General features: G+C 51.6%; 3 protein-coding genes across 4 annotated transcripts in view; all 3 read left to right on the forward strand.

Moving 5' to 3' along the window:
- The first annotated feature begins 11,852 nt into the window (after window positions 1-11,852).
- LOC125448453 (mitochondrial import receptor subunit TOM40 homolog) lies at window positions 11,853-29,256 on the forward strand. The gene is given in 13 exon segments (XM_059641302.1): window positions 11,853-12,257; window positions 18,065-18,132; window positions 19,110-19,137; window positions 19,140-19,217; window positions 19,814-19,914; window positions 20,365-20,470; window positions 21,090-21,122; window positions 21,125-21,162; window positions 21,164-21,212; window positions 25,662-25,738; window positions 26,119-26,221; window positions 28,998-29,104; window positions 29,106-29,256. Coding segments are annotated over 13 exon segments (1,011 nt in total). The 5' UTR covers window positions 11,853-12,067; the 3' UTR covers window positions 29,139-29,256.
- A 19,624-nt stretch (window positions 29,257-48,880) lies between these two features.
- LOC132206691 (apolipoprotein A-IV-like) lies at window positions 48,881-54,945 on the forward strand. The gene is made up of 4 exons (XM_059641303.1): window positions 48,881-48,931; window positions 51,366-51,449; window positions 52,831-52,984; window positions 54,235-54,945. The coding sequence occupies exons 2-4, from the start codon at window positions 51,407-51,409 to the stop codon at window positions 54,797-54,799; spliced, it is 762 nt and encodes a 253-aa protein (XP_059497286.1). The 5' UTR covers window positions 48,881-48,931; window positions 51,366-51,406; the 3' UTR covers window positions 54,800-54,945.
- A 14,616-nt stretch (window positions 54,946-69,561) lies between these two features.
- Window positions 69,562-70,656, forward strand: part of LOC125448566 (apolipoprotein Eb-like) — a 7,623-nt gene continuing 6,528 nt past the window's right edge. Inside the window, exon 1 of one of the 2 annotated variants that reach the window (XM_059641237.1) lies at window positions 69,562-69,702. The gene's annotated coding sequence lies outside the window, so the exon portion shown is untranslated. Of the gene's footprint in view, window positions 69,703-69,777; window positions 69,825-70,656 lie in introns of those variants that run through there. The other variant, XM_059641238.1, reaches the window with a different exon arrangement.

The raw sequence follows: 70,656 nt of genomic DNA on the forward strand, positions 1-70,656 counted from the left end.
AGAGCTCAATTCCAAAGGTAAGGTGAGAGTGACAGCCCTTGATACCAAAGCTGCATTCGAACGAGTGCGGTATCAAGGAGCCCGAGCAAAATTGGAATCAATGGGTATCTGGGGCAAACTCTCAGGAAGATGGCTGTGGTTCTTGGAGGTCAGTCATTTCAGCTCCAGGATTTCTTGGCTGGAGTTCCTCAGGGTAGTATTCTAGGCTCAACAATTTTCAGCTGCTTTATAGATTATCTTCATCACAAGTTAAGAAATAGACATGCTCGCTGATGATTTCGCACCATTTGTGATTCCTCATCCTCAAGTAGTAAGTGTCTAAATGCAACAAGACCAGCACAATATTCAGTCTTGGGCTAACAAATGGCAAATAACATTCATGCCATACACATGCCAGGCAATGACCATGTCCCATTAGAGGCAACCTAACCAATGCCCCTTGACATTCAATGCTGTTTCCGTGACTGAATTTCCCTACTATCAACATGCTTGGGATTATCATTGACCAGGAACTCATGTGGACTTGTCACATAAACATAACAGCCGCAATGGCAGTACAGAGGCTATGAAAACCATGGTAAGTAAATCACCTCTGTCTCCCCAAAGTCTTGCATCATCTACATGACACACATCAGGAGAGTGATGGAAAACCCCTACCTTGCCTGGATCGGTGCAGCTCCAACAACACGTATAGCTTGACACTATCCAGGACAAAGCAGCCTGCTTTTTTTGGCACCACATCCACAAGCATCCACCCCTCCCCCATGCACATTCAGTTGTAGAAGTGTGTACCATCTACATGATGCATTGCTGAAATTCACCAAAAATCCTAGGCAGCACCTTCCAAACCCACAACCACTTTCATCTAGAAGCACAAGAATTCACTCCTTAAGGGCATCGACCTACAGCACATGGATTGTGGCGGTTCAAGAAGGCAGCTCACTGCCACCTTCTCAAGGGGCTAGTAGAGAAGAGCAATAAATGCTGTGCCAAGACAGTGACACCAATATTCCACAAATGAATTTAAAAAGTGAGAAAATTTTTTTGCACAGTGAGTAGATAAGGTCTGTGATGCACCGCTTAGGTATGTGGAAGCATATTCAATTAAGGCATTCAAGTTAGCATAGCACAAATGTTGTGCTGGGATATGGGAAATGGCAGGATTTTGGTACTAGGTACAATGGGCCGAATGGCCTCCCGCGCCATAATCATTCTGTGATTCTCCGAACCATTGCACATGCACTACCCAAAGACAGGGTCTTGGCTCATGATCGGAAAAGACTATCAATGTATCCAGTAACAATCTTTTCATTTGCCAGTGATGTCCTTCAGTTTCCAAGCTGTTCAGCATTGATACTCTCTTCCTCTTATTTCCCCTTCAAATCTTGCATCTATTACGTCTCCAATCTACTTTCACTTGAGATGTGCTGTACCAGACTCTTCTGAAGATTTTGTGTTCAGCAAATGCTCTTGTTCCAATATACTCCAGCGCACTTCATCAGTTGTGACTTTTCTATACAGTACATTCCATCTGTTCTCTTCCAAACCCACACTGCAAAGACATCTAATAAATTGCTTCCCTTTTTTCATAAGGTTCAAGCTGTCTTTTCCACTCAAAACATGACTCCAAATGAGCTCTTTACAAATCACTTTTTGAGATTTTTATTTGGGGACCCAACGAATCATCTTACCTAATGTGGCCTTTGTTGCAGCTATACTGTCCTACTTCTTTGATGTACTTTTCTCCTAAAGATATTAAGCGTCCTAAATACTTAACACCTGTTCTAAGTTCCCTTCATCCCATTAATTTTGAGATTTGCATCAATTTAATTTTGTCAATGATTACTTTCATTCCAGAGTTCATGCCTGCTGTTACTGGTCGATCTGTCAGTTCTTACAATCCTCCTTCTGTGCTTGTGAACAGTACTTTCTCATCTGAAAATCTAAATGATATTATTATTCATCGCCCCTGCTGTCAATATTAATGGAAAATTTTGTGTCTTCAAACACTGCTATGACCATTGTATCTCCATTTCTGACTGTATGGAGTTAACATTGACAGTCAATGAATCTTCAATAAGTATTCGAGGCAGGTAAGACTTTACAAACATCAACACTTTGCAAATTATGTTAGAATTTAAATACCCCTGATCGACATGAAATCAAAACATTACTCCATATGCAAGAAACCTAGATCAGGAAGAGTTAATATTCTAAGTGACCACTTGCTCACAAAGATAATCAACTTTCCAAATGGGAGACACACCATTGAAGGTGAGGACGTGTTAGATCTTCACTGCCACAGGCTGCTTTGATGAGATCTGGCAGGCCTCACTGCTTTGAAAACATCCAAATAAAGGGCCACAGTGGAATGCCTGCAACACTGAAGTGGAACAGATGATAAACAACTCAACAACTCTCCAGAAGTCGGTTGACATACAGGTGCATATTGTATACTGAAACATTTTGCTTAGATCTATTGAAGTGAATGTTGTGAAAGACAAATAATAAGTGTCATTATAGAAAATAAAAAGTATCTTCTTTCTACTTAGGGGGCTATGTATATTTATATATTGTATGGGAACATCTGCAGCACGGTGGCTCAGCGGTTAGCACTGCAGCCTCACAGCGCCAGGGACCCTGGTTTGATTCCCAACTCGGGCGACTGTTTGTGTGGAGTTTGCACATTCTCCCCGTGTCTGCATGGGTTTGCTCCGGTTTCCTCCCACAGTCCAAAGATGTGTAGGTTAGGTGGATTGGCCATGCTAAATTGCCCATAGTGTTCAGGGGTGTGTGGGTTATAGGGGGATGGGTCTGGGTGGGATGCTTCAAGGAGCAGTGTGGACTTGCTGGGCCGAAGGGCCTGTTTCCACACTTTAAGGAATCTAATCAGCATATTTCTTCAGGTGGTGAACCAAACTAAAATTCACCAAAGATCCTTAGACAGCACCTTCCAAATGCAGAATCATTTCCATCCAGAAGGACAAGGGCAGCAGTTACATGGGAACACCCACCACCTGCAAGTTCCCCTTGAAGTCACTCACCACCCTGACTTGGAAGTATATCTCCATTCCTTCACTGTTGCTAAGTCAAAATCCTGGAATTCTCTCCCTAAAGGTTTTGTGGGCCAACCCACAGCACATGGACTGCAGCAGTTCAAGATAGCAACTCACCACCACCCTCTCAAGGGGAGCTAGGGACAGGCAATAAATGCTGGTCGGTCTGTTATAGAGTTAGGGTCAGGGTCATCCACATCCCATGAGTGAATTGAAAAAACCCATTAACAACAGCCAACTTGCAAACTTTGTTTAAATTTTAAACCAGGCAGGGTGACTTCCATTTTTCAGGGCATTGCCTTCAATAATCAACAAGAAAGTGGTTGTCATGTATTTTCTCTAGTTTTAACAGACACAATGTGAGTACATATTCTTTCTGTAAACAATGAACAAGATTCTGTGTATTAAAAATGTAGCTTCTCGTTCACACAATACATTTTCAATTTAACAAGAGTGCAGAGAGGTGGCTCTTCATGTTGAAAAGAGCAAGGAGAAAAGCAGAGCTTCATTATAAAAAGAATGAAGAGAGAGCTGGTAGCAGGGTGTGGAGCTGGATGAGCGCGGCGGGCCGGACAGCATCTCGGGGGCGCATGGTCTGGCGTTTCGGGCCTAGACCCTTCTTCATTACTCTGGTGGGGGGTCTGGGCCCGGGACGTCGGCTTTTGTGTTCCTGGGATGCTGCTTGGCCTGCTGTGTTCATCCAGCTTCACACTTTGTTATCTTGGATTCTCCAGCATCTGCAGTTCCCATTATCAAGAGAGAGCTGGTGCTCTATTTATAAAATGTGAGAGAGAAGGTGTTTTATTCGTAAAAGAGCAAGGAGAGAGGTGTAGGTTCGTATTGAAAGGAGAGGTGGAGCTACATATTGAAAAGTGAGAGAGATGGAGCTTCATATTGAAAAGTGAGAGGTGGAGCTTGGTGTCCATGTACATAGCTCTCTGAAAGTTGCCACCCAGGTTGATAGGGTTGTTAAGAAGGCGTACGGTGTGTTAGGTTTTATTGGTAGAAGCATTGAGTTTCGGAGCCATGAGGTCATGTCAGCTGTACAAAACTCTGGTGCAGCCGCACTTGGAGTATTGTGTACAGTTCTGGTCGCTGCCTTATAGGAAGGGTGTGGAAGCTTTGGAAAGGGTGCAGAGGAGATTTACCAGGATGTTGCCTGGTATGGAGGGAAGGTCTTATGAGGAAAGGCTGAGGGACTTGGGGCTGTTTTCGTTAGAGAGAAGAAGGTTAAGAGGTGACTTAATAAAGACACACAAGATGATTGAAAGATTAGATAGGGTGGACAATGAGAGCATTTTTCCTAGGATGGTGATGGCTAGCACGAGGGGGCATAGCTTTAAATTGAGGGGTGAAAGATACAGGACAGATGTCAGAGGTTGGTTCTTTACTCAGAGAGTAGTAAAGGCGTGGAATGCCCTGCCAGCAACAGTAGTAGACTCACCAAGTTTAAGGGCATTTAGATGGTCATTGGATAAACATATGCGTAATAATGGAATAGTGTAGGTTAGATGGGCTACAGTTTGGTTTCACAGATCGGCACAACATCGAGGGCCGAAGGGCCTGTACCGTGTTGTAGTGTTCTATGTGCTATGTTCAAATGTGAATATTATTGCTGCTATACAATGTTCCTCCACCAAGTGGCGATATCATCCTTAAAACTAATGTGGCCCTTGGTCTCCTTCCATGTTCTCCTGCACAGGAGTTCTAACCGGAAGCAGTGGCTATTACAGACAGAAAATAATTGCTCAAGGGGAGGTGGGGATGAGTCATCAATCTTTCCTTTTGAGAGGCATGGATTTCATTTGGATTTCCTGCAAATATGGTCATACGGCACTGCTTCTTGCAGAGTTTTTATATGTGAGGAACATACAAACTTTTAAGATGATTTTTATCCTATTACGAACAAAAGACCCAAGTAGGCCATTTGGTGCCTCAAGCCTGCTGCATTTAATAAGGTCACAATTGATCTGATTGGGACCATAAATCCATATTCCCACTAACCTCCAAGAATATTTAACTCCCTCACCTACCAGAATCAATTCACTGCTGCATTAAACATATTCAAAAACCAGCTTCGAATTCTTGTACACTCATCTCTGGACAATTGTTGAGAAACTGTTTTATCATCTGTTCCACTTCAGTCTTCAAGGCATTCAATTTGGTGGTTTTCAGTGCAGTGGTGATGTGACACCATTCTCACTACTCAGCATTGCTGCATGGTTATTATCCAAAACTGAGGCATGCCAGATCTCAGCAAAGCAGCATGTGGCAGTAAAACGTTCTAACATGTCCTTGGCTTCATTGATGTCACTACCAGTTGTAAGTTGATTATCTTTGTGGACAAGTGGTCATTTAGTATATTAACTCTTCCTGAACTGCGTTTCCTGCGCATGGAACAATGTTTTGATTTCAAGGAGATCAGGGATATTAAAATTCCCACATAATATGCAGAAGTGATGACGTATTGTAAAGTCTCACTAGACCCAAAGATTTTTTGAGGATTCATTAACTGAGAATGTGAATGCTATTTCTCTTTCCATGAAAGCTAGCTGATCAGCTGAGTGTTTTCAACCCTTCTAGTTTTATTTAATAACATTTTACTGTTCCCCTGTTTTTATCTCAGTTTCTCTTGATGCTATCAGCAGTCAATCAGAGCAACCTCCCCATTCATTACAGACGGTCATACCTAATAGTTCACTGTTGAACTGAAGTGAGTGTTATCCTATTGAGTACAAATAATTGGACTGGGCAGATCTCCCAACTGGAGGGAACATAAACAAGCACAAAGAGGGAAGGACGTTGTGGAAACAGCATGTGGAGGGAGGGAGAGAGAGAGAGAGAGCACATAGAGAAGGTGAAGACAGAGAGTGCAAACAAAATTGACGGAGTGTTTGGAGAGTGAAACATTAAAATAAAATGTAGGGGGAGAGAGTGAAGAGAATGTGTCAGAGGAGAAAGTAAAGAGAACAAGAAGGAAGAGACAAAGAACGAAGAAAACATGAAGAGACATAAAGGAAATCAACTTTTTAGTCTAACAAGAAGGTCTTGTCTTAAACATGTTTCTGCATTATAACAAGGTACAGGTTATGCTGCCGTGTTGTGGCTAGAGAGCCTGCGAGGAAATCCTAGATGACAGATTTTACTCCTTTGAAGCTGCTCTCCCACAAAGTTCATATGACGTCATCATGATGCTTTAAGGCAGTTTTTCTTATTCAACTTCCAGATCCTTAAAGATTTATACAATGGAGACACAGCAGAAATGGTGTGGAGAACACATGGGGATGGAGGATAAAAGGCGTAGAGTTCAGAACAGACATGAGAGCACCAGCAGAGAGCACAGGAGGGAGCATGAAGGGACAGAATGCAGAACAGGCCATAAAAACAGTATGAAGAGAGAGGGGAGGGGGGCAGATCATAAAAACAGTGGCCAGTCTGGCTTCAGACTAAAGCAAGCATGTTCCGAAGATCAATATACTCTGTCACAGGGAAACAGATTTGTTGATGAGTACGTTTCTGAACTTGGATAATTTGTTATAATGCTTTATTAGAATACTTTAGAATGTTTTATTAGAATGCTTTATTAGAATATCAGCATTTAGCACTACTAAAGCTTATTAGTCATAGCTTGGTCTCTTATCAACTAATTAGCAAAAGAAAAAGTAATGGTTACTCAAGTGATGTGTTACAGCTGCAGTATGTGGGTACTGGCAGATGGCAATGTGATCCGAGCTACAGCAAATATCTGTAGCTCAAAGAATTTGGCTCTGAGTTAATGAGCTGGAGACTGCACTCCAGACACTGAGATGTATCAGAGAAGAGGAAAGTTACCTGGACCTTTTGTTCTAGAAAACTCCATACCCTCGGCTCTTCTGATTTAGTCAGAGATCTCACACAGGATGCTGTAGTTGCGAGTGAGTCAGGTAAGAGGATGGTGGACATTGAAGTGGAAGGGCCTCAGCCCTCGTAATTGTCCAAAAGATTCGACGTCCTTGCAATCTGGTATCATTGAGTCATAGATGGCCCTTCAGCCCATCGAGTCTATGCCAGTCAAAAACAACCATCTAATTATTCTGATCTCAATTTACAGTATTTTGCCCATAGCCTGGTATTGCCTTGGCATCACCAAGTGCATGTTTAAATACTTCTCCAATGTCATGACGGTTTCTGTCTCAACCACCTTTATAGGCAGTGCGTTCCAGATTCCCACCACCCTCTGGGTAGAAAATGTTTTCCTCATGTTCCCTCTAAACCTCCTGTTCCTGGTCACTGTTCCTTTCACCAAGGTGAGCTTTTCCTGTCAATGCCCCTACTCAATCACATACCCCCTCAGTCTCCACTGTTCTAAGGAAAACAACACCGATCTATTCAAGAGATAATGGGAACTGCAGATGCTGGAGAATCCGAGAAAACAAAGTGTGGAGCTGGATGAACACAGCAGGCCGAGCAGCATCTCAGGAGCACAAAAGCTGACGTTTCGGGCTGTGTTCATCCAGCTACACACTTTGTTACCAATCTATTCAATCTCTTTAATCTTCACAAGTAAACGCTCCAATAACATCCTGCTAAATCTCCTTTGCACCTTTCTAGTAGTATCATATCCTTCTTGTAACCTGGAAACAAGAACGGCAAGGAATACTCTTTGGCCGAACCAACATTTTGTATAGTCCCACTGTATTCTCTTCAAAGCCATGCCTTGACAGATCAAGGCAACTATTCCGTCAGCCTTCTCCAACCACAGCCTTCAGGGACTGCGGAACATGACAGACAAGATGGCAGGAGAGTAGGACACACCAGCTAGAGCTCCTCTGCTCCACCTCTTCTTTTTCTCTTTTCTGGAGTGTTTTCTTTTAACTGTTAACTGTTTGAATTGACTTGAAGGGGAACTGGAGGTTGGCACAGGGGAGCAGATGCAAGGCCCAGACTGGAAGCTGGTGCAGGGGGAGTGAGGGGCGGTGGGGCAGGAGGCCCAGACTGGAGTGCCTGTCATGGGGAGACGAGTTCCCGTTGTGAGGAGGCATGGCCCTTACGGGATGGAAGCAATGCCTCAGTTTTTGAAACCCAACGTGATCTGGAGACTTGGCCCACTGCAGACTCGAGGCTCAGTACTGGCACAAACGTGGGTGGGAAGGACTGTAATTGGAGTACTTCCTTCTCCTGGTTCTGTACCAAACCGCACTCCCTTCCCAGGTCATCAGGAATACCCTTCCTATGTTCACCCCATCTAACCCAGTTGGGCTTCGGTGGTTATGCTTCTACCAATCCAGTCTCTCATGCGTGGGTACTGCCCATCCTGGGAATCGGTCTAGTGGACCTTTTGCTGCGCTCCCTCTGTAGCCGGAACATTCTTCCTCAGATACTGAGCCCCCAAAACACAGTATTCCAGGAATGCCCTTACCATGTACAATGGCAGCAGGATGTCCTTGCTCTGTACTCGAATTCTCCCATTACAAAGGCCAGTGTATCATTTACCTGTTTTTAATTCATTCACGGGATGACGGTATTGCCCATCCCTAATTATCCAGAGTCAACTACATTGCTGTACTTGGCCTGGAGTCACATGTAGGCCAGACCAAATAAGGATGGCAGTTTCCTTCCCTCAAAGACATTAGTGAGCCAGATGGGGTCTTCCCCAAACGATTGGCAACAGATTCAGAGCCATCACTAGATCTTTAATTCCAGATATTTTATTGAATTCAAATTCCACTATCTGCCGTGGCAGGATTTGAACCCGGGTCCCCGGAACACTATCCGGATCTCTGGATTAACAGTCCAGTGATAATGCCACAAGGCCATCACTTCTCCAGCTGCACCCGCGATGTTGACTTTCAGTGACTGGTGTATGAGGGGTACCCTGGTCTCATTGAACATTCCCCTTTCCATAAGCTCACCAGTCTCTAGCTGAAGGACTTTTTCCTCATTGCTAAAAGGTTTATTCCTTAAACAATTACCCCCAGTTCTGGACACTTCCCCAGTCTTTGGGAACATCCCATCAGCATATGCCTCATCTAGTCACACAATTTTACTGGTTTCTCTGAGAACTATGATTATGAAGAGATCTTGATCACTTGTTTAATGGGCTAAAGAGTAGCAAATGGAGTTTAATTTGGATAGATGCGAGGTAGTGCATTTTTGTAAAACATGTAATATAATTAAAAGTAGGGCCTTGGGTTGTATTGTAGATCAGAGACACCCACAGGTTCAGGTGCATACTTTGTTGAAGTTTGCATCATAAGTAGACGGGATGGTGGTGAAGAAGTGTTTAGCACGCTTGCCTTCATTGCTCAGACCTTTGGGTGTAGGAGCTGGAATGTCGTGTTGACGCTGTACAGGAAACTGGTGAGGCCTCTTCGGGAGCACGGTGTGTGGTTATAGGAAGGATATTTATTAAACTGGAGAAGGCTCAGAAGAGATCTACCAGGATGTTGCCAGGTGTGGTGCGTTTGAGTTACAGGGAGAAGCTGGATAGACTGGGACTTTTCCCACCAGAACATAAGAGGTTGAGGGGTGACCTTGTCGAGATTTATAAAATCATGAGGGGTGTAGATAAGGTGAGTGGCAGGTGTCTTTTCCCCAGGGTGGGGGATTTCAAGACTTGGGGATGTATTTTAAGTTGAGAAGAGAAATATTTAGAGAGAGAAATGGGGGTTGCAATTGAATTTTTTTTTTTAAAATGTCCAGCGGTTTGTCTGTGAAGTGAACTTCCGGAGGTACAGTTACAGCATTTAAGAGCCATTTAGGTAAATAATTGAATTGGAAATGTTTAAGAGAGATATGAGCCAGAAGCAGGCAGATTTAGTTTGAGATTATGTCCGGCACGGACTGATTCGGCCAAAGGGTCTGTTTCCATGACCCACTAATTCCTTTGGAAGAGAAACTATCAGCCAGCATCCAATAACTGACTCGATCCATTATTTCTGTGGCAGTGGTGCAGACCCATGGACAGCATGGCACTCCAGTGTGCTCATGTAGCCTTGTGCCACCTGAGGAAAGAGGTGTTTGAGGACACCATGACCATGGTTCACAGAGCAATGGTGGTTCCATCCCTCCTACATGACTCTGAGACACGGACTGTCGACAGCAAATACCTCAAGGCACTGGAGCAGCACTTCAGCAATATCCTGAAAATCCACTGGAAAGAAAGATGCACCAACACCAGCATCCTCGATTAGGCCAACATTCCCAGCATCAAGGCACCGACTGCCCTTGATCAGCAATGATGGGCTGAGCCCATCGTCTGCACGACTGACACAAGACTCCCCAAGCAGGTAATCTACTCCCATCTCTAAAGCAGCAGGCAAGCCCCAGGTGGACAAAGGAAGTGTTTCAATGATACCCCCAAAGCATCACTGGTGAAGTGCAGCATTCCCCCAGACCACTGACCCAAGACCGTCCAAAGTGGAGAAGGAGCATCCAGGAAGGCAAACCTCGAGAATCTGCTATCGGGAAAATGCAGAGGTCAGGCAAACAGTAAAAGGAGCACACTGCCACATCAAAGTCCCACCCACCCATTCACATGACCACATTTTACCCCAGGTGTAAGAGTCTGCAGCAGGCGTATCAGTCAGGACTTATGGATTCACCCCGTAAGTGGAAGAAAGTCACTGTCTGCGAGGAATGGTGGCACATTGGCTTGGACTGCAGCCTCACAGCACCAGGGACCCAGGTTCGATCCCACCTTCGGGCAACTGTCTGTGTGGAGTTTGCACATTCTCCCCGTGTCTGCGTAGGTTTCCTCCCACAGTCCAAAGATGTGTGGGTTAGGGTGGATTGGCCATGCTAAATTGCCCATAGTGCTCAGGGGTGTGTGGGTTATAGGGGAATGGGTCTGGGTGGGATGCTTCAAGGGGCGGTGGGGACTTGTTGGGCCGAAGGGCCTGTTTCCACACTGTAGGGAATCTAATCTAAAGGAAAATGTCAATGAACAAATGAACTCCCTGAGTGCAGACCCTCCAGCAGCGCCTGGCACCCTCCGCACTGACCCTCCACACCTGCCAGTGCATAACTCATGAGTGAGCCTCCCTCAACAGTGACTTCTCTGAACAATGACCCCCCCCCCCCAACAGTCTGCCCCTGTCCTTCAATGCTGACCCTCCCCCTGGTGTGGTCCCTCGCTCGTCCTGCAATGGCACACACTTGGTGCTTTCGGCGCATAAGGCTCTGCAACCTCTCGACAGTCCAATGGAACTGGAGACGCACACCCAGGGAAAGCAAGCCTAAAGCTCTGGAGGTGAGGAGGGGGGCATTCAGGCATCACTACTGCTGAGAGGGGCTGTCAGAGCCTGTAGCTCCCATTGCTGAGGCAGGTCTAAGGTAGCACCCCGAGGAGGCTGCAGCAAGCAGCCCCTTCCCTCCCCAACCACACCTCGATGCGACTTCCACCTTGACCTTTCCCCATTCATTCAGAAATGTCCGCCTCCTGACCTTCAGCAGCACGTGGGAGACAGCTCCCCTACACTTCCGGGGTCCCCGCGCGGTGGGCGGGCTGGAACTCGAGGGCCGACCAATCCTGTCGCCCCGCCGCGCTCATCGGCCTAACAGGCGGCCCCGAGCACCAATCACCGGCCGCCAGCTGCTGGCGGGCCGTCCAATCGGGCCAAGAAGGGTTGCCGGCTGGGCGGGGCCCATGCCGCAGGCGCTGTGGGGAAGGGTAGCGACGGCGCACGCGCGGGCGCCGCAACCCAACGTGCTTGTCTGCCCTGGACGGACAGCTCCGATGACCAATACGAGGATGGCGTCGGCGCGTGGACGACCAATAGGAGCGCAGAGGACAATGGGAGGCGGGGTAGAGGGGAGCGGGCAGCGAGTTAGGTCGCAGCGCGGCGGGGCCGGCTCTCTCACTCGGGAAAGGGGGTGTGAAAAAGAGGGGGGTTTCGGTGTCCGGGGACGTCGGGACACGTTGTAGCGACTGGGGGTGAAGAGCCGCCCACCCCCCTCTTCCCGCAGTGCGTTTAGGGTGTTGGTACGTTCCGCTGCCACCCTCGCCCCCACCCCCCCCCCCCACGCGGACCATGGGGAACGTGATGGCGGCCGCTTCCCCGGGGCCCACCGCCTTCACTGTGCCCCCGGGGTTCGCCGTGCCCCCCGTACCACTCGGCCCCGAGCAGCAGCAGCAGTGGGGGGCGGCTGGGCCCGGAGCCCAGGCCGAGGGCAAGCTGCCGAACCCGGGCACGTTCGAAGAATGTCACCGCAAATGTAAAGGTGAGGGGTATGGGGGGGGGGTAACTGGGGAGGGGTATGGGGGGGGGTAACTGGGGAGGGGTATGGGGGGGGGGTAACTGGGGAGGGGTATGGGGGGGGGGTAACTGGGGAGGGGTATGGGGGGGGGTAACTGGGGAGGGGTATGGGGGGGGTAACTGGGGAGGGGTATGGGGGGGGTAACTGGGGAGGGGTATGGGGGGGGTAACTGGGGGGGGGTAACTGGGGAGGGGTATGGGGGGGGTAACTGGGGAGGGGTATGGGGGGGGTAACTGGGGAGGGGTATGGGGGGGGTAACTGGGGAGGGGTATGGGGGGGGTAACTGGGGAGGGGTATGGGGGGGGTAACTGGGGAGGGGTATGGGGGGGTAACTGGGGAGGGGTATGGGGGGGGTAACTGGGGAGGGGTATGGGGGGGGTAACTGGGGGGGGTAACTGGGGGGGGGTATGGGGGGGTAACTGGGGAGGGGTAACTGGGGAGGGGTATGGGGGGTAACTGGGGAGGGGTAACTGGGGAGGGGTATGGGGGGGTAACTGGGGAGGGGTAACTGGGGAGGGGTATGGGGGGGTAACTGGGGAGGGGTAACTGGGGAGGGGTATGGGGGGGTAACTGGGGAGGGGTATGGGGGGTAACTGGGGGGGGTAACTGGGGAGGGGTATGGGGGGGTAACTGGGGAGGGGTATGGGGGGGTAACTGGGGAGGGGTAACTGGGGAGGGGTATGGGGGGTAACTGGGGAGGGGTAACTGGGGAGGGGTATGGGGGGTAACTGGGGGGGGGTAACTGGGGGGGGTAACTGGGGAGGGGTATGGGGGGGTAACTGGGGAGGGGTATGGGGGGGTAACTGGGGAGGGGTATGGGGGGTAACTGGGGAGGGGTCTGGGGGGCTAATTGGGGAGGGGCATGGGGGGTAACTGGGGGGCTAATTGGGGAGGGGTGTGGGGGCAATTGGGGAGGGGCATACAGAGTGGGTAGCAGTGTGAGGGGCAATGGGTTAGGGAGGGGGTGATGGGGGAGTTGAGTGATGGGGAGGGGGGTAATCGGTTGGGGGGTTAATGGGGGAGTGGGGCATTGGGGTGAGAGGTGATGGCTTGGGCAGGGGCTAATGGGTTGGGGGTAAGAGGGAGTGGGGGTATGGGGTGAGAGGTGGTGGACTGGAGAAGGGTATGTAGTGGGGGTGGGGGTATTGGGGTGAGGTAATGAGTTGGGGGAATGTAAAGGGGTACAGAATGGGTAATGGAGTGAGAGGTAATGGCTTAGGGAGGGGGTGTAACAGGGGCAGGTGTTAATGGGGTGAGACGTAACAGATTGGGGGAGGTGATGGGGTGAGAGGTAATGGATGGGGGGGATGTAATGGGGGAAGTTGGGTGATAGGGAGGGAGGGTAATGGGGTGAGAGGTAATGGATGGGGGGGATGTAATGGGGGAAGTTGGGTGATAGGGAGGGAGGGTAATGGGGTGAGAGGTAATGGATGGGGGGGATGTAATGGGGGAAGTTGGGTGATAGGGAGGGAGGGTAATGGGGTGAGAGGTAATGGATGGGGGGGATGTAATGGGGGAAGTTGGGTGATAGGGAGGGAGGGTAATGGGGTGAGAGGTAATGGATGGGGGGGATGTAATGGGGGAAGTTGGGTGATAGGGAGGGTAATGGGTGAAAGGTAATGGGTTAGGGAAAGGAGGTGCAGTGGGGAACAGTGGGTAATGTGAGGGGGTATGGGTTTGGGAAATGTGGGGTGTTATGGAGGTACAGAGTGTATACTGGGGTGATAGGCAATGGGTTAGGGAGAAGGGGGTAATAGTGGTGAGAGGGAGAGAGAGGTAATGGTGGTTGAGAGTGAGTTAGTGGAGGGTGATGGGTTGGGAGCTAATTGGGGAGAGATGGAGGCAATGGAAGGGGGTAATGGGCGAAGGTAAATGGTAATGGAAGAGTGGGCCAATGGGAGAGAGTTGATAATGGTTCAAGTTGGGCTGGTAATGGGAGAGAGGGGAGCTATGATGTGTGGTGGGGCACAGAGGTGAAGGGGACATTGATGTGGGGTGGGGGGGGTCATCTGCATATTGTGTAGGCTGGGTATTTGATTGGGGAGGGGGCTGCCTGAATGGGATGAAGGTTGTGGGTGGGAGCGGTGGAGTATGTAGGAGAATATGCCTGATTCTTGGGGTGTTAGATGGGTGGTGGGGTGGAGGAGTTGATGGGCCAGGTTGGGATCAGGGTTGACAGACTGGGGTGCAGGGTTGTGGGGAAGTGATTGGCAGACTGGAGTATGGGGATGGGGGGGGGGGTGGTGCACTTGGGAGGTGTGAGGGTGTGTGTAATTGATTGGGGGTTGGAAAGCAGGATCTGATTGGGTGGATGGTGACCATGTTCAGAGAATGGGGCTGTGTGAAGGCCCCTAATTGGCTGGATGTTGCATCAGGGTGCAGGTAGGCTGGAGGGTGTGTGGTGGCTGATAATGGGGGTAGGGGGTGCCATCGGTGGAGCTTGGAGGGAGTATGGTGCAACAGCAGCTGACCAACTAGGATTGGGAGCGTAGGTCTAGTCTGCTGGGGGAGGGAGTTGCTGGGAGCGGCCTGGGTGATGGCAGTGGGTGGGGGAGCAGTTGCTGACAGACATCGGGGCAGCGGTGAGATGGCTGACTCATCTGTTGTGGTGGTGGACTGCGGAGGAGCGAGGAGTCTGGCCCACCATGGAAGACACTGATGAATCAATGCTGTGGGAGAGAAGGACAGGGTCTTTACCATCTCCTGGGGCTAGAGATGGTTGGCTTACTAAAACTTCACCCCTCACGATGAAAAATTTCCAGAACAGCTTCAATGGCTTTGATTTGTCTTTGGGACGTTAGAACAATCAGCGAAAGCTTGCTAGATTCCTAAATAACAAGGTGTAGAGCTGGATGGACATAGCAGGCCCAGCAGCATCAGAGGAGCAGGAAAGCTGACGTTTCAGGCCTAGACCCTGCTTCAGAAATGGGCTGACGTTTACCCTCTGATGCTGCTTGGCCTGCTGTGTTCATCCAGCTCCACACTGCGTTGTCTCCAATTCCCCAGCATCTGCAGATCCTACTAGCTCTAGATTCTTGTTGGATTTAGTAACATGAAGCGAGGCGAAGGGAAGGCAAGCAAGTGGTTCGTGGTAGAGATCTTCAGTGACCTAACAGGAGGCTGGGGAGGGCTTGATGGGCTGAATAGTTCCCTTCTATCAATTTGCCATTTGATGCGTCCTGGGTTATGTAGCGGGGAAGGGCCCCTCCCACTGTAGGCAACAGAGCACTTTCTGAGGTGAATGCACGACTGTAGCTTTAGGATTGTCAAGTGTCATGTTGATGTGGCAACATTATTTTAGAATAACACCATGTTGACTTTATTCAGTTGCACACATTGTGTGGACGGGTTTCAATGCTTTCCGCACTTGGCTGCACCGGGCCTGTAGGTTGGGCTGGTTTAGGATCTGGCTGCCCAGCGTACACTGGAGCAACGGTCAGCCCCCATTCCCGACGGTGAAATCCGCAGCAAGCAGGCCCTGGTACTGTGAGAGGGCCCACACTCCCAGTGCCGGCACTGAGGGGAGAATGACGTGTGTCGGGGACAGCTTTCATGTGAGACTCAACCTTTTACCCCAGCCCCAAGAAGGTTCTGTTGTCACTCCCCCCGCAAACATCTCGCAGTCGGTGTTTCAGGGAGGATGTTTCCCCCTGTGTCCTGGGTCCTTATCAGCATCACACCTAATTTCAGAAAGGATGGCAGGTTCACCTCCTCACTTTCATTGAATTAACTTGTGGGGTGTAAACTCAGCTGTTAAGGGTGACATTCATTCATTACCCTGCCACAAGTGCCTTGAGAGAGCAGTTCTAACATCACTGCCTTTAACAACTGAGCAGCTTGCTTGGCTTTTTCAGAGCTCAAAAAGGAATGGGTGTGGAGTTACGTGTAGACCCAGACCGGGTAAGAAGGGCAGATTCCCGTTCCTAAAGGACATCAGCAAATTGGATGGATTTTTTCTTTCCCAGCAGTTCCCCCCAATTTATTGGCCCAATTATTCCAGACTTATTTGTTGCTGTCACATGTGCCTAAATACAGTGAAAAGTTTACTGTTGCATGCAGTACAGGCAAACCATAGCAAACAAGGGCATGAGATCAGTGGGCGCCTAAAGCGAAGCGTATGAGATTATGGCTGCTTGGCAAGGACACAAGCAAGATCAACATTAGCAGAAGAAAATGAATGAATGAATGGATGTAATCTGCTCCGGCTCCTGTGCTTCAGGATCCATTAGCACCAGGTCTGTTGATTAAATTCAGTGACACAATCTCTGCGCTTCACCTCCTGCAATTTATTGGAACTTGCTGTGAGAACAGGTTTGGTGTAAGTGCGGTATTCTGAATAACGGCCTCTATGCTGTGGTTCAGTACAGTACTGGGAGAGGCAAGGCACTGCAGTCCACAAGGACCACAAAAATTCTCCCTCATTGGACAGAAATGACTAGGGATGATTTAACCTGAAAATCATCAGTCTAAGGCAAGGTGGGGAGGGGGCCTCAGCTGGTGCAGGAATTGAACTGTTGCTAATGGTCTTGCTCTGTGTTGGGCAATATCCCACATAACGGTGGGGCAGGCCTGCCACTGTGTCCCACTGGGGCGCAGTACCGGTGGGGGGGGGAGGGCGGGGGTCTGTCACTGTGTCCCACTGGGGCGCAGTACCGGTGGGTGGGGAACGGGTCTGTCACTGTCAGGGTCTGCCACTGTGTCACACTGGGGCGTAGTACCGGTGGGCGGGGGGGGGGACAGGGTCTGCCACTGTGTCACACTGGGGCGTAGTACCGGTGGGCGCGGGGGGGGACAGGGTCTGCCACTGTGTCACACTGGGGCGTAGTACCGGTGGCGGGGGACGGGGTCTGCCACTGTGTCACGCTGGGGCGCAGTACCGATGGGACGGGGTCTGTCACTGTGTCCCACTGGGTTGCAGTACCGGTGGGGGGGGACGGGGCCTGCCACTGTGTCACACTGGGGTACAGTACCGGTGGGGAACCGGCCTGTCACTGTGTCACACTGGGGTACAGTACCGTGGTTGGGGGGGAACCGGCCTGTCACTGTGTCCCACTGGGGCGCAGTACCGTGGTTAGGGGGGTGGTGGCAGGTCTGTTACTTGTGTAGGCAATGGCTTGGTGCTATTATCACTGGATTGTTAATCTACATATCCCGGTTATGTTGTGGGGGCCTGGGTTTGAATACTGCCACAGTAGATGGTGGAATTTGACATCAGTAAACATCAGGAATTAAAGAATCTACTGATGACCCTGAATCCATTGCCAATTGTTGGAAAAACCCATCTGGTTCACCAATTTCCTTTAAGGAAGGAAATCTGCAACCCTTGCCTGGCCTGGCCTCCACGTGACTCCAGACCTGCAGCGATGCAGTTGATGCTAACTGCCCCCTGACTATGAATGCTGGCCTAGCCAGTGACACCCTCATCCAGCTGCCCCAATTCCAGCCAACTGCACAGCCCTTGATTCCTGTTGCTCCATCACTGGTGTCGGTGTGTGTCGGCTGCCTGGGACCCTGAGCTCTGGGATTAGGTCCCTGTACCATGCCACCTCTATCCACCCACCCCGACCAGGCATCTCCTGGCTGCCTGTTCCCGTCTTGCGGTTCTCAGTTAAATGTTTCAAGTGTTAGTTAATCGCTGTTGTGAATGTTCTCCTTTGGTAAGCGGCTACCCAAATGTAACGTGTCCTTAGAAGCATTCTGTTAAAAGCCTTCGTTCTTAGGGACGTTAAGTTATGCTTTGTGTTTTCATTTTTTGCCTCTGTCCCTCCCAGAACTTTTCCCGATTCAGATGGAAGGAGTGAAACTCATTGTGAACAAAGGTCTCAGTAATCACTTCCAGGTCAGTCAAGTGCATCACTGTTCTTTGAATAGAGAGGAAAGAGTTTGGCGTTGACTGTGTAGCAGCTTCTGAGGGGGCGATGTAAATATGTAACACTCACCCAGCAAGGGGGAGAAAACGTTCAGTCCGTTGTGGTCATGTTGGCTGTTTGAAATACCTGCTTCGTTAGCGCACCCCCCCCCCCCCCCCCCCCCCCCCCCCAGCTCTCTGAGCTTTCTCTTCAACTGTTCCCCCAACTCCTCCTCTTTGAAAGTTTCCTGTTGAATCTGCTGCTATCGCTCTTTCAGACAGGTGTGTTCCAGATCCCGACCTGTTGTATCACAATAACACAACCTCCTGCTTTGTGTCATGCGCTGTCTGTCTGTGACGCACACCCCCCCCCCACCCCGCGCGCATTGGTGCAGTCTCCCTCAGTACTGTTCTTAGTCCCGTGGTATTATCGCTGGACTGCTCATCCAGAGAACCAGATAACGTTCTGGGGACCTGGGTTCGAATCCCGCCACAGCAGATGATGGAATTTAAATTCAGTAAAATCTCTGGAATTAAGAATCTAATGATGACCATGAATCCATTTCAATGGTGGTGGGGGCAGAACCTGTCTGGATCACTAATGCCTGTTAGGGAAGGAAACTGCTATCCTTATCTGGCCTGGCCTACATGTGACTCCGGACCCAGAGCGACGTGGCTGACTCTGAACTGCCCCGCGCCAAGCACTAAATCCTGCTCTGGCACTGACACTTTCATCCTGTGAATGAATGAAGAGAAAACCAAGTGTTTGCTTTTGAACTCGGAGGATGAGTGGGGTTCGATGAGCTGAGTGGACCCCATTGTACACTAATGAAAATTGTAACGCGGCATTTCTCCACATTAAGACCGTGCTGTTGTTTTTAAAGATGATTAATTTTACCTGGTGATGCCTGCAATGAATCTCCTTTGCTTTGCTTGAAGTCCAAATAACACTGTCTCTGCTGCCACAGGTCAACCATACAGTGTCACTCAGCACGTTGGAGAATCCAGCTACCACTTTGGGGCCACTTATGTCGGCACGAAGCAGCTCAGTCCCACTGAGGTAAGAACAGCTGTCCGTGCTGGGTCGGGCGCTGAGTTTCGTTTCCGAGCCCAATCACTCAGCTGGCTGATGAGGCGGTGCAGTGCTTAGCACTGCTGCCTATCAGTGCCAGGGTCCCAGGTTCGATTCTACCTTTGGGCACCTGTCCCGTGAGGGGTTTGCACGTTCTCCCCGTGCCTGTGTGGGTTTCCTCCCACAGTCCGAAGATGTGCAGGTTCGGTGGACTGGCCGTGCTAAATTGCCCACAGCGTTCAGGGCTGTGTAGATGGGTTACAGGGAAGGAGTAATGGGTCTGGGTGAGGTGCTCTGAGGGTCGGTGTGGATTTGTTGGGCTGAAGAGCCCGTTTCCACACTGTAGGGATTCTACGATGATGATTTCTATAATAACGTGCCCAGCAGTGAGTTACAGACTGGAATCTAATCACAGGGTTTGGGGGTTTATATATAGAGGAACAGATCCCTAGGAGTGAGTTACAGACTGGAATCGAGCCGAGGGATTTGAGTGGTTTGTATCGGAATAATAGAAACCTGGGAGAGAACTGCAGAATGGGATCTAATTGAGGACTTTGGGGCAATGTACTGGAACAAAGGATGATATATGTCTTGTTGCAGGCATTCCAGTGTTGGTCGGAGACATGGATAACACGGGCAGCCTGAACGCACAGCTCATTCACCAACTAACAAACAGAGTTCGGTCGAAAATGGTGTTACAGGTGAGCACGCTGGGACCGCATGCCCGTGACTGGTAGACGGGGGCACAGCTTGGTTTGGGAGTTGGACTGGCTCAGTGGGTACACTCTCAAACATGCTGTCACTTGATAGTCTGAGCTCCAGGGCTGATAGGCAGGTGCTGACTCACTGTCACTATCAGCAAAAACCCAGTCAGAGTTGTTTGCGGACAGTGTTGAGCAGAGCTGAGATTTCTTTCAAGATCTAACCCTGTGCTGACCTTGTCCTGGAGTGTTTGGTAGGGGTGGGGGGGGGAGCGACAGGGTAGGCAGAGCTTTACCCCGTATCTGACCCTGTCCTGACTGTTTGATGCGGGGGACAATGTAGGTAGAGCTTTACACTGTGCTGACCCTGTCCTGGGAGTGCTGGATGGGGGCATTGTAGAGGAAGCTTCATTTTCTGTCTAACACGCTGTCCCAATCCTCTTCACTCAGACGCAGCAATCAAAATTTATAAACTGGCAGGTGGACTCGGAGTATCGAGGAGATGATTACACAGCAACGCTGACATTGGGAAACCCCGATGTTCTCATCGGATCAGGTCAGGAGGCCTTCCTAGCTTGGGCGCGTCACTGGCTGTCTCTGGACACTGACTGATTCAGCCCCTTGAGCTCGATCAGATTGTGGCTGTTCTACACCTTAACACTACCTCTGCAGTTGGCTGCGAAACCCTCAATTTCTTTATTGAACGACAATCGAGCAAACTTAATTTTCAACTGGTTTGACCCATCACAGCCCCAGCAGCCCTTTTGGGAAAGGGAAGGGAGATCCAGATTTCCACCTTCAGGCAGGCTGGGCCCCGTCCCGGCACTGTACCCCGGTGTTCTACAGGGGCAGGCCGGGCCCTGTCCCGGCACCGTACCCCGGTGTCCCGTGGCGGGGAGGCAGGCCGGGCCCTGTCCGCACCGTACCCCGGTGTCCCGTGGCGGGGAGGCAGGCCGGGGCCTGTCCCGGCACCGTACGCCGGTGTCCCCGTGGCGGGGAGGCAGGCCGGGGCCTGTCCCGGCACCGTACGCCGGTGTCGCGCGGGGGGACAGGGGCAGGCCAGGCCCCGTCCCGGCACCATACCCCGGTGTCCCGCGGGCAGTCGTCTACCTTGATAGTGTGCACGAAGTGTGGGTGGATTTTTGCCTCTGACCACATCCTGTCGGGATTTGCAGGCATCGTTGTGGCTCACTATTTACAGAGCATCACGCCAAGCTGGCTCTAGGAGGGGAACTCGTCTATCACCGGGCGACCAGGAGAGGAGGGTGCAGTGATGTCTGTCGCTGGCAGGTATACAGGTGAGTCAGCCAGCTGTGGCCGTGCTGTTATGGGGGCCATGTGTGAATGGAACAGGCTTCTGGAGGGTTAAAGGAGGTCACTGAGGAGGAGTTGGAGAAACCTGTTTGCTCTTTTAAAGATTCTTGCTTTATCGGAATCTGAGATAACAAAGTGTAGAACTGGATGAACACAGCATCAGAGGAGCAAGAAAGCTGACATTTCGGGTGGGTCCAGACCTGAAACGTCAGCTTTCCTGCTCTGATGCTGCTTGGCCTGCTGCGTTCATCCAGCTCCACACCTTGTTATCTCAGATTCTCCAGTATCAGCAGCTCCTACGATCTCTGCTTTATAGGAATGTTTTCTTAAGATTAAGCGTCTAATTTGTCAGCTCAAGGTAAATATGAGGACTATCTGCTTTGTATTCTGTCCTCTCCATTGTTTAATAAATAGTCCAGGTATAGGCTTAAGGTATGGCAGGACAGTCGGTCAAGTGACACATCTGCCTGGGCATGTTAGGAATGCCATGTGTGACCTAGTTTGAGCAGTTTTACAGCAAGTGTCACAGGCTACAGAAACTTCAGTACTATGTTTGTGAGCTCGTGCAGAAGCTGATGCCTGTATGGTTACATCTGAGACACAAGTCGACATGGGCATCCCACTCCGTAAATATGTGGAAGTAAGAATCTAGCGATGACCATGAATCCGTTGCTGATTGTTTGGGGGAAAAACCCATCTGGTTCACTAATGCCCCTTAGGGAAGGAAACGGCCATCGTTACCTGGTTTGGCCTACATGTGACTCCAGACTCTCAGCAATGTGGGTGACTGAACTGCCCGGGGCTATAAGTGCTGCCCTCATCCTGTGAATGAATTAAGGGATGCAGGCAGAAGGAAAACTGAATTTGGAGAACCAGTGCTGACGTGGGGCTGAATGGCCTCGGTGTATTAAAATCCTTCTGTCCTGTAGGTACTTTCAATTCGCAGTAACTGTCAGCAGTTCCTACGCACCTCTGGAGCAGGTGGGGGCCTGAACCTGGGCTCCTTAGTTCCCTGGTATAACTATACCACAAGAGCATTGAAGAATTAAGAGCTGGCTTGGATACGTGCGACACTGGGCAGTACGGGGACTGAGCCCACAACCTTGCTATTATCAGCACCAGGCAGTACCTGTGAGAGGTAACTGGCCTCACTGTGATTCTGGAAACAGCAAATGCTGGGGATCACTGCGGGTCTGGCAGCGTCCCACAGAGAGAGCAAGCACACATCCGAGTTTCGGTAACTCTTCGTCAGAGCCATCTAGACTCAAAACATTAGCTTCCTCTCTCTCCAAGGATGCTGCCTGGCCCACTGTGATCTGTAATAGTTTTGTTTTCAGCGCAGATTCCAGCACCTGCTGTAGTTTGATCCTCCTCTTGATTCTGTCTGTGTCGCACCAACATGAATCCAGAGCCTGTCTGAGGGATTTTAAATGATCAAAGACTCCATTGTTGGGGATAGGGTGGGTGAGATGTTGTTCCCACAAATGGTCCTTGGCAAGGTGACAGTTAAATTCCAAGGAAACAGCGCACATTCCGGGTTTGATTCTTGAGCTAAGGTTGGTCATGGGGCGACCTATCGGAGGATTTAAAGACCATGGATAAAGGATTTGGGGCGTTTGATGGAGAGAAACTGTTTGTTCGAGGGGTGGGGGGGGAGGGGGCTCTGGGAGCACCCTTCAAATTACAGCCTGCCCCTTTTTCACACCCGCGTGATGCCTTGCTCTTCCACGCTCAGAATATCGGGGACCAGTGGAGATTTGCTATCTGTTGGGGTAAGGATTTTGTACCAAAGGGAAGAAGTTTAAGGGACTCTGAGATAGCAAGAACTGCAGATGCCGGAGTCAGAGCCGATAGTGTGGAGCTGGAAGAACGCAGCCAGCCAGGACTGAAGGAGGATTTGGGCCAACTCTCCGACATCTCTGCTGCCTGACCTGCTGTGTTCTTCAGCCACACCCTGTGCCGCAGTTTAAAGAGAGATGTGCAAGAAAGGGTTTATTACGCAGAGGGTGATGAGAGCTGGGAAGGTGGTGTAAGTGAGTACATCAGCAATGTCTCGGAGACATTTGGACAAACGGGAGATAGCAAGGTCTCCAGGCGCTGGAAGTCAGAATCAATAAAACGTGGAGCTGTAGGAACACAGCAGGTCAGGATGCGTCCTCAGGCCTCGGGGTGGTGGAGGTGGAGGGGGGAAGGGAACTCAGAAATAAACCGGGGTTGGAGCCGGAGGTAGGTAGTTGGGATGGTGACAGGTGGGTGCAGGTGGGGGGTTGTGGAGATGGGGCAGATAGATTAGAAGGAAGTTGTATCAGGTCAAGGAGGCAGGGATGAGAGGGAGGGTTGGACATGGGACGAGGACGGGGGTGGAGAGATTTTGAAGCTGGTGGATTATATTGAGGCTATCAGGCTGTAAGCTCCTGAGGTAGAATATCAGATGTTGTTCCCGCAGTTTGCTTGCGGCCTCTTTGTGACGTCGGAAGACGTCTGGGATGGAGATGTCGCTGTGGGAGTTGAAATGAATCTGTACGCCCCAATCAACATCATCATTTACCAGCCGTTTCAACTCCCCACTGCCTTGATGACATGCCCATCCTGGGCCTCCTCCAGTGCCACAATAACACCACACGTAAACTGGGGGGAACACTATCTTGTATTCCACCTCAGGAGCTTACAACCCAGTGGCCTAAACATAGAACTCACCAGCTTCAAATCTCCCCACCTCATCCTCATCCTATGTTCGGGTCTCCCTCTCATCCCCACCTCCTTGACCTGACAGCCTGTCCATCTCCCTCCTTGCCTATCTGCCTCACCCTTCCCACTAACCAAACTCCTCCACCCTCTACCGCATCCACCGACCACCATCCCACCTATCCTACCTCCAGTCCCACCCTCTCCATTTATTTTCTCAGCTCCCTTCCCCGGCCCTAAGGAAGGGTCCCAACCCAAAACACCGACTCCCCAGCTCCTCTGCTGTCTGACCTGCTGAGCCCCTCCAAGTTCCATGTTTTAACAATGTTTAGATGGACACCTGAACAGGCAGCTCCATGTGCAAGCCAATGGGGATAGTTTAAAATGGCATTGTTGTCGGCACAGATGTGATGGGCCAAAGGGCCTGCTGTGCTGTACTGCGGTCTATGCAGATCAACCGTGATCCGATTGGTCGAAAGGGTAGCGGGGGGGGGGGGGGCAACGTCTTCCTCCTACCCTTGTAATTCCCAGTGTGTGCCACCAGATGGTGGTGTTGCACCACAGCGTCTGCCTTCAGTGGCAATGTGAACCATCCAGCCTGTGTTAAATGTAGGGGATGTTTACCAGGTCTCTACTGCCCTCCAGGCCTTGAGAACAGAACCGGTGATGCCCACTCTTGTAACCCTGCTCCACGGAGGTTCAGGGAGCAGTCACTGTCCAACTGGATAATGTTGTCTACTCGTAGCACGTGAGCCCACACCCCATGGGCACACTGGGTGGTAAAGTGTGTGCTGATTTTTTTATTTTTGCAGTCACCGTTTGTTCTGTGGTAGTTCTGCAACTGTTGTCACAGGACTGCAACCAACTGCATTCGCGTAGCCACCCCCCCCCCCCCCCCCCCCCCCCCCAAGACCTGACACTTTGCAGGAGCGTTAGAGTCGCGCAGTGTGGAAACAGGTCATTCAGTCCACACCGCCCCCTCCGAAGAGCATCCCAACCCAGATCCATTTCCCATGGCTAACCCACCTGACCTAAACATCCCTGAACACAGTGGGGTAATTTAGCATGGCCGAGCCACCTAGCCTGCACGGTTTTGGACTGTGGGAGGAAACCCGCACGCACACGGGGAGAATGTGCAAACTCTGAGGCAGTTGCTGAAGGCTGGATCAGACCTGGGCCCCTGGTGCTGTGAGGCGTTGAGCCACTGTGCCATCAAAAGTTTCACTGTGAAGTGCGTCAGTAGATATCTGTTCATTTCAGGAGCTTCAGGGGGCATGTTAAAGAAGGGGAACAGTGGATCCAGGGTGGGGTGCCAGAGTTTAGACCCCTGTCCCAGGCAGTGGAAGGCACAGCCCCAGAAATCTAGAGCGGGGCTTCAGGCATTGGCACTGGGGGAGCTGTCATGCAGGGAGGGGGGGGTGGTGGAGGGGCGCAGGAGCTGACGGGGGGGGGGGGGGGGGGGGGGGGGGGGGGAGGGTGGTGGTTGGTGGGGGGGGTTGCCGAGGGAGCTGACAGACAGGCCGGGGAGGGGGTGCGGGGGGGAGGTGTTGCGGGGGGGCGCGGGAGCTGACAGACAGGGAGGGTTGCGGGGTGGGGGGGTGGGTATTGTAGGGTAGAGGTGAAGAGACTGTGTTTCCTGCTGCTGATGGTGACCATTTGGATCGTAACTGCTGCTGCGGGGAGTGGGCAGCCTCGTTACTGTAGCAGTATCTGAACTCCAGCTCACTGGTTCTTCTGTTCCCTCACAGGCAATAATTGGATTGGGACCCTGACACTCAGCCAGGCAGGAGCACACGCCACATACTACCATAAAGCTAACGCCCAGGTAGATATTGTTCAGCTAAACATGCTGTCTACCTACTGGGCAGCCTCCATCTTCCTGACCTGCTCCACTCTCTCCCACCCTTGGCATTCTTGCATCATGTCTCTCAATCCCTGACTCCGTCTCACTGTCTCTCTCACCCTCCTCTTCCCCCATCCCCCTTCCCGTTAGCCACCCACCTTCTCCCTTCTGTAACATTGTTTTGTTTGTCCCTTTTGCGCTCTCTCTCTCTCTCTCTCTCTCTCTCTCTCTCTCTCTCTCTCTCTCTCTCTCTCTCTCTCTCTCTCTCTCTCTCCTCTCTCTCCCCCCCCCCGCCCCACCCCAACCCTTTCGCACGCGCACTCTTGTCTCGCTCACCTCTTTTGTGCCCTGTCTCCTGCCAGTTGCAGGTTGGTGTAGAGCTGGAAGCCAGCTTGCGGATGCAGGACACCACTGTGACGTTTGGCTATCAGCTGGACCTCCCCAAAGCAAACCTGCTGTTTAAAGGTCAGTGCCACCATTCCTTGCCCCCTCGTTTACCGGGGCCTGCAGAGCCCCCATACCTCCTGAGCTCTGCAACTGCGTGGGCATCGCTGCGGATTCTCATTCGGCTCCTGAGTCGTGATCGGGCCTGGGCTGGACTGGGGTGGTGTGGCATTCGGCATTCCCTCGGGATTTCTCCCCAGATGCTGTTCGCTGCCCTGCCTCCCCATTTGGAACGAGCCCAGGATCCAGGTTACAAAGAAGCATCGGGTTGTAGGACCCGATGGTGGAAACACTGCTGACAAATTGGAACCTTCGCTTGTTTCAGTCGAGTGTGTATCTGCCTGGTCAGGATTTAGGTGAGGGTGTGCAACAGGAGGTGCTGGAGTCTGGTGCAGTTACAACACTCTGAAGGCATCTGGATGGGTACATAAATAGGATGAAGATAGAGGAATATGGGCCAAATGCTGGCAAATGGGACTAAATTAATTTAGGATGTCTGGTTGGCATGGACAAGTTGGACCGAAGGCTCTGTTTCCATGCTGCGTGACTCTACATCCCATTCGGAACCGCAGGAAGGAGCTGGAGACAGGATTACTGAAACGGTTCAGAGATTGGGGGGAGGTCTTTTATGCGGTGTGAGGCTGCGATCGTTCTCCTCAGCAGGGAAGGTTTGGGATTGGGTGGGGGCGGTGGTGGAAATTGAATCGGGGCATTTAGAATCCCTCGGGTGGGGGCTGGTTTTGACCGAGTTGCTGAGGAGACATTGTTTCCAGGGTCAGTCACCAGAGGGCCGCAGATTAAAGAGAATCTTTCAGATAAAGTTATTGGATGCTGGTGTGTCTGACCATTTCTCCCAGGGGTTGAGTTACCCACATCGCTGTGCGTCTGGACCAGATAAGGATGGCAAATGTCCAGAAGGACACTAGTGACCCCAATGAGTTTTTTGATTTGATTTAATTTATTATTATGACTTCTGTTGAGGTACAGTATTGTTTTGTGCACCAACCAGACAAATCATTTTTTACATCAGAATAATAGAACAGAATACAGCTACAAAGTAGGCACAGGAAAGATCGCCTCTAATGCATAGGAGGTCTGATAACGACCAGGAAGAAGCTGTTCCTGGAATAATCAAGTACAGGGTCACCAGTTTTCTCCCCTCTGTTTCCCCCCCCCCCCCCCCCCCCCCCCCGCTCCAACCAAGAATCTATGGAATTGAAAAGTCGTCAAATCTCACGCCTCACCCCAGAATGTTCCAGTACACACAATGCCAGTAACTAGCACTGCCTTCCCCATCAGTTACAGAATCTGAGCAGAGGACAATCTGTCTTCCGCTGAGACAGTGCATTTTTGTTCCTTGAAAGGGAGAAATTAGATTAGATTCCCTACAGTGTGGAAACTGGCCCTTCGGCCCAGCAAGGTCCACACCGCCCCTTGAAGCGTCCCACCCAGACCCATCCCCTACAACCCACACATCCCTGAGCACTACGGGCTATTTAGCCTGGCCGATCCACCTAGCCTGCACATCTTTGGACTGTGGAGGAAACCGGAGCACCTGGAGGAAACCCACGCAGACACGGGAGAATGTGCAAACTCCACACAGACAGTCGCCCGAGGCTGGAATCGAACCCAGGTCCCCTGGCGCTGTGAGGGCTGCAGTGCTAACCACTGAGCCACCGTGCCACCCAGAGGATTCAATAGGAGTTTCCGTGTGTGCAAGTGAAGGTGTCGTGGCCTCTCAGACAGAGTGAATGTCATTGATAGAGGTGTGCGGCATGGAAACCAGGCCCCGTTTGGCTCAATTGACCAGTTTTCACGATTTAGACTTGAGGGGGAAAGATGCGTCGAGCTGTGAGGGGAGGGGGACGCAGACAAATTGGGTGGGTTACAATTAACCAGGGATTGATTTTTGTTTCAGAAGGGAAGGAATTTGTAGAAATCATGTACTCACACCAGTGCAGGTGCATTCTCCCAGTGGAACTTCCCCACACACCCCCATCATCACTATCACCAGGAAGTGGGTGAACTGGGTCACAGTCCTGTATTTGTGGAAGCTTTCTGTGCGTTAAGTGCCCATTTCCCACACTACAGGAGTGACCATTCCTTTTCTTTATAAAAAGGAAAGAAACTTGTATAGAACGTGCTGAGGGATTTACAGCCAGTGCCCCTCAAAACTCTTCCTTCCTCAGTTCTTGGGAGTTGATGGCCAAGTGGTATTATCACTGGGCTGTAACCCAGAGGCCCAGGTAATGTGCTGGGGTCCTGGGTTCAAATCCCACCACGGCAGAATTGAATTCAATAAATATCTGGAATTAAGAGTCGAATGATGACCGTGAATCCGTTGTCAACTGTCAGGAAAAACCCATCTGGCTCGCTAATGTCCTTTCGGGAAGGAAACTGCCATCCTTACCTGGTCTGGCCTACATATGACTGCAAACCCACAGCAATGGGTTTGACTCTGAACTGCCCTCTGGGCAATTAGGGATGGGCAATAAATGCTGCCCGTTCAGTGATGCCCTCACTGCGTGAATGAATAAGGAAAGGAAGCAGTGAGGTGGGACTAGTTTAGAGAGAGATGGTACATACCTCAGCCAACACACGGACTGCAAAGTCTCCTGACAATACAGTCAGTGGCGTTGAGTTGTGGTTGGGGGGCGTTGGTAACGAATGCACAGATTAATGCCTGTTACCCCTGATACAGTCGAGTGAGAGAACCAAGTGTGGATGGGTTGGAAGTGAGGATGAAATGTTCAAGGTTGTGTCACACCACCAGTGCCCTCTCCTCTCTGCTCCGCAGGCTCCGTAGACAGTAACTGGGTCGTTGGCGCGTCTTTAGAGAAGAAGCTGGTTCCATTACCCCTGACCTTGGCGATGGGAGCCTTCCTGAACCACAAGAAGAACAAGTTTCCAGTGTGGCTTTGGCCTGACAATTGGGTAACTGCAGTGGGGGCTGCAGTGACGTCTGAGCAAAGGAAGTCCAAAAGCTTTTTCATTTTTACTGGAATGTACAGAGACCGTCTCACCTGCGGTCATTCACTGACGGTACAGCACACACAGGGCACAGGCCACAGTGGGGGGTGGTTAGGGTCGGCTAAGGGGGTTATGGGAGAGGGATGTAAATTCCACCACCCACCCCTGCGGGAAGTTGTGGGGGGTGTGTGGTTTCTGTTTGATCGCTCTGGTCAGCGATTCACTCGACTTAAACAACATGAGGGGCATGTTTTGCTCTAAGTGAGCTCCCACAACACCCTCTACTTTCACCCCCTCTCCCCCTGCCTCCTCCTCTGGTTTCACCTCCCGTCCCCCCTGCCTCCTCCCTCTGGTTTCACCTCCCGTCCCCCCTGCCTCCTCCCTCTGGTTTCACCTCCCGTCCCCACTGCCTCCTCCCTCTGGTTTCACCTCCCGTCCCCACTGCCTCCTCCCTCTGGTTTCACCTCCCGTCCCCACTGCCTCCTCCCTCTGGTTTCACCTCTCCGTCCCCCCTGCCTCCTCGTCCTGGTTTCATCCCTCCCCGCCTCCCCAGCCCCACTGCCTCCTCCCTCTGGTTTCACATGTTTTGAAACTCGTTTTCATGTGGATTTCTCCTCTTGCTTCCCCCCACCCCCCCCCCCCCACACTTTCTCTGGCGCTCTTCTTTCTCTCTCCTCTTCCCCACCCCCCCCCACCCCAACTCTCCCCTTTGCCCCCCCATCCCAGCCTGTCTGTCTTCACGCTCCCCCTCTTTCCTCTCACCACCCCCCCCACCTCGCTGCCCGCACTAGTGGACGGTAATGAAGGCTTTGGCCCTCTGCTCGGCCCCTCAGCGCGAGTGCGGGGCAGTGCCAGTGGTCCTGAACAGTCGGCGAGAGGCGATGTGCGCAGCAACACTGCGATCTGAAACAGCGCCCACCACCCCACCCTTTCTCCTTTTGCCTTGTCATTTCTAAACCTGGTGATTTTTGTTTTTCTCTTTTTTTTTTTAAAAACTCATTTCTCCTTAAAAAGCAACACCTAGCTTTTGGGGTCTTCATTGAACTTATCCTCAGGCAGAATCTGAAACTTTTTTTTATACAAAGGTGGCATTTTTTTTTAAATTTTAAAAGGCAAAAAATTCATTCACGGGATGTGGTTATTCACTGACAAGACCAGAGTCTGCGCCCCCCCGCCCCCGTCCTGGGTTTTCCCTTTGAAAGGGTGGTTCTGAGCTGCCGGCGTCTCCTGGGGGTGTGTGTTTACAGCGCTCAGTGTGAAAACTCCAATCCCAACACGGATTTTCTTTCTGTCACTTGAGCTGGCTCTCAGGGAGCTGAGGGGCAGGGTGGGGGTTTCGGCTCTCGAGTAGCTGGGGCGGGGGGGTTGGGTCGGCTTTCGGGGAGCTGGGAAGGTGTCACTCAATACCCCCTCCCTCTCCTCTCCCAAGCCTGTTTCACCACTCTGTTCAGTGGGTAGCTGCTCTGTTCCCACCACACCCAGCCTCAACAATTTGTAATGTGTCGGCTGGGGTGGGGGGTTCTCGATTTCCACTTCCTTTGGCGAAGGGGTGGGACCAGGCAAGCCGCTTAGCCTCCCCATGCCCCCCCAAAAGAAATTCTGCTCCATTGTCCTGAGCCCTCCTACCTTCGTTTCAGAGAAATCCTGTGCCCCCCCCCCCTCCCTCCAATATAAGAAATGCGTGCAGAGTTGCTCCAACCCTCTATTGCCTTCCCCTCAGCTCCCAGCACCAGGGATGATGTGTCTGCAGTTGGGCAGTGAGCGGGTGGAACGGAACAAGGTATCGCCCTTTTTTCATTATTATTCTTTTTTGGATTTGCCCCCGCCCCCCACCCCCAAATCACTTCACTTTCCTTCCTGTCTGGGCTGCCTTCTGAATTCACCTGCCACCCAAAGGTGCTGCTAGGTCCATGGGCCATTAACGCAGCACGAGAGAGGACCTGCACATCTTCAGCCAGTCCGGTCCCCTGCCGATCCACTTAGTCTTAACGCCCATGGACCCTGGAGTGGGGCGATCATCTGACTCAATAATGGCTGTGTGACACCCCCCCCCCCCCAACTAAACTTCTGAACTTGCCATCAGGGCAGGCAAGATATTATAGGAAGTCAAACTCCACCTACCCCCACCTCCCAGAGCCAGTTTACTTCAGTCAAACATACAATTGCTTGCTTAGCTCATTCCAAACTCGGTCGGACCCCTCCCCACTCTCATAATGAGGTTGTACCCCCTCCCCCTTGGGAAGAGATGTACAGAGTGTTTGATACTGTAAGCGAATGGACACTGCGTGTAAATCATGTTTGATAACTTAAAAAGGTTTTTTTGTGCAAATGATGTTTTGCATTGTACTGTGTCAATAAATGACATGGACAAGCCTCGCTCGCTGTCTCTCTCTCGCGGCCTCACTTGCTTCGTCCATTCCCTGCAACCTCATGGCTTTCTGTCGGTGCTGTGATCGCTTCATAGACTCCTTCTATTTATACTCTCCACTGTCCCCAAATCAGACGCTCTCAGCATGGGGCTCGATACAGGGTGAAGCTGCTTCTAGCTCTGTCCCCCATCAAACACTCCCAGGACAGGGACAGCACGGGGTTAGATACAGAGCGAAGCTCCCTCATTTACACAGGATATAAACAGCCAGTTTTGATGCTTTTACCTGCTGTGCTGACCTGCAGCCGGCTCATTGCCCATCAGCAGTAGAGATCAGAGTGAAAGGGAAGTCACGTGGGGTCCAGGGTGTGCTAGCTAGATGGATAAAAAACTGGCTGGACAACAGGAGACAGAGGGTAGTAGTAGAAGGGAGTTTCTCAAATTGGAGACCTGTGGCCAGTGGTGTTCCACAGGGATCTGTGCTGGGACCACTGTTGTTTGTGATAAATGTAAATGATATGGAGGAAAGGTGTAGGTGGTCTGATCAGCAAGTTTGCTGATGACACTAAGATTGGTGGAGTAGCAGATAGTGAAGGGGACTGTCCGAGATTACAGCAGAATATAGATAGACTGGAGAGTTCAGATAAATGGCAGATGGAGTTCAATCCGGGCAAATGTGAGGTGATGCATTTTGGAAGATCAAATTCAAGGGTGAACTATACAGTAAATGGAAAAGTCCTGGGGAAAATTGATGAACAGAGAGATCTGGGTGTTCAGGTCCATTTTTCCCTGAAGGTGACAACACAGGTCAATAGGGTGGTCAAGAAGGCATATGGCTTGCTTTCCTTCATTGGGCGGGGTATTGAGTACGAGAGTTGGCAGGTCAAGTTGCAGTTGTATAGGACTTTGGTTCGGCCACATTTGGAGTACAGTGTGCAGTTCTGGTTGCCACAATAACAAAAGGATGTGGACACTTTGGAGAGGGTGCAGAGGAGGTTCACCAGGATGTTGCCTGGTATGGAGGGTGCTAGCTATGAAGAGAGGTTGAATAGATTAGGATTATTTACATTAGAAAGACGGAGATTGAGGGGGAACCTGATTGAGGTCTACAAAATCATGATGGGTATAGACAGGGTGGATAGCAAGAAGCTTTTTCCCAGAGTGGGAGACTCGATTACTAGGGGTCAAGAGTTCAAAGTGAGAGGAGGAAAGTTTAAGGGAGATATGCGTGGGAAGTTCTTTACACAGAGGGTGGTGGGCGTCTGGAACGCGTTGCCAGCGGAGGTGGTAGACGCAGATACGTTAGCGTCTTTTAAGATATATTTGGACAGGTACATGGATGGGCGGGGAGCAAGTGGACACAGGCCGTTAGAAAATAGATGACAGGTTAGACAGAGGATCTTGATCGGCGCAGGCTTGGAGGGCCGAAGGGCCTGTTCCTGTGCTGTAGGTTTCTTTGTTCTTTTGTACTTTGTTTGATGTCTGAGTGTCAAACTGCTGAGTCAGCAGAGCTCACAAATCTTACTGTTTTTCCTTTCTCCCCTCAACCGCAGTTGCCTATGACCCAGATATCAGACTGTCTTGCTGAAAGCAGCTTGACCCATACAATGGAAAGCCAGCAGGCCATCCTAATAACCAGACAGAAAAAGAGAGAAGGTTCTGAAAGAGGAAGGGCTACATCTGTTACAACAAGAATCTTGTGGTTTGAGTAGAAAAAATAATCATTTGAATTCGCTTCCTTCTTAAAGGGTCAATGACCTCTTCTCAGAAGCACACTCCTCAATAAGCTGCTGGTCCGCCACTGAAAATACTGAGATCCCTGTCCAAACCATCCTGGCCCCTTTCACCGTAAGTAACTACCACAAAATCCAATATCAGCATTCACCTCTGGAGCCTCTAACACCATCTCAGGAGGGTGGCTCAGTGGATAGGGCCGCTGCTTCGCAGCACCAGGGACCCGGGTTCGATTCCACCCTCGGGCAACTATCTGTGTGGTGTTTGCACGCTCTCCCTGTGTCTATGTGGGCTTCCTCAGGGTGCTCTGGTTTTTCTTCCCCCGACAAGATCTGCAGACGAGGTGGATTGGCCATGTTAAATTTCCCCTAGTGTTCGGGGATGTGTAGATTAGATGGGTTACGCGGGATGGGTCTGGGTGAGACGCTCTGAGAGATGGTGTGGACTTGTTGGTTCGAAGGGCTGTTTCCACACGAGAGATTCTACAAAACCTCCGAGAGGTCTATGGTGCTTTAGGCAATGAAGAACTTTGAATTGCAAACAGACTCTTTAAGTCAATGTGTCCTGCAAGTTGTGTTCCTCCGACAGTGCGGTGCTCCCTGGCACTGACCCTCCAGCATGGCGCTCCCTCGGGGCTGCCTGCCCTGGTGAGGCAGACTCACACATGATATTGCTCAGGAAGTCATGGGTGAAGCTGTGCGTAACAGCATTGTCAACATCCAATGACTGAGTGGTATGATCAAAGCTTGTAACCAATGATTGGGACCCACTGCCATGAGTACCTCCCCACCCAAGACTCGGATAAAGGACTTGGTGATAATTCAGACAAAGTATGTGTCCTCTAAACCTACTCAAACAGCTACTTGTAGAATAAGAGGAGAAAGTGTCCATATTTGGTTATGTAGGAGACTGACTCCAGTGAGGTTGAACAGTTGGAAGATTCCTGAAGGATGACGCCAAAAATATCGGCTAACGTGCTAATACCGGAACCTTTTGTCCAGGCAATTACATGTTTGTGTTACTCCTGATGTTAGTGAATCTCCTGATGGCCTGTTTCACTTGTCTGCAGAGAGTAGCCCGGAAGCTCAGAGAAGTGAATTATTTGATTGGGATCCCAGGTGTGGGGGCGGGGGCGGAACAAGTAAAGGCATGTGTCACATCGACGTGATGTACTACTGTGGGAAAGGTGGCAAGCTGGGAATGGTCTGGCCTATTACCACTGAGGATCTATCGGCCACAGTTTCTTTACCATTTATGGAAATAAACACCCACTCCCCTCCCGTTTATTCAGTTGGAGTTTGCTGCTTCAGCCATACCACCTAAATAAAAAGCTATTGTGTTTGCCACTATCCAATCCAGGAGCTGTTTACAAGTGAACAGCTCATTGTGCAAGATTAGGGAAGGATGGTGCGTGTGTGTGTGTGTGTGTTTTTATTTTGGCTGTCGGTTTTACGTTTGTTCGCTGAGCATGAGAGCACTTGTTTTGTAATCCCGGCTCCTTCCGAGCCTGTCCTAACTGGCCTGGCTCTGTTTGGCAATCAGAGTTTCTGATACTTTTGTCTGATTGTGTTTCACCTGTCGGCCCTGACCCTACCCAGGATCTGATGTCTAAACCAACAAAAAGCTGTTTTTATTTTTGGTATTGACCGCCTCAGGATTTTGCCACAGCACTTCATGTAGGCCTTCTGGCCCAGAGTAGTCACTGTGGCATTGAGAGGAAAGTGGCTGGGCACATGCACAGCAAGACCCCCAATAGGCTAAGCTGCTCAGTCTCTGTTGTAGATACTGGAATTAAAATCTTGATATGCCTAGTAGACAATCTGTCATCGTGACACCGGGGGAGGGGTGTTACCAATGCCGTGGCAGAGAGGATGGCTGTTTCCCAAGCCTGTCTTTGAGACCATGGCCTGGTTCTCAAAAGCATTACTGAGCACTGTAGAGCCCATTCTTGCCTTGGGGTTCGGCCCTAGTTACTCAGGGGTCAGTGCTTGCCCCCATTGATAGCCGCCTGGTCTTGCTGGCAGCCCGTGCCCCGCAATCTGCTTTGCCTGGTTCTGGATCTTCCCCCACACCACACTTCATATCAATCCATGTTTTTCCAAACCCCCCCGCCCCCCAACCTCAACACAGCGTGGGATTGAGGGAGATTTAGCCGTTTGGATTAGAAACTGGCTTTCTGTAAGAAGGCAACGAGTGGTGGTTGATGGAAAATATTCAGCCTGGAGTCAGGTCACTAGTGGTATGCCTCAAGGATCTGTTCTGGGACCACTGCTGTTTGTCATTTTTATAAATGACTTGGACGCAGGCATAGGTGGATGGGTTAGTAAGTTTGCAGATGACACTAAAGTCGGTGGAGTGGTGGACTGTGTGGAAAAATGTTGCAGGTTGCAGGGAGACTTGGATAAACTGCAGAATTGGGCTGAAAAGTGGCAAATGGAGTTTAATAGGGATAAATGTGAGGTGATTCACTTTGGGAGGAATAATAGGAAGGCAGAATACCGGGTCAATGGAAAGATTCTTGGTAGTGTGGGTGTGCAGAGGGATCTTGGTGTCCTTGTACATAGATCCCTGAAAGTTGCCACCCAGGTTGATAGTGCTGTTAAGAAGGCTTACAGTGTGTTAGGTTTTATTGGTAGAGGGATTGAGTTCCGGAGCTGTGATGTGATGCTGAAACTGTACAAAACACTAGTGAGGCCTCATTTGGAATATTGTGTGCAGTTCTGGTCGTCCCATTACAGGAAGGATATGGAAGCATTGGAGAAGGTGCAGAGGAGATTTACCAGGATGTTGCCTGGGCTGGAGCGCAGGCCCTATGAAGATTGGCTGAGGGACTTGGATCTGTTCTCATTGGAGAGAAGGAGGCTAAGGGGGGATTTAATAGAGACATACAAGATGATCAGAGGATTAGATAGTGTGGACAGTGAGAGTTTTTTTCTGAGGATGATGACTTCAGCTTGTACGAGAGGGCATAGCTACAAATTGAGGGGTGATAGATTTAAGACAGATGTCAGAGGCAGGTTCTTTACTCAGAGTGGTAAGGGCGTGGAACGCCCTGCCTGCCAATGTAGTTAACTCAGCCACATTAGGGGCATTTAAACAGTCCTTGGATAAGCATAGGGATAATGGTGGGATAGTGTCGGGGGAGGGGTTTAGATTAGTTCACAGGTCGGCGCAACATTGAGGGCCGAAGGGCCTGTTCTGCGCTGTATTGTTCTATATTTTAATATTTCCCCTCTCACTGCATCTTAACTCCATCGTAAATGGGGCGTGAATATTCCATCTCACTGCATCTTAACTTCATCGTAAACATGGTGTGAAATTCCCTAGCTCAGGGGTGGAGTATCAAGCTGAAAACCTGGTTCAAAGTTCAAGGCTCATGATCTTGCCTTAATTAAATGGGCAGAAAAGGAGTTGGGTGAATGGATGAGTGCTGTGCCAGAAGAGAGTTCATCGCAGTGCTCCTTAGTTCTGCCATGAGTGTTCCTGGCCCTCCTGATCCGTTTCCCTGGCTGTAGGTTTAAGCTGGAGCGAGAGACCTCGTAGTCAGAGTGGAAAGGATTTACTCTCACAGAATTACCTGCCCACACTTCCCACCGATAGGACATTCCTTCCCTGCTCCAGCTTTGCTTCGGGGCTTCCCGCTGCATCGACGCTCATGCTGATGTCGGCCTCACTGCCTCGGGCGAAGGGGAAGGTGAAGTCAGACAGTGCAGTGCTCAGCACAGCCAGATTGTCTTGTGACTGCGGGGGTAATGATTCAGCCATGTGTGTTTCCTGAGTCATTGAGCCCAGCAGTGATCAGCTCCATCTGCAATGCCCACTGCAGAGGGAAACGGGGGGAGAGAGAGAGAGAGAGAAACACATGTGGAATAAAGGTCTCTGCTGTGTTATCCCACACTGTGCTTTCACCCAATGAGTGGTCAGCACTTTTACATCCAAATCCACAGCACACACTTACTAACTCCCCCTCCCCCACACACACGCAGACACACACATGCATACACACAGAGACATACGCACATAGACACACGTACTTGTGCAGGTCTGCGAGAATGCACACAGACTTACACATGCGTGCTCACACACTTACATACACGTGCACGCTGGTGCAAGAACACGCATTCAGGCTCAACTAAAATACACACAGTGTAAGTGTGTGTGCATGCACGCCTGTGTGTGTCTGTGTGTGTGGGTGTAGTAACTGTGTGCTGTGGGTTTGGATGTGAAAGTGCTGACCACTCAGTGGGTGAAAGCAGAGTGGGATAACACAGCAGAGACCTTTATTCCACATCTCTCTCTCTCTGGAATGCACACACGCTCATCGACAGCCAGGAGAAGCAGCAGTGTATATCACCCACAAGCTGCTTCGTGGAAATTCTTCTGCACCAGTTTACTTACATTTCACCCAATCTCGCCTCCCGTATTCACTGCTCACAAAGCTTCTTTCACATTTTCAAGCCCTAACACAGACTCTGGAACACCTTTGCTCTGTCGGTAGAAATGACCCTGACCTTCCAGTTGCTTGCCATCTCAGTAGCCCACCTTGCTCTCATGCTAGCATTACTGACCTGGGTTTGCTGCAGTGTTCCAATGAAGCACAACACAAGTTCAAGGAATGACACTTCATTTTCCACCTCTCTCCTCCATTTTTCTTTCATCCCTCAGCCTCTCCTAGCTATTCTCAGCAAAGTGGACCATTTTCTCCTTGTCACACCCATCATTAACACCTATTTCACATCTCTATCATTTCTTTACCATCATCATCATCAACACTCCCTTTGGCTTTCTCTCTGGGCACCCTCACAATCTGTCCCACTCTCTCCTCCTCCTTCTCTGTCACCACCACACTATCCCCTTTCAATTCTGAGGAAGAACCATGGTAAATCGAAACATTAACCCTGTTTCTCTATCCCCCAGTGGTGCCACAACCTACTGAGTTTTTCTAGCACTTTCAGTTTTTGTTGTCCCTGTCCCTAGCTGCCCCCTTGAGAGGGTGGGGGTGGGCTGCCTTCTTGAACTGCTACAGTCCATGTGCTGTGGGTTGGCCCACAATGTCCCTTAGGGAGGCAATTCCTGGATTCTGACCCAGCGACACTGAAGGAACGGCGATATATTTCCCAAGTCAGGATGGGGAGTGGAGGGGAACTTGCAGGGGGCTGGTGTTCCCATGTATCTGCTGCCCCTTGTCCTTCCCGATGGAAGTGGCCGTGGGTTTGGAAGGTGCTGCCTGAGGGGCCTTGGTGAGGTTCTGCAGAGCATCTTGTGGATGGTACACACTGCTGCGGCTGAGCGTCGGTGGGGGGAGGGAGTGGGATGTTTGTGGATGTGGGGCCGATCGAGCGGGGGCTGCTCTGTCCTGGATGGTGTCGAGCTTCTTGAGTGTTGTTGGAGCTGCCCCCATCCAGGGGCAAGTGGGAGTATTCCATCCCACTCCTGACTTGTGCCTTGTAGATGGTGAGCAGGTCTTGGGGGGGAGTCAGGAGGGGAGTAATGCATGGTACAATTCCCAGCTAACGGCCTGCTCTTGTAGCCCCTGCATTTGTATGACTGGTCAAGTTCAGTTTCTGGTCAATGAATACACCCATGATGTTGATAAAGTAATAGCTTACATCCATTGTGATGTTGCTAATGTCAGATTATTTATCCAGTGAAATATCCGGGTATTAACTGAGTCATATTGTACCCAGAGTGCCATCACTATATTTAATTAGTGAGATATCAGGATATATACACCATGTGTAACCAGGATATACAAGCAGTATTGTTTCAGGATATTACCCTGTGTGATATAATATGATGAACCAAGTATTATATGAGGTTTATTTGCAGTGATATCTAACTGAGTTGAATATCAGAGTATTGACTCTGTGATATCACAGTTCCTTTCCAGTGTGATATCAGGATATTTACCCAGTATAGCACCAAATCATTACTGTGAGTGATATCAACGCATTGAGCCAGTGTGCTACAAGGTATGATGGCATGTTAGTTTCACCTGTGTGACATCAAATTTAATGAGTGAGATTCGGCAATGTTGTCTCTGTATGGCACCGAGGCAAATATCCAGTCGTATTTATCCAGTGTGTCCAGTCATATTTATCCAGTGTGTCCAGAGATATTTATCCAGTGTGTCCAGGGATGCTTACCCAGTGCGATTAGGGGATATTTACATCGTCAGATGTTTTGTTATCTTCACATTCCGCGTTCGAGGATGTTGTGAACTTAAAGACATAAACAGGATGTTTAAGTTTTACTCAGCAACAAGTTTAGACGTGAAACCCACAAGAGATTCTTAACAGCCAACTCACATAATCAAACCTGAGTATCAGGGACAGGACGGGAGTTACACTGACGGGGACAGGGCGGGAGTTACACTGACAGGACGGGAGTTACACTGACGGGGACAGGGCGGGAGTTACACTGACAGGACGGGAGTTACACTGACAGGACAGGGGTTACACTGACGGGGACAGGACGGGGGTTACACGGACAGGACAGGGGTTACACTGATGGGGACAGGACGGGAGTTACACTGACAGGACAGGAGTTACACTGACGGGGACAGGACAGGGGTTACACTGACAGGACGGGGGTTACACCAATGGGGACAGGACGGGAGTTACACTGACGGGGGACACTTTGCAGTCATGTGCGATTAAGGGGTCACAGCAGGAGGTAGACTGTTGGGGGACACTGTCAGTGAGAGTGACAGGGACTCACTGGGTGTTGGAATGGCAGGTAGGGTCAGGCTGTTTTATTGACAGCAGCCCCAATGGGGTTGAAGAGTTAATGCTGTGAAGTGGGTGAAAGGTCCCCTGGCTCGCTGACTGTTGACTGATGAGGTTCTGGATCCTTGCTTATTGACCTGAGGTAAAGCACAGCTGTTGTGGTTTGCGGTCCCCCTGGGCCTGAGTCATGGCTGGGCGAACTGAAACCACTTGCCTGAATGTCAGAGAGGAACAGCCAGCCACCCGAAAACACGGGGCTCAGCATTAACCCATACCCTCCCGCCCATCCCTGGCTCAGCCAACGCTACCTGTCTGCATTTCCGTAGCGCCTCTGGCATTGTGATCCGCCACAGGCACCTTCACAGGAGCACACCAGAGCAAACTGTCACCCCCCTCCCCCACCAAAAAACACCGCCAGCCACGCTTTAGGGCAGCTACCGAAAGCACGGGTGGCAGGTCAGATCTTCAGCAGGGAAAGGGGGACAGGTTTAGGAAGGGAATTCCTCAGCTCAGGGCCCCAGACAGCCGAAGGCATGACACCCCCCCACCCCGCCAAATGGGGGAGCAAAAGGAATCAGGCGATATTTGAGAGGCCAAGATTGGAGGGGGTGACAGACAGGGAGGGGGTGTAGGGGCTGGGGGGGCTACAGAAATAGGGAGGGGCTGGAGGGGGTTACAGAGATAGGGAGGGGGCATAGGGGCTGGAGGGGGTACAGAGATATGGAGGGGGCGGAGGGGCTGTAGAGGCTGGAGGGGGCTACAGACATAGGGAGGGGGTGTAGGGGCGGGAGGGGGTTACAGAGATAGGGAGGGGGTGTAGGGGCGGGAGGGGGTTACAGAGATAGGGAGGGGGTGTAGGGACGGAAGGGGGTTACAGAGATAGGGCGGGGGTGTACGGGCTGGAGGGGGTTACAGAGATAGGGAGGGGGTGTAGGGGCTGGAGGGGGTTACAGAGATAGGGAGGGGGTGTAGGGGTGGGAGGGGGTTACAGAGATAGGGAGGGGGTGTAGGGGCGGGAGGGGGTTACAGAGATAGGGCGGGGGTGTAGGGGCTGGAGGGGGTTACAGAGATGGGGAGGGGGTGTCGGGGCTGGAGGGGGTTACAGAGATGGGGAGGGGGTGTCGGGGCTGGAGGGGGTTACAGAGATGGGGAGGGGGTGTCGGGGCTGGAGGGGGTTACAGAGATGGGGAGGGGGTGTCGGGGCTGGAGGGGGTAACAGATCGGAAATCAGTTTGTCTATGAGGAGATGAGAACACAGGTTGCGGAACTACCAACAGACACTCCCAAATACTTCGCGATAATTACCCAGGTGAAGAATTGCGAAGCTTGTCCAATTCTCAGGAATGGCATCCTGATTCCCAATGGCTTGTCTGGGATATGGGACTGAGATTGAATCCTCCATGTTGTGGCTTGGGGGAGATGCTAACGTGATCCATAAGGATACAATCTTAGCTGTGAGCTTAGAGCCATCAGAAAGATAGCACAGTGTCAGGCTCCTTTCCCCAGAACAGAGAGCCTGACACTGAAACAGAAAGAGCTGGAAAAGCTCAGCAGGTCAGGCAGCGTCTTTGGAGAGAAATCAGAGTTCACCTTTCAACTTGTGACCCTTCCTCAGACACGTGAGGAAGAGGCACTGGACGTGAAATGTTAACTCTGTTTCTCTCTTCAGATATACTGCCAGACCTGCTGAGTTTGTCCAGCTATTTCTGTTTCAGTTTCAGATTTCGAATATCTGCAGATTTGTTCAGGGAAGCCTGGGGATTGACTCGGTACGGATCTGTAACACTCCAAATTATTTTTTATTTGTTGGCTGTAGAAAAGGGGCTTTTCATGCCAGTCAGACCAGGACAAAGGTTCGTTGATTGAAGACAGTCCCGAATAAATCTAACACGGACTTCAGAACAAATGTCTTTCTCCAGGGAATGGTGGTGGCGGGGAATGTGAGACTCACTCCCACAGGGAATGGTAGTGGTGGGAATGTGGGACACGCTCCCACAGGGAATGGGGGGAATGTGGGACTCACTCCCACAGGGAATTGGGGGGGGGAAGTGGGACTCACTCCCACGGGAATGGTGGGGGTGGGGATGTGGGACTCGCTCCCACAGGGAATGAGGGTGGAATGTGGGACTCACTCCCAGAGGTGTTTGCGGGGGAATGAGGGACTCACTCCCACAACAAAGGGTGGGGAATGTGGGTCTCCCTCCCACAGGGATTTGGTGGGGAATGAGGGACTCACTCCCACAGGGAATGGTGGGCAATCTGGGACTCATTCCTCCGGGGAATGTGGGACTCACTCCCACAGGGAATTAGTGGGGTGGGTGGGCGCGAATGTGGAACTCACTCCCACAGGGAATGGTGGGGGCGAATGTGGGACTCACTCCCACAGGGAATGGGTGTGAATGTGGGACTCACTCCCACAGGGAGTAGGGGGTGAATGTGGGACTCACTCCCACAGGGAGTAGGGGGTGAATGTGGGACTTGCTCCCACAGGGAGTAGGGGGTGAATGTGGGATGCTCTCCCACAGGAAATTGGCGGGGAATGTTTGACTCACACCCACAGGGATTGGTGGGGTTGAATGTTTGACTCACTCCCACAGGGAGTTGGGGGTTGGGAATGTGGGACTCACTCCCACAGGGAATGGGAGTGAATGTGGAACTCACTCCCACAGGGAATGGTGGGGGCGAATGTGGGACTCACTCCCACAGGGAAAGGGTGTGAATGTGGGACTCACTCCCACAGGGAATGGGGGTGAATGTGGGACTCGCTCCCACAGGGAGTAGGGGGTGAATGTGGGATGCTCTCCCACAGGAAATTGGCGGGGAATGTTTGACTCACGCCCACAGGGATTGGTGGGGTTGAATGTTTGACTCACTCCCACAGGGAATTGGGGGTTGGGAATGTGGGACTCGCTCCCACAGGGAAGTGGGGGGGAATGTGGGACTCGCTCCCACAGGGAATTGGGGGGAATGTGGGACTCACTCCCACAAGGAATGGTGGGGGTGGGAATGTGGGACTCACTCCCACAGGGAATGAGGGTGGAATGTGGGACTCACTCCCATAGGTATTTGGGGGGGAAATGTGGGACTCACTCCCACAGGGAATAGGAGGGATTGTGGGTCTCACTCCCACAGGGATTCGGTGGGGAATGAGGGACTCACTCCCACAGGGAATGGTGGGGGTGGGAATGTGGGACTTGCTCCCACAGGGAATTGGGGGGAATGTGGGACTCGCTCCCACAGGGAATTGGGGGGAATGTGGGACTCACTCCCACAGGGAATCGGGGGGAATGTGGGATGCACTCCCACAGGGAATTGGGGGGGAATGTGGGACTCACTCACACAGGAATGAGGGTGGAATGTGGGATTCACTCCCATAGGTATTTGGGGGGGAAATGTGGGACTCACTCCCATAGGTATTTGGCGGGGAAATGTGGACTCACTCCTACAGGGATTTGGTGGGGAATGAGGGACTCACTCCCACAGGGAATTGGGGGGAATGTGGGACTCACTCCCACTGGGAATGGGGGTGAATATTGGACTCACTCCCACAGGGAGGAGGGGGTGAATGTAGGATGCTCTCCCACAGGGAATTGGGGGGGGGGCATGTTTGACTCACGCCCACAGGGGTTGGTGGGGGGGAATGTTTGACGCATTCCCACAGGGATTGGAGGGGGAAATGTGCAACTCACTCCCACAGGGAATGGGGTGGATATTTTGCTCACACCCACAGGGATTGGGGGGGGAATGTTTGACTCACTCCCACAGGGATTGGTGGGGGAAATGTGCGACTCACTCCCACAGGGATTTGGTGGGGAATGAGGGACTCACTCCCACTGGGAATGGTGGGGGCGAATGTGTGACTCACTCCCAGAGGGAATGGGAGTGAATTTGGGACTCATTCACACAGGGAATGGGGGTGAATGTCGGACTTGGTCCCACAGGGAGTAGGGGGTGAATGTGGGATGCTCTCCCACAGGGAATTGTGGGGGGGGGAATGTTTGACTCATGCCCACAGGGATTGGAGGGGGAAATGTGCGACTCGCTCCCACAGGGAATGGGGGAGATATTTTGCTCACACTCACAGGGATTGGTGGGGGGAATGTTTGACTCACTCCCACAGGGATTGGGGGGGAGAATGTTTGACTCACTCGTACAGGGATTGGTGGGGGAAATGTGCGACTCACTCCCACAGGGATTGGTGGGGGAAATGTGCGACTCACTCCCACAGGGATTGCGGGGGAGTGTTTGAATCACACCCAGGGAGCTGGGTGGCGGGAATGTTTGACTCACTCCTACATGGATTGATTGAGGTGAATTGTGTGTATTGAGGGCGAGAAACTGGAGACAGGGATAGAAGCAGTTGACAGTAGGGGAACAGATTGGCTGAATAGCCTGTTTCGGTGCAGCCAATCCACTGTTGCACAACCTGGGACAATGAGAGTTTGCTGGAGTTGAGGGGAACAGCTGCCAATTCATTCTGGGTCCGTCGTTGATTTGGTGACGCAGTCCACAGACTGTTGGCCATACCTTTGGAATGAAGCAACGGCTGAGAGCCAAAGTTCCCGGAAAATCCAGCCATGTAACTATCCTCAGTACAAAGGTCGACACCCTTGTCTCTCTGATACTCTGCATTCCTATGGACTGGTTTCAATCCCAGAGTCACCCTCATTCCAGAGTCCAAATCTCGCAGCCCACGTTTTGAAAAGTAACATCAATTGGTCATGACAAAACAATTTTTGTGAATCCAGCAGAGGCTGGACCTTATCGAATATACCTGCCACAGAGGGAGTCAAATGTAGGTTTCCCCAAACTATTCCAAATAAACTGTATGGTTTGAAAATCAGGTCAGCTCATGGATAATTGACTTGCTTATCTCTCTGTGTCTCGCTGCCCCTCAATCAATTTCTTTTATCCTATTTTCCCCCCATCGACCTGTTTGGAGATGCCGTTGCACCTCTGGAATAGATGGGATTTAAACCTGGGTCTCCTAGTCCATGGGTAGTGACACTACCACTGCACCATAAGAGGGACCCTCCTGACCCTGGTGTTTTTCCCTTTTCCCCCCATTTTAATTTTGCTGCACCACAGGAAGGACCTGCCACATCTCTTGGATCATTTAGTTTTATTTTGTTTAACCTATTTTTCCCCCCTAACCAACACATTCAGAGATGTTATTGCACACTTCAGGAGCAGGTCGGCCTTGGCCTCCCGGTCCGGGGAAAGTCACACTACCGCTGTGCCACAAGAGGGACCCTCCTAACTCTGCTTGGAGCTCGTAGCCTTAAATGAAAACATCTGGTGACGCTGTATTGAACATGAGCAGCCAAATAGTACAGTGTGCCTTATATGAGGGTTCTTGTGGCATGGTTTTGCTATCCCTACCTCTGGACCTGGAGGCCAATGTTCAATGCTCACCTGCTCCAGCGATGTGCCAGTACATCTTTGAGCCAGCTTGATTAGGAAAATTTGTAGCCCCTCAGCCACACACCCCCCCCCACCCCACATCATACCTGCATTTCACAGCAGCCAGTGAAAGGGCAACAACAGTGACTCCATTCCCTCTCAAAGAAAAACATCTCATGGAGCAGGGGTAGTGTCCCAACCTCTGGGCTAGCACACCCAGGTAGATCTGAGCAGTATCTGCACTGTCCATTGCTCAGTCTTTTCTGAGAGCTGCCTCTATTGCTAAACTATCAGAATGTCCCCACATGTACAATAGATAGTAGCCATGCTGAACAGCAAGATCCCATAGTCTTCACCTGGGTGTCTGGGCCAGCCTTTCAGATGCGTGTTGGCAATGGAGCGCCTGGTGAACAATGATGGATAACATGATGAATAAGTGCTCACACGATGATGTCCACAGTTCCCGTTCACACAACACAAAGCTGGGTGCAGGGGCAGCTAGTATCGCGGGAGCAGGGTGACTGGGGACTTGGACAGGCTGGGTGAGTGAGGAAAAGATGGGACACAGTGTGGAACTGGAGGAACACAGCAGGCCGAGCAGCATCAGAGGAGCAGGAAAGCTGACGTTTCGGGCCTAGACCCTTCTTCAAAAAGTCCTGACCTGAAACGTCAACTTTCCTGCTCCTCTGATGCTGCCTGGCCTGCTGCGTTCAGCCAGCTCCACACACTGTGTTATCTCAGATTGTCCAGCATCGGCAGTTCCTACTATCTCTGACTGATGGAATACAATGTGGGTAAGCGTGAGGTTTGGTGAAGAGAAAAGAGATGTAGACTATTTTCTAAATGGGGAAAGGCTTCAGAAATCTGAACTGTAAAGGGGCTCGGGATTGCTAGTTTAGCATTCCCTTCTGGTTAACGTGCAGGTCTAGTTGACCGGTAGGAAAGCCAAAGCAATGTTAGCATTCAGTTCTTTAAGTTATTTACGCAGAAGTTGGTGGGCGCCTGGAACGTGTTGCCAGCGAAGGCGGTAGAGGCGGGCACGATATTTAAGATGTATCTAGACAGATTCATGAATGGGCAGGGAGCAGAGAGATCCTTGGAAAATAGGTGACAGGTTTAGATAGAGGATCTGGATAGGCGCAGGCTTCGAGGGCCGAAGGGCTTGATCCTGTGCTGTAATTTTCTTAAATCTTTGTATTTCGTGTTTCTGCTGAGGCTGAACAAGGCTCGGGTCAAACTGTATGTTGTGAGCAATTTTGAGCCCCCTATCCAGGGAAGGGTCTTGGAGGATCCAGAGGGGGTTTACAAGAACGATCCTGGGGATGAAGGGCTTGTCATATGAGGAGCAGTTGAGGGCTCTGGGTCTGTGGAGTTTAGAAGGGGTTGGGGGGATTCTGATTGAAGCTTACTGAGGGGCCTGGATGGAGCGGACGTGGAGAAGATGTTTCCACCAGTGGGAGAGACTGGGACCCGAGGGCACAGCCTCAGGGTGAAGGAATGACCCTTTCGAGCTGAGATGGAGGAGGAATTTCTTCAGCCAGAGTGGGGTGAATCTGTGGGTCACATTCCCACGGAGCGGGCTGGGGAGGCCGAGTCATTGAGCATATGTAAGACAGAGATAGATAGGGTCTTGATTATCAAGGGTTACGGGGAGAAGGCAGGAGAATGGGGTTAAAGATTAGATTAGATTCCCTACAGTGTGGGAACAGGCCCTTCTACCCAACAAGTCCACACTGCCCTTGGAAGCATCCCACCCAGACCCATCCCCCTATAACCCACACACCCCTGAACACTACGGGCTATTTAGCATGGCTGATCCATCTAACCTACACATCTTTGGGCTGTGGGAGGAAACCGGAGCACCCAGAGGAAACCCATGCAGACACGGGGAGAACGTGCAAACTCCACACAGACAGTTACCCGAGGCTGGGATCGAACCCGGGTCCCTGGCACTGTGAGGCTGCAGTGCTAACCACTGAGCCACCGTGACACCCCTAGCATATCAGCCATGATTGAATGGAAAAGCAAAGGCGATGGGCCAAAGGATCTTATCAGTTCCTCTCCTCAAAGGCTGATGCGATTGGCAAAATTATTAGTTTTGCTTAATGAGAGAATTTTAAATTCTTGAAAAGTTGGCATTTAGCCAAATGGTTAGTACTGTGTCTTGGAGTTGGGGACCTCAGGCTCAAGCCCTGCTCCTGATATTCTCCCTGACACAGGGCTGTCTGAGAAGCAGAGTGTGTCTCAGGAGTGGACTCTTTAGCTCATTTGGTATGAGCCTGGACAACCTCGAGAGAAAGTGTCGAAAAACGCAGACAGAACTGACAACCAGTGGCCACCCCACCAGTAATTAGCACAAAAGGTGCTATTTTTGTGGCAGAGACATGGATTCATAAAGTACAGAAAAGGACCCTTTGGCCCAACCAGCCCATACCGACCATAATCGCAAATTAAACCAGTCTCCACCTGCCTGCTCCTGGGCCCACATCCCTCCAAACCTTTCCTATTCATGGATTTATCCAAATGTCATTTAAATGTTGTCACTTCCTCTGGAAGTTAATTTCACAGGCTAAACACCCTCTACATAAAAGTTGAGCCTCATGTCTTATGAATCTTTCTCCTCTTGCCTTAAGAATAGGCCCGATGGTCTTGAAATCTCCCACCCCAGGGAAAGGACGCCTGCCAGTCACCTTAGTTATACCCCTCATGATTTTATAAAACTCTTGAAGGTCGTCCCTCAACCTTATACGCTCTAGTGAGAAAAAGTCCCAGCCTATTCCACATCTCCTTATAACTCAAACCCTCCATTCCCAACAAACATCCTGGTCTATCTTTTGTCAACCGTCTCCAGCTTGATAATAGCCTTTCTATAGCAGGGCGACCAGAACTGGACACCGTGACAAGAAGAGGTCTCACTAATGTCCTGTACAACCTCAACGTAATGTCCCAACTCCTGGACTCAAATGTCTGAGCAATGAAGGCAAGTGTGCTCATCACCTTCTTAACCCCCCTGTCTACTTGTGACACAAACTTCAGAGAAAAATATACCTGAACCCCAAGTTCTCTCTGTTCTGCAAAGACCCTAAAGCAATACCTTGAAAGGCTATTGAACACTCTTTTTTTCAACCTAGCATACACATAAAAAGCTGAGAAATGTGCTACTGAGATAATGTAAACTACATCTTTCCTCTCAATCTCAAAGCTAACTTTAACCCTCTCTGAACACAGCTATACCATCCACTCAATTGTCAATTGTAAGCCCTGCTCATAATCAAAGAACACTTTTCAAGAATTTAAAATTCTTTCATGAAGCGAAACTAATCATTTTGCCAATCACATTAGCCTTTGAGTTACAACAAGGCAGGGAGGGGTGTCATAAATGGTGATGGAGAGTGAGAGAGGAGATAACAGGTCGGACTTTAGGATTCCAATGGAACAACATCATATCTTATCTTCTTAGACCCGTGCCTATATAAAGGTTTCGCATAGTGTCTGTTCTACCTTCTCCAGACCAGCTAATCTAAACAGGTGAGTGTTTTCACTACATATCACTTGTGATTCTAAAATGATTTGATGAAGGAGTATTCTGGTCTTAGCTTGAATCAAACGCTTTATTATTTGCAAAGCAAACATTTGCAATGATTTGACAGAACTGCTGACGAACCAGAATCGTATTTGCCCCGTCCCAAGCTCCGGACGAAGGGCATTCAGAAGATCACTCATGGTCCTTGACGGTCAGGTCGTGGCTGAGCAATTGAAAATGAAAGCAGGGCATGAAAGATGTTGCAAAGGCAAGATGGGGCTGGAGTCTTTTCCAAGAGCAGGGGGGGGCATGTATTTGAGGTGGGAGGAGAAAGATGTACACTGGGCGTGAGGGGCAAATTCTTTACGCAGAGACTGGTTTGTATGTGGAACAAACTTACAGAGGAAGCGCTAAATGTGCGTAGTTAAAATGTTTAAAAGACGTTTGGATAAGCAGAGGAATAGGAAAGGTTTGGAGGGAACATGGGCCAACCACAAGCAGGTGGGGCTACTTTTATTCAGGAATATGGTCGGCATGGACTGAAAAGCGTGTTTCCGTGTTGTAGGAATCTATGACTGTATAATTCAAAAAAAGCAAGATGCAGGCAGATCTCATCTCACTGTGTCAATGTGCACAACATTCAGACATCCCAATGGAAGTGCTGAGGGAGCGCCACACTGTCGGAGGGTCAGTTCTGAGGGAGCGCTGCACTGTCAGAGGGTCAGTGCTGAGGGAGTGGGCACTGTCGGAAAGTCAGTGCTGAGGGAGCAAGCACTGTTGGAGGGTCAGTGCCGAGGGAGCGAGCACTGTCGGAGAGTCAGTGCTGAAGGAGCAGGCACTGTCGGAGGGTCAGTGCCGAGGGAGCGGGCACTGTCGGAGAGTCAGTGCTGAAGGAGTGGGCACTGTCGGAGGGTCAGTGCCGAGGGAGCGGGCACTGTCGGAGGGTCAGTGCCGAGGGAGCGGGCACTGTCGGAGAGTCAGTGCTGAAGGAGTGGTCACTGTCGGAGGGTCAGTGCTGAGGGAGCGAGCAGTGCCGAGGGAGCGAGCACTGTCGGAGAGTCAGTGCTGAAGGAGCAGGCTCTGTCGGAGGGTCAGTGTCGAGGGAGCGGGCACTGTCGGAGAGTCAGTGCTGAAGGAGTGGGCACTGTCGGAGGGTCAGTGCCGAGGGAGCGGGCACTGTCGGAGGGTCAGTGCCGAGGGAGCGGGCACTGTCGGAGAGTCAGTGCTGAAGGAGTGGGCACTGTCGGAGGGTCAGTGCTGAGGGAGCGAGCACTGCCGGAGGGTCAGTGCTGAGGAAGTGGGCACTGTCGGAGGGTCAGTGCTGAGGGAGCGGGCACTGTCGAAGGGTCAGTGCTGAGGGAGTGGGCACTGTCGGAGGGTCAGTGCTGAGGGAGTGGGCACTGTCCAAGGATCAGCGCCGAGGGAGTGGGCACTGTTGGAGGGTCAGTGCTGAGGGAGTGCCGCACAGTTGGAGGGTCAGTATTGAGGGAGCGGGCACTGTCCGAGGGTCAGCGCCGAGGGAGCCGGCACTGTTGGAGGGTCAGTGCTGAGGGAGCGGACACTGTCGGAGGGTCAGTGCTGAGGGAGTGGGCACTGTCCGAGGGTCAGCGCCGAGGGAGTGGGCACTGTCGGAGGGTCAGTGCTGAGGGTGTGGGCACTGTCGGAGGGTCAGTGCTGAGGGAGTGGGCACTGTCCGAGGGTCAGCGCCGAGGGAGTGGGCACTGTCGGAGGGTCAGTGCTGAGGGTGTGGGCACTGTCGGAGGGTCAGTGCTGAGGGTGTGGGCACTGTCGGAGGGTCAGTGCCGAGGGTGTGGGCACTGTCGGAGGGTCAGTGCTGAGGGAGTGGGCACTGTCGGAGGGTCAGTGCTGAGGGTGTGGGCACTGTCGGAGGGTCAGTTCTGAGGGAGTGGGCACTGTCGGAGGGTCAGTGCTGAGGGTGTGGGCACTGTCGGAGGGTCAGTGCTGAGGGTGTGGGCACTGTCGGAGGGTCAGTGCCGAGGGTGTGGGCACTGTCGGAGGGTCAGTGCTGAGGGAGTGGGCACTGTCGGAGGGTCAGTGCTGAGGGTGTGGGCACTGTCGGAGGGTCAGTGCTGAGGGAGTGGGCACTGTCGGAGGGTCAGTGCTGAGGGAGTGGGCACTGTCGGAGTGTCAGTGCTGAGGGAGTGGGCACTGTCGGAGGGTCAGTGCTGAGGGAGCGTGCACTGTCGGAGGGTCAGTGCTGAGGGAGCGGGCACTGTCGGAGGGTCAGTGCTGAGGGAGTGGGCACTGTCGGAGGGTCAGTGCTGAGGGAGTGGGCACTGTCGGAGGGTCAGTGCTGAGGGAGTGGGCACTGTCGGAGGGTCAGTGCTGAGGGAGTCCTGCATTTTCACAGTCTGCCATTTAAATCCACTGTTTTGGATAATGACATAATTCTATTAACCTGTGTTTTTTTATGTGCAGTTTCTGTTTGGTTTTGCAAGTGGCCCTGTGTGTGCAGCAACATGAGGATCATCGGCGTTGTCTTGGTATTGACTGTCCTGACTGGTGAGTCACTGTATTGACAGCCCTTTATATCCGTGCGTTACAGGCCTGTTATTTCTGAAGGGAAATCACTGACAGACCTCCCTCTCAAGGAGGTCATGGGGAAAGAACAGGCTGGAGGCTTGTCACAGAAATGCAGGCGATGATCGCAGTGTGTTTCGTGGGATCCTGCTATGCACGGAGAGGCTGCTGTGTTTCCCACGCCACGGCAGTCAGCTGGCCGGCAGCTGAGAAAGGTGCAAGTCCAGTGCACAACATGCTTCAGCACTGAAAGGAGCTGAGGCAATGGAAACCCCATCAGACTGACACTGGGGCTCGCTCACTCACTTCTGAAACAATCAGACCCCTCCTCAATCCTGAGAGGACAGTGTTCCAGACAGAGAGAGAGTGAACCAGCTCTCTATTAGCACGTCCATCCTGCTCTCTCATGTGAGCATCTCCAGACCCACTTCACCTCCTGCTGTCCTGACCATCTTTGTTCCAAATAAACAACCACCAGAAACAGATGGCCTGGGAGTAAATCCCTTCGCTGTTTGTGGGATCATTCTGTGCACAAGTTAGCCACCTACCTCACCAATTGTTATGTGGCCAGTCTGCTCACGTGGGAGCCAGACCATTGTAAACCCGCCTTTGTCATGTTCCCCACTTTATCATTTATTAAATTCTCACTTATCCAGCCCTTACACCCCCTCCCTATCTCTGTAACCCCCTCCAGGCCCTACACCCCCTCCCTATCTCTGTAACCCCCTCCAGCCCTTACACCCCCTCCCTATCTCTGTAACCCCCTCCAGCCCTTACACCCCCTCCCTATCTCTGTAACCCCCTCCAGCCCTTACACCCCCTCCCTATCTCTGTAACCCCCTCCAGCCCCTACACCCCCTCCCTATCTCTGTAACCCCCTCCAGCCCCTACACCCCCTCCCTATCTCTGTAACCCCCTCCAGCCCCGACACCCCCTCCCTATCTCTGTAACCCCCTCCAGCCCCTACACCCCCTCCCTATCTCTGTAACCCCCTCCAGCCCCTACACCCCCTCCCTATCTCTGTAACCCCCCTCCAATCCCGGCCTCTCGAACATCGCTCCAACATTGGAAGTCGTGATCTCCACTGCCCAGGGTCCTGAGCTCAACAACCGCCCCCCGACGCCTCTGTAGCTTTGTCGGGCTATCTCTGCCCTCCTTTACACAGATCCCTAAAGACAACTTGTTCTACCAAATGTTTAGTTACTGCCCTAATAACACCATTTGGGTCTTGAATTTTGTCGCAGAAGTTCTGTTGTGGAATATTTTTCCTGCGTGATGTAAAATGCTTGCACTTTGTTCCTTCGAATGGGAAGTTCTTATTCAGGCTCTTTCTGCAATGTGCTTTGCTTAACTTTCCTCCCAGGGTCTCAGGCCTTCACATTCCCATGGCAACAGGAGCACCGCACCAGGTTCGAGGAAGCTAAGGCAGCGTTCTGGGACTACATCGGCCAGGCAACTGACATCGCACAGGAGAACCTGGAGGCCATCAAACAGTCCGGGCTGGGAGCCGAGATCAAGTAGGTAGAGCGCCCAGCGCACGCTCAAAATGGTGGGTCGGGAAATGCAACTCCAGGCCATTACCTCTCCTGTTGAAGGAGCGGGCACTGTCGGAGTGTCAGTGCTGAGGGAATGGGCACTGTCGCAGGGTCAGTGCTGAGGGAGTGGGCACTGTTGGAGGGTCAGTGCTGAGGGAGTGGGCACTGTCAGAGGGTCAGTGCTGAGGGAGTGGGCACTGTCGGAGGGTCAGTGCTGAGGGAATGGGCACTGTCAGAGGGTCAGTGCTGAGGGAGCGGGCACTGTCAGAGGGTCAGTGCTGAGGGAGTGGGCACTGTCGGACGGTCAGTGCTGAGGGAGCGGGCACTGTCGGAGGGTCGGTACTGAGGGAGCGAGCACTGTCGGAGGGTCAGTGCTGAGGGAATGGGCACTGTCGGAGGGTCAGTGCTGAGGGAGTGGGCACTGTCAGAGGGTCAGTGCTGAGGGAGTGGGCACTGTCGGAGGGTCAGTGCTGAGGGAGTGGGCACTGTCAGAGGGTCAGTGCTGAGGGAGCGGGCACTGTCAGGGGGTCAGTGCTGAGGGAGTGGGCACTGTCGGACGGTCAGTGCTGAGGGAGCGGGCACTGTCGGAGGGTCGGTACTGAGGGAGCGGGCACTGTCGGAGGGTCAGTGCTGAGGGAATGGGCACTGTCGGAGGGTCAGTGCTGAGGGAATGGGCACTGCCGGAGGGTCAGTGCTGAGGGAGCGGGCACTTTTGGAGGGTCAGTGCTGAGGGAGCGGTCACTGTCAGAGGGTCAGTGCTGAGGGAGTGCCGCGCTGACGGAAGGTCAGGGCTGAGGGAGTGGGCACTGTCGGAGGGTCAGTGCAGAGGGAGTGGGCACTGTCAGAAGGTCAGTGCTGAGGGAGTGGGCACTGTCGGAGGGTCAGTGCTGAGGGAGTGGGCACTGTCAGAGGGTCAGTGCTGGGGAAGCGGGCACTGTTGGAGGGTCAGTGCTGAGGGAGCGGGCACTGTCGGAGGGTCAGTGCTGAGGGAGTGGGCACTGTCAGAAGGTCAGTGCTGAGGGAGTGGGCACTGTCAGAGGGTCAGTGCTGGGGGAGCGGGCACTGTTGGAGGGTCAGTGCTGAGGGAGTGGGCACTGTCGGAGGGTCAGTGCTTTGCTGGGTTCGCTTTTAGTGAGCTGTGAATTGTGGGTCAGTCCCAATGTGGAGCGGTCCATGGTGAGGTGTGAATGGCTGGTGATCTAACGTGTGCTGTTTGTCACCTTCTCCTGCAGCGAGCGAATCAGGCAGAGTCTGGACAAAGCCAACCTGTATACCCTCGAGTTCAGTAAGACGATGAACCCCCTGGCACAGGAATTGGTGGACAAGTTGAACTCCAACGCTGAGATGATGCGCCAGCAGATTGTACAGAACCTTCAGGAGGTGAACAGCCGCCTCTCCCCATACGCTGAGCAGCTGCACCAGAAGATCAGCAGCGGCCTGCAGAACCTGCAGGAGTCCCTGAGGGAGCAGGTCGACCTGGACGCCGAGGCCATCCGCCGGGAGCTCTCTGCCGGCGTGCAGGAACTCCAGGAGATGGTGCAGCTCAGCATGGAGACCTTCCAGGAGAACGTCGCCCCCTACTCCGAGGAGGTCCGCCTCAAGGTCAACCAGGGTTTCGAGCAGTTCCGTCAGGGCCTTGTCCCCTTCGTAGCCGAGCTCCAGGTCAAGATTGTCCAGAAAGCCCAGGAGCTGAGGAAAAACATCGTCCCCTATGCTGAAGACCTGAGTGGGAAACTCTCAGATTACGATCAACAAATGCGAGAAAAGCTCAATTCTGTGTGGGAAGGCAGCGATTAAGCTGTTCCCTCAGTGATTTAATCAATTCCCCTTGTTCGCTCCTCAACTGTCTCCACATCACATCCTGCTTTCTTCCTGCTTTTAAATCCCCTCCGTGCATCTAACTGACCATTGTAGCGATCTGGAATAAATTCTCGTGTTCTTGCTTCATGAGTGAGGAGTTTCATTTTGCCCATGGGTTTCGGAGATATGTCAGATTCCCTGCCAGGCCCAAAGTTTGAGTGAGACTGATAAAATGGGGTAGGGTATCCGTTAGCGTTCGTACTGGATCACCTTTATCCCAGCCCCTCAACTGTGTTGCCTTAGCTGTGAGTGGGGGGCTTCAAATGAGCGGGTAGGGAGGGATTGGAATGGGGACCCCACACCCTCTCCCACTCCTCCTCACCGAACTACATCCCACTTGCTCTAGTATTATAATATGCACAGTCAGTAAACCAGAGCTGCCTAAGGACCTCAGGTCCCCAGATATTTACAATCTAAACTGATAACTTGGTTCCGGGGATAGGAAGGATTGTAGCTGAGTTTGCAGATGGCTCTAAAATCGTTGGGGTGCGGGGAAGACAAGTTGACATGAGGAAATGGGGCATTTGCAGAGGGGCAGGGATCAGTGAGGTTAAAATGTGGTGGATTGAGCTCAACATGGATAAGTGTAAGGTTATCCATTTTGTTCGGAGGAACACAAAGGCAACTTTTTATCAAAATGGAGAGAAACTTCAGCATGCTTCAATGCAGAGGGATCTGGGCATCCTTGTGTATGAATCACAAAATAATTAGACTATAGTACAGCAGCTTGTAAGAGAGGCAAATGGACATTTTGTCATTAATTGCTGAAGGAATAGAGTATAAAAATCGGTAAGTGTCATTTAAACTTTACAAGGCATTAGTGAGACCACACCTGGAGTATTGTATATAGCATTGACCTTAAGTGGGCTTCTGATTATATTGGAAGCAATTCCCAGGAAGTTCACTAGACTGACTCCAGAGATGAAGTGGCAGGGGGTGGTGGGGACCGTGTCTGTCTTATGAAGAGAATTTGAACAGTTTACACCAATACTCTCTGGACTTTAGAAGGATTGAGAGGAGATTTGATGGAAGATGTGAAAGGTTCTGGGTATAGAGAGGGTGGAAACAATCCAGAATGAGAGGTCAAAATTTTAGGTGAAGGGGGCAGGAGACTTAAAACAGAAACGGGGAGAAATTATTTCTCCCGAAGGTCCTTGAATCTGTGGAATTCTGTGCCCCCAGAGCCATGGGGATGTTGGGACACTGACTAAAGTTGAGGAGGAGCGAGGCAGATGTTTAATTCGTACTGGTTTGGAGGGTTATGGAGAATGAATAGGAAAGTGAGGCCGAGATGAGAGCTGCCCTGACAACATTGAATGTTGGAGCAGGCCCGAGGGACTGAATAGCTTACTCCTGCTCCTAGTTCTTGGGTTGTTATGTTTATTTGTCTACCCCCGACTCTCATTATTTGTGTGTGTGTGTGTGTGTGTGTGTGTGTGTGTGTGTGTGTGTGTGTCTGTGTGTGTGTGTGTGTGTCTGTGTGTGTGACAAACAGTGTGTGTGTGTGTGTGTGTGTGTGTGTGTGTGTGTGTGACTGTGTGTGTGTGTGAGTCTGTGTGTGTGACAAACAGTGTGTGTGTGTGTGTGTGTGTGTGTGTGTGTGTGCGTGTGTGTGTGTGAGTGTGTGCGCGTGCGTGTGTGCGCGTGTGTGTGTGCGTGTGCGTGTGTGTGTGTGCGTGTGTGTGTGCGTGTGTGTCTGTGAGTGTGTGTGTGTGTGTGTGTGTGTGTGTGTGTGTGTGTGTGTGTGTGTGTCTGTGAGTGTGTGTGTGTGTGTGGGGTGCCACTTGACACTCGCTGCAAGGCATTCTGGGGTAGAGAAGGACCCATCACGGAGGCATCCCCAGCTGTCGCCTGATTTAAAAGTGTGAAGCTGGATGAACACAGCAGGCCAAGCAGCATCTCAGGAGCACAAAAGCTGACGTTTCGGGCCTAGACCCTTCATCAGAGAGGGGGATGGGGAGAGGGAACTGGAATAAATAGGGAGAGAGGGGGAGGCGGACCGAAGATGGAGAGAAAAGAAGATAGGTGGAGAGAGTATAGGTGGGGAGGTAGGGAGGGGATAGGTCAGTCCAGGGAAGACGGACAGGTCAAGGAGGTGGGATGAGGTTAGTAGGTAGCTAGGGGTGCGGCTTGGGGTGGGAGGAAGGGATGGGTGAGAGGAAGAACCGGTTAGGGAGGCAGAGACAGGTTGGACTGGTTTTGGGATGCAGTGGGTGGGGGGGAAGAGCTGGGCTGGTTGTGTGGTGCAGTGGGGGGAGGGGATGAACTGGGCTGGTTTAGGGATGCAGTAGGGGAAGGGGAGATTTTGAAACTGGTGAAGTCCACATTGATACCATTGGGCTGCAGGGTTCCCAGGTGGAATATGTGTTGCTGTCCCTGCAACCTTTGGGTGGCATCATTGTGGCACTGCAGGAGGCCCATGATGGACATGTCGCCCGAAACGTCAGCCTTCCTGCTCCTCTGATGCTGCTTGGCCTGCTGTGTTCATCCAGCTCTACACCTTGTTATGTCAGATTCTCCAGCATCTGCAGTTCCTACTATCTCTGTCGCCTGATTTGCTCTGATTGGTTCATATCCCATAAATAGACAATTTGTCTTTTAAAGAATTCAACATGATGGCAGTGACAGCAGTAACAACAAGGCTCCATCACAATTCATAGGCATAGGCAGTCATTGAAATGAAAGAGAGCCTTCGAGCAATCAAACTCGCAAGTCATTACAAAATATTTTTGTGCAAAAATAGTTTCCAGAATAAGGAAGGAAAGATGACTGCATTTTGTTTCCGTTGCTAACATACATTACCAGTTTGGATTCATTCAATTCTCAATGGTTTACCTCCAACTTATACATTTTAATGACGTGAAGAAAGGGCTGTCTTGCGGTCTATTTGTTTGACATTCTCTACCTGGAATCTAATCTCATTAATTCCTTTACAGATTTACGTGTGTGTGTGTGGTTGTTGCACAAAATCGTAGCAATGGGGCAATTCAAGTGTTTTCTCATAACTTTCAAACATGGTTCTCCCCAGATTTCCATCAGAATCCTGAGTTCGATGCTAGGAGGGAGCTTTGAAATGCATTCATCCGGTCATACAGCATGGAAACAGACCTGTTGGTCCAACCAATCCATGCCAACTATATTCCCAATTAAACTAGCCCCACCTGCCTGTGCTTGGCCCATATTCCTCCAAACCTTTCCTAATCATGAACTTATCCAAATGTCGTTCAAACATTGTAGCTGTACCTACATCGATCACTTCATACATCAGTGGTGGGCAAATTATTGGAAAGGGCTCTGAGAGACAGGATTTATGATCACTTGGAAAGGCACAGTTTGATTTGTGATAGTCAGCATGGGTTTGTGAGAGGTGGATCATGCCTCACAAACCTTAGTGAATTCATTGAAGAGGTGACCAAACACACGGATGAAGGTAGAGCAGTGGATGTGGTTTACATGGGTTTAAGTAGGGCATTTGATAAGGTTCCCCATGGTAGGCTCGTGTAGAAAGTAAGGAGGCATGGGATAGGGAGAAATGTGGGCAAAAAGGGAGCAGATTGGATTCAGAAGTGGCTGACCCTTAGAAGACAAACTGTGGCAGTGGACGGACAATATTCAACATGGTGCTCAGTTACGAGTGGTGTGTCACAAGGATCTGTTCTGGATCCTCTTCTATTTGTGATTTTTGTAAGTGATCTGGATGAAGGAGTGGAAGGGTGGATTAGCAAGTTCACGGACGATACAAAGGTGGGTCACGTTGTGGACAGTGCAAAGGGCTGTTCTAGGTTACAGAATGTCATTGATAGGATGCAGAGCTGGGCTGAGAAGTGGCAGATGGAGTTTAACCCTGAAAAGTGAGGTGATTCATTTTGGAAGGACAAAATTGAAAGCAGAATACAGGGTGAACGGAAAGATTCTTGGCAGTGTGGAGGAGCAGAGGGATCTCAGGGTTCATGTCCACAGTTCCCTGAAAGCTGCCACGCAGGTGAATAGAGTTATTAAGAAGGCGTATGATGTGTTAGCTTTTATTAACAGAGGGATTGAGTTCCAGAGCCGTGAAGTTATGCTCCAGCTATACAAAACCCTGGATCGGCCACATCTGGAGTATTGTATCCAGTTCTGGTCGCCTCATTAGAGGAAAGATGTGGAAGCGTTGGAAAAGGTGCAGAGCAGATTTACCAGGATGTTGCCTGGAAGGTCTTACAAGGAAAGGTTGAGAGAGCTAGGGCTTTTCTCTTTAGAAGGATGAAGGATGAGAGGTGACTTGATCGAGGTGTACAAAATGATCAGAGGCATGGATAGAGTGGACAGCCAGAGACTTTTTCCCAGGGTGGAGGTAGCTATTATGAGGGGGCATAGTTTTAAAGTGAGTGGAGGTAGATATAGGGGAGACATCAGAGGTAGGTTCTTTACTCAGAAAATGGCAGGGGCGCAGAATGCATTGCCGGAGAGGGTAGTGGAGTCGGCCTCATTCGGGGTACTTAAGCAGCTATTAGATAGGCATATAGATGATAGTATAAGGTAGGGGTGGGGGTTAGGTAGGCCTGAGGTTTCGGGTAAAAGTTCGGCACATCATCGTGGGCCGAAGGGCCTGTACTGTTCTGTACTGTACTATGTTCTGTGTTCATCTGGAAGCTTATTACACGCACAAACCAATCCCTGTGTCAAAAAGTCGCTCCTTATGTCTTTTTAAACTCTTCCTCCTCTCGCTTTAATAAATGCCTCCTGGTTTTGGACCCCCCCCACCCTAGGGAAGAGACCTTGTCAATTACCTTATCTATGGCCATCATGATTTGAGAAACCTCTCAAAGGTCACCCCCGAACCCCTGCATTCTCTTGAGAAAAGTCTCAGTCTTTCCAGATTAGTTTTATATCTCAAATCCTCCATTCCCAGCAACATTCTGGTAAATCTTTTCTGGACCCCCTCGAGTTGAATAAGACCTGAACTGGACACAGTACTCCAGAAAAGGTCTCACCAACATCCTGTACAACCTCAATAGACATTCCAACTCCTATACTCAAAGATCTGAGCAATGAAAGTAAGCGTGCTAAACACCTTCTTAAGCACCCTATCTATATGGGATGCAAACTTCAAAGAATTATGTACCTGAACCCCGAGGTCTCTCTGTTCAGCAACGCTACCCAGGGCCCTGCCATTAACTGTATCACTCCTGCTCTTGTCTGTTTTACTAAAAATGCAATACCTCACATTGATCTAAATTAGATTGTAATCTTAGTTAACCCGCTTCACTGTCCACTCTACCATCAGTTTTTGGTATCTCATAGAACATAAAACATAGAAAAGTACAGCACAGTACAGGCCCTTTGGCCCACGATGTTGTGCCGTGGAATAATCCTAATCCAAAAATAAAATAACCTAACCTACATTCCCCTCAATTCACTGCTGTTCATGTGCATGTCCAGCAGTCGCTTAAATGTCACTAATGACTCCGCTTCCACGACTACCACTGGCAAACTATTCCATGCGCTCACAACTCTCTGGGTGAAGAACGTCCCTCTGACGTCTCCTCCATACCTTCCTCCTAACACCTTAAAACTATGACCCCTCGTGGCAGTCAATCCTGCCCTGGGGAAAAGTCTCTGGCTATCGGCTCTATCCATGCCTCTCATTACCTTGTACACCTCGATCAGGTCACCTCTCTTCCTCCTTCTCTCCAGGGATAAAAGTCCAAGCTCAGTCAACCTCTCCTCGTAAGACAAGCCCTCCAGTCCAGGCAGCATCCTGGTAAACATCCTTTGCACCCACTCCAAAGCCTCCACATCTTTCCTATAATAGGGCAACCGGAACTGGACACAATATTCCAAGTATGGTCTCACCAGGGTTTTGTAGAGCTGCAGCATAACCTCGCGGCTCTTAAACTCGATCCCCCTGTTAATGAAAGCCAAAACACCATATGCTTTCTTAACAAACTTATCCACTTGGGCAGCAACTTTGAGGGAGCTATGCACTTGAACACCAAGATCCCGCTGTTCCTCCACACTGCCGAGAATCCTGCCTTTAATCCTATGTTCAGCATTTAAGTTCGACCTTCCAAAATGCATCAGTTCACATTTATCCAGGTTGAACTCCATCTGCCATTTCTCAGCCCACCTCTGCATTCTGTCAATGTCTCAGCGAAGCCTGCAATAGCCCTCGATACTATCAACGGCACCTCCAACCTTTGTGTCACCAGCAAACATACTAACCCACCCCTCAACCTCCTCATCCAAGTCATTTATAAAAACTACAAAGAGCAGAGGCCCAAGAACAGAGCCCTGTGGGACACCACTCAGCACTGACCTCCAGGCAGAATACTTACCATCTACAACCACTCTCTGCCTCCTGGGAGCCAACCAATTCTGAATCCAGACAGCCAAATCACCCTGTATCCCATACCTCCTGACTTTATGAATGAGCCTGCTGTGGGGAACCTTATCAAATGCCTTGCTGAAGTCCATGTACACCACATCCACTGCTCGGCCCTCATCAACCTGTCTCGTGACCTCCTCAAAGAACTGTCTCGTGACTTCCTCAAAGAACAAAGTCTCCTGCATAACTTACCAACATATAAATCATTTACATAAATGACAAACAAAAGTAGATCGATTCTTGAATTGTGGGCTGAGTGTATCCGAGTTTGTTCACCTCCTCTTTTGAGAGTCAAGTATCTTTAAACACTGCTGTCTGTTCAACATTGGTGTTTACCGAGCCCAGGGATTAGGTTACCCTGCGATACTGAAGTGGTTGCACTGTGTGAATCCATTCGCTTAGCTTAACACTCACCCTCACTCTAACCCTCAACTCCATCACCCTGTCAGTGCTGTGTGCACATCTAAAGGTGCAATGCCTCAAGTCCTGTTCCTCAGTCAAAGATGTTTCCCCTTAAGGAGTGTCACAGGGCATCAGGGGGCGCTCAAGAGGCCTGAGTTGTTGGGGTATAGGGATCTCAGAGCAATGTAGGGGATGGAGGAGGTCACAGACAGAGGGAAGTGGTGGAGGGGCTGGAGGGGGTTACAGAGATAGGGAGAGGTGTAGGGGCTGGAGGAGGTTACAGAGATAGGGAGGGGGTGTAGGGGCTGGAGGAGGTTACAGAGATAGGGAAGGGGTGTAGGGGCAGGAGGGGGTTACAGAGATAGGGAGGGGCTGGAGGGGGTTACAGAGATAGGGAAGGGGTGTAGGGGCTGGAGGAGGTTACAGAGATAGGGAGAGGTGTAGGGGCTGGAGGAGGTTACAGAGATAGGGAAGGGGTGTAGGGGCTGGAGGAGGTTACAGAGATAGGGAAGGGGGTGTAGGGGCAGGAGGGGGTTACAGAGATAGGGAGGGGCTGGAGGGGGTTACAGAGATAGGGAAGGGGTGTAGGGGCAGGAGGAGGTTACAGAGATAGGGAGGGGGTGTAGGGGCTGGAGAGGGTTACAGAGATAGGGAAGGGGTGTAGGGGCTGGAGGAGGTTACAGAGATAGGAAGGGGGTGTAGGGGCAGGAGGGGGTTACAGAGATATGGAGGTGTGGGTTATGGGTTTAATGAAGACAGGTTTGAGAAATTGCCTGACTGTGTGGATATCTCGGGGAGTGAGCACGGGGTGCACAGTGGAGCAGGACGTGGCGTGAGTTCAAATCCAGCAGGGACATGGAGAAGGGCGTGTGGGAGAAGGTGCTGGGAGAGGTTTGGGAGAGTCAGGTCTCGAGGAGATGATGCCCCAGATCAGGGTAAATGCTGCAATTAAGCTGATAGGGAGGTCAGGGACAAGTGGCAATGGGGTGGATGTTGGTAGGATATTGGGGTGACCTGAATGTGGGGTCAGAGGTTTATCTCAGGGTCAATTATCAGATTCAGGATTGTGAAAAGAAGCGTTGCGTCACAGCATATGTTCAGGGTTCAGAACCGGGGATCTGATTTTGGGCCGAAGACTTTTCAAAATGCATTGAGTGACTTTGAGTGTGCTTGTGTGATGATTGAATATTTTCTGAACTGGCCATCTGAAATGTGGGCACTCTCCTCCCCAGGGGTCTGCTCCCAAGGTTTCCAGGGATTATGTATTCTGGAGCTCTGTATACTTCCCGAAACTCCAGGGAGCCAAGGAACCTCTTCATCATCCAGCACTACAAGTCAGGAGGGGGATGGAATACCCCCCTCTTGCCTCTGGATGGGGGCAGCTCCAACAACACTCAAGAAGCTCGACACCATCCAGGACAGAGCAGCCCCGGCTCGATTGGCCCCACTTCCACAAACATCCCACTCCCTCCCCCCCACCGACGCTCAGTCGCAGCAGTGTGTACCATCTACAAGATGCTCTGCAGAGGTTCACCAAAGATCCTCAGGCAGCATCTTCCAAACCCACAACCCACTTCCATCCAGAAGGACAAGGGGCAGCAGATACATGGGAACACCAGCCCCCTGCAAGTTCCCCTCCACTCCCCATCCTGACTTGGGAATATATCGCCGTTCCTTCAGTGTCGCTGGGTCAGAATCCAGGAATTGCCTCCCTAAGGGGCATTGTGGGTCAACCCACAGCAGGTGGGGACTGCAGCGGCTCAAGAAGGCAGCTCACCTCCATCAGCAGGTTCAATAACATCTTCTTCTTTGCGTTTATCAGGCTGATGAGTGGGCTCTCTAGCTTCAAATAATGTCGAACTTGTTAATGTTGATCTTATTTTGCATGCGGCCTGCACTATGCAGCCCATCCAGCTCACCAGTTCTTTCACCCCATGATCTGTACGTTGCTTGCTGTGATCTGCCTGTACTGTTCACAAACAAAGATTTTCACTGTACTAAGGTACATGTGACGATGAACCAGATCAACCAATCAATCATGAATGCCCACTGTCTCCACAGCTCAGAAGGTTCAATGTTCCCAATGTCAACAACTCACAAGCCTGTCAAAAACAGCAGCACAATTGTGCCCATCCCTCATGGCCACCGTTTGGTGAAAGGAGACAGTTATCGGGGAAATTCACTTCCTTGTCTCAGAACTGGATCCAACAACAGACATCGCTCTACACAGTCAACTGAATACACTGACCCTCCGACAGTGCCCACTCCCTCAGCACTGACCCTCCGACAGTGCCCACTCCCTCAGTACTGACCCTCCGACAGTGCGGCGCTCCCTCAGCACTGACCCTCCGACAGTGCCCACTCCCTCAGCACTGACCCTCCGACAGTACCCACTCCCTCAGCACTGACCCTCCGACAGTGCCCACTCCCTCAGCACTGACCCTCTGACAGTGCCCGCTCCCTCAGCACTGACCCTCCAACAGTGCGGCGCTCCCTCAGCACTGACCCTTCGATAGTGCGGCGCTCCCTCAGCACTGACCGTCCGACAGTGCCCACTCCCTCAGCACTGACCCTCCGACAGTGCGGCGCTCCCTCAGCACTGACCATCCGACAGTGCCCACTCCCTCAGCACTGACCCTTCGATAGTGCGGCACTCCCTCAGCACTGACCCTCCGACAGTGCCCACTCCCTCAGCACTGACCCTCCGACAGTGCCCACTCCCTCAGTACTGACCCTCCGACAGTGCCCACTCCCTCAGCACTGACCCTTCGATAGTGCAGTGCTCCCTCAGCACTGACCCTCCGACAGTGCCCACTCCCTCAGCACTGACCCTCCGACAGTGCGGCGCTCCCTCAGCACTGACCCTCCGACAGTGCCCACTCCCTCAGCACTGACCCTCCGACAGTGCCCATTCCCTCAGCACTGACCCTCTGACCGTGCCCACTCCCTCAGCACTGACCCTCCGATTGTGCAGCGCTCCCTCAGCACTGACCCTCTGACAGTGCCCACTCCCTCAGCACTGACCCTCCGACAGTGCGGCGCTCCCTCAGCACTGACCCTTCGATAGTGCGGCGCTCCCTCAGCACTGACCCTCCGACAGTGCCCACTCCCTCAGCACTGACCCTCCGACAGTGCGGCGCTCCCTCAGCACTGACCCTCCGACAGTGCGGCGCTCCCTCAGCACTGACCATCCGACAGTGCCCACTCCCTCAGCACTGACCCTTCGATAGTGCGGCACTCCCTCAGCACTGACCCTCCGACAGTGCCCACTCCCTCAGCACTGACCCTCCGACAGTGCCCACTCCCTCAGTACTGACCCTCCGACAGTGCCCACTCCCTCAGCACTGACCCTTCGATAGTGCAGTGCTCCCTCAGCACTGACCCTCCGACAGTGCCCACTCCCTCAGCACTGACCCTCCGACAGTGCGGCGCTCCCTCAGCACTGACCCTCCGACAGTGCCCACTCCCTCAGCACTGACCCTCCGACAGTGCCCATTCCCTCAGCACTGACCCTCTGACCGTGCCCACTCCCTCAGCACTGACCCTCCGACAGTGCAGCGCTCCCTCAGCACTGACCCTCTGACAGTGCCCACTCCCTCAGCACTGACCCTCCGACAGTGCCCACTCCCTCAGCACTGACCGTCCGACAGTGCGGCACCACCTCAAACTCTTCATATCACCCCTGCAAAACAGTCCCTTAATTCCCAGCCCTCGAAGGTGCAGCCTGAGGAGGCAGTGGGAGATGATCAGATTCCCTCAGCAGTGTCAGGGTCAGTGCAGAAATCCATTCTCAACTTGTCTCCGTAAAATGACATTGTACCATGTGGAGTTTCCTGAGGAGCAGAGGGTTTTGAATGAGCCAGGGCAGGGAGTGTTAGAGTTTTAGGGGCAGGAGAGTTCATGCACAGAACAGGGGAACCACAGCGAATTTGGAAAACAAGCCAGGAGCTGGGTGAGGGGAAGTGAACTTGCTTTTGAAAAGCCGAGTCGTGTTCTTGAATTCATGCTCTGTTTCTGTCGCCCTGTAGTTCCTGACCCGCAAACCTCCTCTCCAACAATCCCAGAGATGCTGACTAGCTGAATGAAGTTCAACAGTAGCTTTTTGGGCCAAAGTCCACAGATTAAATCAGTGCAAATGACCCTGAACGCAATGCATTCCGAATTAACAACAGCTCCTGAGATAAGCTAATTTCTGTCCACACTCTGTATCTGACTGACTGAATCATATTGCTTTGTTGGAAGAACACCGACACAGAAGAGATGGACTCTGATACTAGAGCCACGTAGAGAGAGATACAGAGACAGAGAGCTGGGAGGAGATATCAAGTAATGCATGTCATCAGCAACATCAAAAAATTTCTAAAACACCACAGGGGTAAATTTATCGAAGCCTGGAGAAGTTTTCCTGGACTTTGCCTGGCTCAGTGCTATCCATTCAATAAATAAATTACAGAGAAAAGGGATCTGTCTCGTGGAGAGAGGTGGAGCAGTTTAGGCCTGATTTGAACAGAGAGAGAGAGAGAGAGAGGAGATCTCATTGAAGTGCAGGAAGGGGACTGACAAACCAGGTGGCTGAGACTCGCCCCAGGCCATTCGGCCCATCCATTCCACACCAAACAGCATCCCACCCAATCCCTGCTTTCTCCCCGTGGCCAACTCACCCGACCCTGCGCATCTTTGGACTGTGGGAGGCAACACACGCAGACATGGGGAGAATGTGCAAACTCCACACAGACAGTCATCCAGGGGTAGAATTGAGCCAGGTCCCTGGGGGTAGGGAGCAGCTGCACTGACCACTGGCCCACTGTCACACCCAATGAGACAACAAACAAAGCGATGGAAGAGAGGGGAAGTAAGGCAATTTCTCCGGAAAGAAGCGCAGCCACAGATCCGGAGTGAGGGAGTTCCTCATGGGTCAGGCTATTGAGGTCAAGGGGCATGAAAGAATCCCAAAAAGGGGAATTCATAGATTCACGTGACAACTCGCAATCCAGGGTCAGTGCTGAGGGAGTGGGCACTGTCGGAGGGTCAGTGCTGAGGGAGTGGGCACTGTCGGAGGGTCAGTGCTGAGGGAGTGGGCACTGTCAGAGGGTCAGTCCTGGCGATCGCCGCACTGTCGGAGGGTCAGTGCCGAGGGAATGGGCACTGTCGGAGGGTCAGTGCTGAGGGAGCAGGCACTGTCGGAGGGTCAGAGCTGAGGGAGCGGGCGCTGTCGGAGGGTCAGTGCTGAGGGTGTGGGCACTGTCAGAGGGTCAGCGCTGATGGAGTGGGCACTGTCGGAGGGTCAGTGCTGAGGGAGTGGGCACTGTCGGAGGGTCAGTGCTGAGGGAGAGCCGCACTGTCGGAGGGTCAGTGCTGAGGGAGTGGGCACTGTCGGAGAGTCAGTGCTGAGGGAGTGGGCACTGTCAGAGGGTCAGCGCTGATGGAGTGGGCACTGTCGGAGGGTCAGTGCTGAGGGAGCGGGCACTGTCAGAGGGTCAGCGCTGAGGGAGCGGGCACTGTCGGAGGGTCAGTGCTGAGGGAGTGGGCACTGTCGGAGAGTCAGTGCTGAGGGAGTGGGCACTGTCAGAGGGTCAGCGCTGATGGAGTGGGCACTGTCGGAGGGTCAGTGCTGAGGGAGCGGGCACTGTCAGAGGGTCAGCGCTGAGGGAGTGGGCACTGTCAGAGGGTCAGCGCTGATGGAGTGGGCACTGTCGGAGGGTCAGTGCTGAGGGAGCGGGCACTGTCAGAGGGTCAGCGCTGAGGGAGCGGGCACTGTCGGAGGGTCAGCGCTGATGGAGCAGTGCTTTCTATCAGTTTGAACACTAAAACAAGAATCTACTTGGAGTTAAACGTCCCGAAAACCCACAGGGGGCTTGGACTGAGATATTGTTACTCCATGCTGGCCGGCTCCTATTTATTTGTCGTGATCCCCATTATCAATAATTACTTTTGCTGGGAGCTTGCTGTGTATAACCGGACTGTTGGTTTGCGATGGCAGTGATTCCATCTCCGCAAGTTGGTGTGTGATTGGCTTTGAGTCGAGCAGTCGGCAAATGTGCTGGGAGATGCTGGAGACCCCTGAGAGTACGTTGTTCGTGGATTGCACCTATATCCTAAGCTGAGCATGAGCTCCTGCGTGGAACCCTCTCCCACCTCCTTCCAAGTCTCTCTGTTGCATTAGCCTCTGTGTTCAGTCCTTGCCCCAACACCCCCCAGCTGTCTAGTGGGAAGCCCAGTGCTGGCAACTGAGTTCTGAGGGAGGTTCACCGGAACGCTAACTCTGTTTTCTCCTCCACAGATGCTGCCAGGCCTGCTGAGCTTTTCCAGCAACTTTGTTTTTGTTCCTGATTTACAGCATCCGCAGTTCTTTCGGTTTTTAGTTAGGGTGGTTAAGGAGGTGTTTAGCACAGTTTACAAGAGTACTGTGTCCAGATCTGGTCCCCCTGTTAGAGAAAGGATATTATTAAGTGAGACAGAGTTCGGAAGAGATTTACCAGGATGTTGCCAGGAATGGAGGGTTTGATTTACAAGGAAAGGGTGGATGGACTGGGACTTTTCTCACTTGGGCGTAATAGATTGAGAGGTGACCTGATAGAAGGCTATAAAACAGTAAGGGGTACAGATTGGGCTAATAGCAGGTACGTTTTTCCTTGGATGGGATTTTAAGGCTAGGAGGCACATTTTTTAAGGTGAGAGGAGAAGGATTTAAAGAGGACATGGGGGGGGGGCGCGGAGGGCATAGTTGATGTGTGGAGTGAACTTCCTGAGGAAGTGGTTTGTGGGGGTACAGTTACAGCTATGAAAAGATATTTGGATAAGTACATGAATAGGAAAGGTTTGGAGGGGCATGGGCCAGGACCAGGCAGGAGGGACTGGTTTAGTTTGGGATTATGGTCGGTATGGGCTGGATGGGCCGAAGGGTCTGTCTCTAGTATCACAAACTGTTTTAACGACTTATCCTCTGTTTGGGGGGCAGACATGAAGGTATCCAATGAGGTGGCAACAATCCCTGGGTCTACACAAGCATGGCAAACACCTTGACCCTGTCCCCAGAACCCTCTCCCCATCCCCCTCTCTGATGAAGGGTCTAGGCCTGAAACGTCAGCTTTTGTGCTCCTGAGATGCTGCTTGGCCTGCTGTGTTCAACTAGCTCCACACTTTGTTACCCATCAGATTGTAACTTGGATATCCTAAAGCTCTTGTGACCCTTCAAACTCCCGCTGAACTCACTCCAAGGTTTCAGTGAGACTCCTCAGAATTGACCCTTTAGTGTGAAGGACACCTTATAGTACCCTTCCCTCTCGTTAAAACCTGATTCCTCTTCCTCACTTGTTCCCCTACACAGCATATTCCTCGATCCTGTGCTATGCCATGCTTCCTGTACACTGCCCTCATTCCTCGTGACCCTATGACAGAAACAGAGAGTGTTTCATTAAACCAGCTGAAATTGCTGTTCGATTTCACCAGGGTGGGCAGATACACAGGATGTTGTGACATTCCCAAGATTATAGCGCTACTGCTCTGAAAGACAGGGGTTTTTAATATTCTGAGCACGGATGATGAAACATCGGAACAAGGAAACAGCTTTTTGAAGCAGACAAAGAAGTTAGCTCTGTATGTGAATGTGTGTCTCTCCTTACAGCCCCTGCAATCACATCGCAGAGGGACACCTCAGGCTGTTTGCACTCAGAAAATTAGACTGACACACACACACACACACACACACACACACACACACACACACACACACACACACACACACACACACACACACACACACACACACACAGCATTCCAGAAGGTGGGTGTGGGGCTATGTGGAGGTTTTGTGCAAGCAGACATTCCTGGGGAATTGGAGTTATTCAGGGACATCTTATCTGTGCCAAGTTGTCCCACGATAGTGGAGATAAGAGAGCCTACCAGGACCCTGGGAGGGACTTTAGACTCTGAGGCTGCGAGGTGGAACAATGTGTCAGACTGTGTGCTAACTCCAGGCCCCAGCGAGATATATACAGATAGAGATCAATAGATATAAAGACAAGCTCAGCTCAGCAACTCTCACAGCGACACAGTGTGGGAACCACAGAAGGTAAGAGGCAAAACTAAAGGGCCACCTCTCTTGAGGAAAAAGGAGGTCAGAACCGGGGTACTGGTGCAATGTACATTTGTATAGCACCGTTAATGACTTTCAGGAATGCTGATCACCATCAGGTAACTGGTCATTTGCACAGGATCGAGGAATATGCTGTGTAGGGGAACAAGTGAGGAAGAGGAATCAGGTTTTAACGAGAGGGAAGGGTACTATAAGGTGTTCTTCAGTGTTCACAGACAGCCAGCTGACTTGTGCGCAGCAAGATCCCAAAACAGATTTTTCAGGGGCTGTTTTGGCGGAGAAATGGTAGGCCCTCAAGGGGAGATCTCCTCCGCCTCTCCGACCCCGTCAGCCCACACATGCTCCAACATCACCAGATCCCAACAATCAGCAACCCCCTTCCTCCCAACCTCCAACAGAACCCACTCCCTCAGCACTGACCCTCCGACAGTGCCCACTCCCTCAGCACTGACCCTCCGACAGTGCCCGCTCCCTCAGCACTGACCGTCCGACAGAGCCCACTCCCTCAGCCCTGACCCTCCGACAGTGCCCGCTCCCTCAGCACTGACCCTCTGACAGTGCCCACTCCCTCAGCACTGACCCTCCGACAGAGCCCACTCCCTCAGCCCTGACCCTCCGACAGAGCCCACTCCCTCAGCCCTGACCCTCCGACAGTGCCCGCTCCCTCAGCACTGACCCTCTGACAGTGCCCACTCCCTCAGCACTGACCCTCCGACAGAGCCCACTCCCTCAGCCCTGACCCTCCGACAGAGCCCACTCCCTCAGCCCTGACCCTCCGACAGAGCCCACTCCCTCAGCCCTGACCCTCCGACAGTGCCCACTCCCTCAGCACTGACCCTCTGACAGTGCCCACTCCCTCAGCACTGACCCTCCGACAGAGCCCACTCCCTCAGCCCTGACCCTCCGACAGTGCCCACTCCCTCAGCACTG

Source organism: Stegostoma tigrinum, chromosome 41 (assembly GCF_030684315.1).
Source record: "Stegostoma tigrinum isolate sSteTig4 chromosome 41, sSteTig4.hap1, whole genome shotgun sequence".
NCBI lineage: Eukaryota > Metazoa > Chordata > Chondrichthyes > Orectolobiformes > Stegostomatidae > Stegostoma > Stegostoma tigrinum.

What these genes read in the sequence shown, in the direction of transcription:
- LOC132206691 (XM_059641303.1), top strand. Translation starts at nt 51,407, where the DNA reads ATGAGGATCATCGGCGTTGTCTTGGTATTGACTGTCCTGACTG. An exon ending in GGTATTGACTGTCCTGACTG is followed by an intron (nt 51,450 to 52,830) that starts GTGAGTCACTGT and finishes CTTTCCTCCCAG; the next exon opens with GGTCTCAGGCCTTCACATTC. An exon ending in GGGCTGGGAGCCGAGATCAA is followed by an intron (nt 52,985 to 54,234) that starts GTAGGTAGAGCG and finishes CTTCTCCTGCAG; the next exon opens with CGAGCGAATCAGGCAGAGTC.